General features: G+C 36.9%; 1 protein-coding gene, 1 long non-coding RNA gene and 2 pseudogenes across 9 annotated transcripts; all 4 read left to right on the top strand.

Moving 5' to 3' along the window:
• The first annotated feature begins 15,950 nt into the window (after positions 1-15,950).
• LOC147516678 (uncharacterized) lies at positions 15,951-18,905 on the top strand. 6 transcript variants are annotated; one of them, XR_015211117.1, is made up of 6 exons: positions 15,951-16,086; positions 16,442-16,607; positions 16,764-16,957; positions 17,619-17,684; positions 18,389-18,455; positions 18,555-18,905. It is a non-coding gene; the product is annotated as an uncharacterized LOC147516678 (long non-coding RNA). The 6 variants fall into 6 exon arrangements; XR_015211119.1 differs by having other exon boundaries at positions 15,961-16,250; positions 16,498-16,607; XR_015211118.1 differs by having other exon boundaries at positions 15,961-16,250.
• A 9,766-nt stretch (positions 18,906-28,671) lies between these two features.
• On the top strand, positions 28,672-34,918 carry LOC147516677 (protein FAR1-RELATED SEQUENCE 11-like). Of its 3 annotated transcripts, XM_086589175.1 has the most exons (6): positions 28,673-28,826; positions 28,899-28,955; positions 29,487-29,615; positions 31,819-32,827; positions 33,054-33,497; positions 33,577-34,918. In XM_086589175.1, the coding sequence occupies exons 4-6, from the start codon at positions 31,859-31,861 to the stop codon at positions 34,432-34,434; spliced, it is 2,271 nt and encodes a 756-aa protein (XP_086445301.1). In that variant the 5' UTR covers positions 28,673-28,826; positions 28,899-28,955; positions 29,487-29,615; positions 31,819-31,858; the 3' UTR covers positions 34,435-34,918. The 3 variants fall into 3 exon arrangements, with proteins under 3 accessions (XP_086445302.1, XP_086445301.1, XP_086445303.1); XM_086589176.1 differs by lacking the exon at positions 28,899-28,955 and having other exon boundaries at positions 28,672-28,826; XM_086589177.1 differs by lacking the exons at positions 28,673-28,826; positions 28,899-28,955; positions 29,487-29,615 and having other exon boundaries at positions 31,828-31,967; positions 32,047-32,827.
• Positions 34,919-53,533: 18,615 nt separating this feature from the next.
• On the top strand, positions 53,534-56,028 carry LOC147516676 (pentatricopeptide repeat-containing protein At5g15010, mitochondrial pseudogene; annotated as a pseudogene).
• Positions 56,029-56,397: 369 nt separating this feature from the next.
• On the top strand, positions 56,398-58,933 carry LOC147516675 (large ribosomal subunit protein eL6-like; annotated as a pseudogene).
• The last annotated feature ends 13,156 nt before the right edge of the window (positions 58,934-72,089 follow it).

The raw sequence follows: 72,089 nt of genomic DNA, 5'->3' as shown, positions 1-72,089 counted from the left end.
TATGATAAGTGGTATGAATTTATCTGTAACCTGAAAAAGACAATAAAAACTATGAGTTGTCTTTTCATTATGCATAAGAAGGGTTGTAATGTAGTAATGTTAGAGTAATAAAACACACATTTGGGAGCTTATCATAAGGCAGTATTACTACCAATATAAACTTTACCCTTGTATCGGAGTATGCCTGCATCATAAGAGTAAAGTAAGAAACTTGTTGGTGCTATCATGATTTAAGAGATGAGTTGTTAGAGGGTCATGTCTTGAGCATAACTGAGGGACACTCTATCATCCATTGTGGCTGTGCCACAGCCATAAGATGACATTCTCCTTGTTCTTCCACTACTCTTGAAAGTGTGTCAGCTGTAGTGTTTTCCCTCCACTTTTTGTACCTTATATTATAATCAAAGCCTAATAGTTTGGTAAAGCCACCTCTGCTGTAAGAGAGTTGTAATGCTTTGCTCCATAAAGAATTTGATACTTTGCTGGTCTGTGTGTACTATAAAGTGGTGCCCTTGTAGATAGGATTTCCATCTTGTTACTGCCATGACAATTGCAAGGAGTTCTTTCTCATAGCTAAAAAAACCTAGTGCTTTAAGACCTAATGCCTTACTAAAGAAAGCAATAGGACGGCCTCCTTGCATTAAAACAACCCCAATTCCTCGTGCACATGCATCAGTCTCCACTATGAAGGGTTGCTTGAAATCCGGGAGTGCTAGAACAGGTGTTGAAGTCAGTGCTCTTTTCAGTTCATCAAATGTCTTTTCAGCTGCAGAGGACCTTTATTAAAACTATTCTTCTTTAGCATATCAGTAAGAGGTCGACTGATGTTGCCATATCCTTGAACATACCTTATGTAGTAGCCTGTTAAACCTAGTAAGCCACTCAACCCTTTGGTTGTTTTAGGTTTTGGCCAATTGATCATTGCATCGATCTTGGCTAGATCAGCTGCTACTCCTTCAGGTGTAATTAAGTGACCCAAATACTCTTATTGAAATTGTGCAAAAGTGCATTTAGAAGCCTTTGCATAGAGAGTGTGTGGCCTCAGTGTGTCTAAAACTTGTCTCAAATGGAGTAAATGCTCGTCCAAACTAGTACTATATACTAGTATGTCATCAAAGAACACTAATACCTGCTTCCTTAGAAAAGGACTAAAAATCTCATTCATTAGGGCTTGGAATGTAACTGGAGCATTAGTTAGTCCAAATTCGTAGTAGCCTTGATGAGTTTTGAATGTTGTCTTGTAGATGTCTTCTAGATGTACCAAAATCTGGTGATAACCTGATCGAAGGTCTATTTTGGACAAAATGCATGCCCCATGTAACTCATCTAGTAATTCATCTATAACTGGTATGGGAAACTTATCCTTAACTGTCATATCATTAAGCTTCCTATAATCCACACAGAAAAGCCATGTCCCATCCTTTTTCTTAACTAATAACACAGGTGAAGCAAATGGGCTATGACTGGGTTGAATCAATCCAAATTGTAGCATTTCTTTCATTAATGATTCAAGAACCACCTTTTAAATGTATGGATGCTTGTACGGTTTTTGGTTGGCGGGTTCAACGTCATTTTTTAATGGGATATGGTGGTCTAATGTTCTGGATGGAGGAAGACCTTGAGGTTCTTGAAATACATCAGCAAATTCTTGGAGTAAAGGAACTACGTAAGCTGGAATTTCAGGCTTGATGGCAATACCTATGATGGAAAATATTTGACCCACAAGAGCATGAGTGTTCTTTTTCAGAAATTTTGATAAGGCCTTTGCTGTAATCAACTTTAGAGAAGCAACCTCTGAGCCTCCTCATAGTTCTATCTTCTAGCTTCCCCTCTTAAAAGTTAGTTGGAGTTTCTGAAGGTTAAGTATCACATCTCCACACTGCTTCAGCCAGTCGCCACACCTAAGACCATGTCACACCCTCCCAATGGTAGTATTCTAATGTCATCTTCGAAAGAATGTCCTTGCATCTCCCATTTCAATTTACTGCATATAGTTTTACTAATAGTCTTCTCACCAATAACATGCAAATGTAACTAACATGTGAGATGTTGGTTCAATCTTGCATCCAGCTTGTCTAGCTACTTCCGAGTCCAAGAAACTGTGGGTGCTGCCGATGTCTATTAACACAGTAATGGGTCTCTTTTTTATTAAACATTGAATTCGTATGGTATTCTGCCCCACATTCCCTGTTAATGCATGGAGTGAAATCTCCATATCAGTTTCTACTTGTTGTAATATTTGTTCTTCCTCGCAGTCATCTTCCATAAGTTCATGTTCCTCTTCTGTCCCTACCAACATATACAAGTGTTGAGTTGTACACTTGTGTCCAGGTTTGTAAGTTTCCTCACAGTTATAACAAAGTCCCTTTTCTCTTTTGATTATCATTTGTGCTGGCATGAGTCGTTTAATGGGTGGTAAGGTGGTTTTTGCACTATTGGAGTTACTTGGGGTGGTATTCAAGGGTTTGATGGTGTTTGTGAATTTTGGAATGGGATTGGAGGTTGTGGGTTGTTTAGTCTGGTAGGATGGAGTAGAAAAATATGAAGTGGTGTTGGTGTAGTTTTTTTGTATAAGTTTTGTTGCTTTCTTAACCTGGGCATCCAATGCCCACTTCCTGCATCCTTGCGAGGTACAATGCATTACTCAGATTGGTAGGTTTAAACATTTGAACGGAAACTTTCAATTCATCTTTCAACCCACTAAGAAAACTAAAAACAAAATATTCCTCAATGAGTTGCTTGTTCTTATTTACCATGAGGGCTTGAAGTTCTTCATACTATTCAAAGTACTCATCGACACTACCCACTTGAACCAGTTTGTTAAAATTCCCTACATAGTTCTCTTAGCCTACTAATTCGAATCTATCACATATTACTTCGACTAACCCATTCCAATCTAATAACTCCTTCCCTTCTTGATAAATGAGAAACCAAGAATCTGTTCTGCCTTCAAAATACAGTGAAACTACACTAATTTTCTTAACATCATCCATTGGGTGGAGTTGAAAAAATTAACTATATTTTCTTGCCCAGACCCTAGGGTTAGTCCCATCAAAACAAGGGAAATATAACCTTGGGTTCTTAAGAAGCTTACCATGGTCATTAATGTCAACCGAAAATCGTTGATGGGAGTGGTTTGTGGAGTGTTCCACTTCTGTGAATGTTTCCAATGGAATTTGTGAGCTTGAATGCAAACCCACTGTTGGCGTATTCTTCCTTTTAATTTGTCATTAAATACCTTAAAGAGTTATTCAAATTTGTTGTCCATTTTCTTTTCTGAAAGTTCAAATCATGCGTCCCACTTCTTCTTTGAGACCTCTCTTGCTTGTATTTCTTTTATTAACCTGGCATTCAATTGGTTCATCAACCCTTGCATATCATTCACTTGTTGTTTGGTCTCTCTAGCCATTTTTTATACTTCAGCCACCATCATGCTTACCAAAAACGTAGGCTCTGAATACCAATTGTTCTATTCTGAACAGTAAACAGAAACAAAACACTTAAAATTATCTCTGTTTTCCTTGAAAACTAGAGCCGTTTCTATTCTCTCCTAATAACTACTATTTAATAGATGTAAAAACAGTGTTTAAACAATACTAAAACATGCATATCAATCAATAATAATACTCCCTAAAATAGTTGTTATAAAGAGGAGTAATCGTGTTCTCCACTCTTGCTTGTACGTACTTCTAACGAATTTAGACTAATTAAACTATTAACTAATGAGAGAGTAATAATGATATGAAAACATTAAATATAAGTGCTAAAACAGTAGATTAAAAGATGAGAAAAAGATATAGAGATGTTTTAATCTGCCACGTGATTTGATTGACTATTAGTTAGTATCGAATAGCTTGTTTGATCCCTAGTGAACACCAAGTCCTCTCGAATCAAGGCTTCACTAGCATGAGAGTTTAGCTCCACCATAAATCTCTTTGGTGGTGGCTCTATACTCTAGTTCTCCATTATGAGCTCTATCTCTAGTTACTCATAATGAAGAACTTGAAGTTCTTTATGCAACACAATAAATACTAATGATTACTCATCCTCACGTGGCTTCATAAACGTCCTCTAATGGAGGTTTTAGCCTTGTTTCATTAAATTTATTCTACTAAAACAATCAAGAGAAAGCATAATAAAAAAACCAGAAGGTATTTTTATTGAAGGTTTAATGGAGGCTACAAACTAAACTATTCTAACCTAAACTAAATTATACTTAAACTAAACTAACCTAATTAGAGACTAAGAGGTGGAAGGAGAAATAAATTTAGCCTTAACCCGTTTTATATAGGAGTGGGTTAGGGTTACTGTAGACACACCATTTTTGCACCCCAAGCATAATTCATTCACGATTTTACCTTGAATTAAATTTGATCATATAAGGTGATTTGTTTTCTAGAGTCTTCATTTCTACATCAAACTTCTTTCTTTTCATCTTCTTCTAGCATCTTTAGACTCTCTTCATCATGCTCTAACTATGGCTGAAGTTTTGTTGCTTTCTGGATTTTGAGTTGAAAATTACCAAAATGACCCTATAACCCATTGGAGCCCAAATCTCATTTTTTCCACTCTTTCTTTGGATGAGATTATTTCATATTTGAATTCCCCTTAAAAAATCCTTTGAAATGAGTACAAGCTTGCCTAGGTTCCTTTTGGATTTCAAAAAACCTAATCTTGTCATATCCCGTTTCAGCCCATTGTGTGCGCTATTCAGTGCAATACAATTTTTTAGAGTAACATTTCGACCCAAGGGTATTTTTAAGAGTTCATGGGACTTCCTAATGGATTCATGAACAACTTTTGTGAAGAAGCTTTTGCCTAATTTTGATCCGGTCAAAGGGAATTTGCAGCATTGAAAATATGGTCAAAATGGGGCCTTTTGTGGATTTTGGACCCGTTCTCGTGGGCTGTGGATCCAGCCCGTGTCAAACCTTTTCATTAGGGTTTCTAGACCATTCTCAAGCCTCCAAAAACCTAGAGAACCTTCCTTATTTGTTTGATTTGATTTGATCCCAAAAATCAAGAATATTCTTAAGGATATGCCATTTTGGAGCCAAGTTTGGAAACTTTGGATTATGGGCTCATTGAGGACGTGTAGGGCTTGATTTTTTTCCCTCATCCATCTAAAAGATCCAAAAACCAAGGGCCAAGATCACACCCCTTATCCCACCTCTTGAATCAAGGGCCAGATTTAGGAGGTGCAACCAAAAATATATCAAACCATTGGATTTTTCTTAATCGATACTCAGCCATTGGATCAAAATCATTACCATTTTTAAATCCATCCAAAAAATCTATAAATATGGGTCTCATTCACCCATAAAAAACATCTAGAGCTAGGAATTCGGAGTTAATAATCTGGACCTAGTTATTCAGAGCTAATAGCCTTTTTTTCTTTAGTGTTCTTCATTTTTTCTTTCTAGTTCTTCATTTTAGCCTTCTTTTCTTCTCGTCGATCTTGAGTAGAAACTTCTTTTTACCATAAGTTGTTTTTTCCTCAAATCACCTATTTCAATCTAAAAATCACAGTTGTCAATTCAAGATCAAGTTTATCATCAATCAATCGATCAATCTACAATCAAGTATGAGGCTACATTCCAAACAAGGTGACATATTTCTTTTCTCTTTTATTTTAATTAGTATTGCATATTAGGATTATTTGTTTTTTAGTTTTACTATATCATATAGTCATTTGCTTTTAAATAATTTAGTGAAGATCATCCAATTTGGTAATAAAATTTAATCATTCACCTATCTTAATACATTACACCTCAATAGAAGTAAAAGCGGTTTTACTTTACAGCGAAAGATGTAGTGCCTAACACCTTCCCACATCATACCTTGACTCCCGAACCCAATAATCATCTAGTTTCGAGGGCTAGTCCTTCACATAGGTTTTACTCAACTTTTCCTTAATAAAGTTAGTGGTGACTCTAAAATCAATTGCATAGACCTAGGTACACATTTTTGTGCGTACAGTTACATTTTCGTGCATTGGCCAAAAAGGGGGACTTTGGGCCTCTAAAGTTAGCCCAAAGTCCATTAAGTTAAGTTTAAAAGGGTCAATTCTGCTGGAAATTACTGTAGAAACCGTTATGGTCGCAGTTTACAAACCGTGGGAACCATGCACAGCAGAATAAAGGTTCTCATGATTTTGTTTAGAAATATACATTTGATCAGTTGTGATAACTCTGAGAATCCAAGCTCTACGAATCAGCAACCTTTTGATCTTCTGTTGTATTCCTATCTTAGAATAGACATTGTGTGGGCAACGATCTACTAGCCCCTTCTTTCTCTCTTTGCCTCTTTCACTCACAAGGTCAGAACCGATTTTGGAACTAACCTTTCTTGAGAAAACCTTGAGTATTTCGGCCAGGAGAGAAAGACTTCTATTTATAGGCTACAATAGGGACCATGAGGAGAAATCAGGGTTAGGTCTCCTGACGGGCTTGGGCTTCCCATGTTCGCACAGAACACACGACCAAAGTCCGTCAACAAATGGCTTATTCCACTAAAGGCCATTGTTGCACTACCACCCTAATCCCAAATTACGTGTTATGTTTATAGGCTCCATATTATATTTTTGTTGATCTCCCCGTGTTTAAGATATCGAATGCCCGTTGATTAAGTCAAGTTACTAACAACTACATTAATCAACTTCTTATGTCCTTAAGTAGTACCACTCAACCTCATTGTCATGTTGGATTAAATCCACCTGCAGGGTTTACATGACAATCCTTATGAGCTCCTTAAGGGGACATCATCAGCTCGACTTCCTGCGGGTCATGGATTCCTTCTATAATCAACAGCACACCTTACATACAATGTCATTACCCAATCCATCGAGTTTGTTGATTCACAAATGAACCTCACTCATTGATGATTTAAAGCAATATATATACAATGGACGTAAGTGCCCGTTATTATATCCGGATTAAGAGGACAAGCATCCATAATAACAGAGGTGTTTGTTCTCTTATATAGTCAGTATAAAGATAAACAACCTCACTTGGTCATGTTCAATACACACAAAGTGTATTAGTATAATCCTATAGTCAAGATAGACTAATACCAGATTATACTACAACCGTACTAATAGTTTGTCCAAATCCATCTAGGTTGTGAACGTTTATTTATACTTTATAAGGTACTGATGATATGATCTTCTGTGTGTCACCACACACCATATCATCTACAATATAAAGTATTAGACACATGCATATAACTAATAACATATATAATATGCATAACATTTGCTCATATGATTCTCATTCAAAATATAAAGAATTAGAGTTATTACAAAAGTAATGCTTTTAGTATATAACCCTATAAATTACATCAGTGTCCTTTTCGCCCACTTTTACAGCTCTGATTGGGGAAAACCTGGTCCATTGGAAAGCTTATTCCGAGCTGGTCGTTTTGACATAAAGTATGCCCAATGCTGAGGCTCAAGTCTAAAGATACGCCCATTTAAAGTTCTATTGACTTTTCTATTCTTTTTCTACCCGTATTGACTTTGACTTCCCAACTTTGACTGTGCTTGAAAAAAGGCTTTTCTTTATTATTCTTGGGTTTTAAACGTAGAACTTCCTCAACAATCATCTTGACTCGTTTTCCATTCAAAATGACGTCTTTAAGCACATAAACAGCTTCAAAACCTGGAATACACACAAACACGTAAACATTACTAACTCTTATTTATTATAAACATAATTGCCCTAAATAGAATACTATTAAGGGGTTTAAACTACACTTTTGGGTGCTTATCACACCACCCCCCCCCAAATAGCATTTTGCTTGTCCTTAAGCAAAGATGAGAAATAAAAACAGATAAGTGGCCAAAAATGTGGCCCTAACTAATCTCGTTTCGCAAAGTGCGATTGCATTGACCATATGCAATAATGTTTTAAACCACTAGGAATTCCCTAGTGATGAGTTATAGCCTTGTAAGAGTTTTCTAGAGAAGATACTCACAAACTTCATTTATGCTACAATAACTAAATAATAAAAGTAATGTCCCCTAATTTTATCTTAGAATCTATACATCTCACTAGCATTTAAACAAGGATCATCAATCTAATTCCTAAATTAATATATGCATAATAATCAAATCATCTTGAGATAAACAACTATATAATGAACTATGCTATGAAATGCACTGGCAGGTTCGTTTCTGAAACTTTTGGGTAGCGTGCCTTAAGTAAGTTCTCACAAGGAATGTGTCAAGACACATAACACTCTGATTTTTCCACTCAAGTTTGCTAACTCTAGTGTGCAGTGGGCACACATTTCCTCACAATCTCAATGACAATCCAAGGAAGCCGAGGTCGATCAAACACATCTACCACTTACTATCACACCAAATTAATCCTAATTGAGGTAGAGGTTTTTATTAGGTGATACGGGGCTGAGGTGATGGTTTAAGAAGAAATAGAATGGATATTAAAATAAACAAGTCTAAGATAATAGGGTCTTTAATTACATATAACTAGAAAAAACCTTGTTCTTACTTTGCTTCTACACTTACTTAATTTCTATCCTTAGCCTTTTTATTTTGGCTTTTTAACTCCTTTTATTCTATTTTTGGAGTTTTTGTTTTCTTTCTATTTCTGTTTTTCTTTTGTTTTCTTTTCTTTTCTTTGGATGGAAACTTCTTTTATTTTTTTTCTTTTCTGAAGCAACTAACTAATTTTTGGTTTTCCATTAGTTTTTCTCTTTATTTTCCTTACTCATCCAATTTCTCAGACTCATTCAAGATGGGTAGGCTTATTTTTATTTTTATTGGTTTTAAAGATGGGTAAAGGATTTGTAGTTGTGAAAAAGCTAATGAAAAGGCTCAATGGGATGACTAGCGAATAATTACTTATATGCATGAATTTTTAGCTATATCGATCTAAAGTGGGTCTAAATTCTCGCTTAGGATATGGTATGGTGATCAAGCAAGTGGATGTGTGATTTCTCTACTCGGATTTTACTTCTCCCTTGTGTCATTACTCAGATATTTTATTCATATGAGGCTTTTAGGCTAGATGCTCACAGGATATGTATTAAGTACTCTAACCTAGGTCTCAGAAAAATACTGCCAAGTACAATCAAAGATGCTCAAGAAAAGATGCAATGACTATTATCTACATATTAATCTAAGTTTCAAAAATTAAATCCTAATTCAAGTACTACGTGAGATTTCTAGACTAATATCATCATGGAGAAGGGAACAATATATACCATTATCACTAAGTGCATAGTATAAACTATATTTATGATTTTTATACGGAAAAGTGCGTAATACAACCTAATATGTGCTTAAATATTTACAACATGTTCCTATACCACCCCCAAACAGAATCATATTTTGTCCCTAAAGTATGGAATGAAAATAAAGGATAGAGAGTACCATAGAAACGTGGTTGTAAATAGGAGCACCTGAAAAAAAAAGTTTAATCTATACTAATATAAAGAAATAAAAGTATACACAACTCCTATATGAGTGTCGTCCATTATAGAGATAACATGAAATAATAAATATCACTTGGGACATAAGCGAACTTTAACAGAAATAAAATAATATCATACGTTCACAAATCAAGCATGCGCATATCATGGCTCCTATAGGATTAGCTTCCAAAATTCTGCAAAATAGTGAAATGTCACGAAATTAAGGTACCTAATTACATTATGCATCCCAATTAAATCAAATTTCAATATTTATACATGCAATTTTAATACGTGAACGTACAATGTGCTAAAATTAAATATACCACCCCCAAACAATTTGGGAGAAGGGGGTTCATGAAATAATTAAATAACACATTTAAATTACGTAACTAACTAACCTAGAATTCAATAGCATAATTTAATAGACTCAACTAGAGTAAACATGAAAGGCAAAGGGTGGCAAAAAGTTTTGAAATGAAAGACCAAAATACGCCACCCCCAAACAAAATTTGAAAACACTTTTTAAGTTTGAAAATTTTTGTTTGGCATATACTCTAGAAAGGTGGTATTGTACAAAACTTGGGTCTTTTAAAGTTAGATTCCCTAGACTTACTAATACATGTTTATGTTTTAATTTTTTAATTTTTTTTTTATATGTTTGATTTAAAAAAAAAACAAAATTACGATGAAGAAATAAAAAAAGGAACTCATGGTGTACTCCTATAATATAAGATTGGAATGGAGTACACTGAAGAATACTATGAGTCTTTTATAGTCAGATACTTGAGACTTTATCTAAAACATATATTAACATGCTGTTTACCATATATCAACAATCTAAATAGTTGCAGATCTTTCCATAAATAGTTAACACGGAATGCACCATCAAACAGAATTAAGCACTAAGATTTGCTACGACGTGGCTTAGCAGAATGGGAGTGAAATCTGATTGATCTAGAACCTAATCGAGCGTGTACTCTTTTCTTTTTTCTCCAACGAAAGGGTGGCCAAGTGAATGATCGTGAGAAATTGGATGGTTGTGTAAGATATGTGGGATATGGATAAGTTTTGAAAGGGTATGGTTATACTGTCTCACATCGAAAAATGAAGGGATCTGGTGGCTTGTCCTTGGGTATTATGTCCGTTTTAGGAGGGTTTAGAAAATCATGGAGCATAGGAGAAGCAAGAAGGTCAAGTGCAAACTCAAGGTTCCTTTGGAAAGGTGGAGGGCGGGGAACACTCGTGATGGAGGGTGAATGACTGACAGGATGATGTGAGGAGGGTGAATGGTGCTCAGCTAGTGTTCTCAATTCTAGATCATCAAAGGCCTGGAGATATACAAGACATTCCTCAATAGGTGGGTCAGAATAATCACTGGGATAGATGGTGAAAATTCTTCTTCCGTCATGGCGTCAAGGGTTGAATGGATGTTAATAGGAGGGGACTCGCGAGGTGGCAAAGAAGTGTTGCAAAAGAGTTGAAGGAAATCTTCCTCGATTTCATCTATGTTCAGGGAGTCGAAATTATGATCTTTGTCTTCTTCCCTAAGAAGGGTATCTACTAGTGTGGGGATGAAGTTGGCCATACTAATGTGAGATACAAAACTCTCAATGGACTTCACTTCTCCTTCTACAGGCAAACCTAGTTGTCCCTGCTTGAGTCTAAATATGTTAACCTCCATAGACATATTTTCAAAGGAAAGTCCCAGCAATTAATTTGGGAATTGGCAGTTGCCAAGAAAGGGCGCCCTAAGATGACGGGAATAAAATCATGAGCAACTGCTGTGTCAAGAATAACGAAATCAACTGGGTAGTAAAAATCCTGAACTTTAACGAGAATGTTTTCAACTACGCCTTTGGGATACTTAATCAAACGATTGGCTAACTGCAAAGTCATTTTGGTTGGTTTAAGTTGATGGAGACCTAATTGTTTATATAAATAAAAAAGGAGTAAGTTAACACTCGCCCCTAGGTCTAATAGTGCAATTGTTATGAAGTTATCACCTAAGGTGCATTGTACAGTTGGACGACTAGGGTCCTTGTACTTAACAATTCCATTATGTTCAGATAAAGAGGGATATTGTTCATGTAAAAAGGCTTCATGATGTATGTTGGTTTTCCTTTTTGTGGTGCACAACTCTTTTAGAAACTTAGCGTGTCCAAGTAGATTTTTTATAGCGTCTAGAAAAGGTAGGTTTATAGTTAGATTTTTAAACACTTCCCTAATCTCATCAAAATTCTCGTCCTTTTTAGACACAACTAATCTCTAGGGAAACATGGTTTTTCTCTATACTTAGCATATGGGTCAATATAAGTATTAACCTTGTTTTTATCTTTTGCCGTTTTCCAACTAAGTTTCCATATTATAATCTATATAGGTGTAGGATCATCAATTTCTATTAAGGAGTCTTGTAAGGTTTTAATTTTTGGTTGTGGCTGGACTTGAACTTCTACAGTTATAGGGTCTTCAGTTTCTATGACAGTATTTGGCATGGTTGTATTCTTAGTTTGCAGGCAATCTTTAGGCATAGTCACTTTGTTATCAACTATCTTACCCAAACTAAGGGTAGTGACTGCCTGTAGGTCCCATTGGCTTATATTACCATTACATTAAATATTGTTTACTTCGAAGGCAATGTTTGTTGACTTAGGATTAGGCACATCTTGACCTGGAAACACGCCTATTTGGTTATTATTTTGGTTAGGAGACAGCTCAAGTACCTTTTGGCACAAAGACTGCATCATATTAGACTATTGTTTGATTACTAGACTTTGTTGTTGGTGGTGTTGTATCATGGTTATTAGTAAGTCTTCTGTGGATGGTTTGGCTGGTTGCGGGGTAATAGGAAGAGTAACTAGAAATAAAGCTTGTTGAGTGTTTATGTTTAGATGTTGATAGTTCTGGGTCATGGGCACTAAACTACTGTTCTGGTTACCTAATTCTACTTGATCTAGATGTTGGTTAAATTGGTGGAAGTCTATAGTGGGCCTAACGTTTTGATTATTAAAACATGGAGGTGTAGGTTGTTGTTGATTATAATTAGTGTTTTGCATCTATTGGGTGTTAGGGTTGGTTAAAGCGTTATTATCTACGAATTGTGGTGGCGGTGAACCGTAGAGTAAGGGACTAAAGGAATTGGTATGGTTGGGATTAAAACATACATTACATGGAAGGGAGTTAATGTTCATGACTGGAGTGAGTATTGCTTCTTGTTTATGAACAGAGAAGGCATCTACCTTTTTAGTGAGGGATTCAATAAGAGTTTTAAGTTCATGGTCAGGTTTTACCTCAAACATATTGTTGCCTTAACTGTTGAAGAAGAAGTATTAGAGCGGGAGTAATTGTTACCTCCCCAGTTGTTACTTTTCTTGGATTGATTATCTAAGAAGTTATAAGCTTTTGTGGCTCCTTTACTTAAGAAATTACCTCCGTTCATGATGTTTAACGCCTCCTTATGATGTTGGGATAGACCTTTGAAGAATGCACGAACTAGTGTGTCTTTACCAAGATTATGATAGGGACATTCTACTAGAATATCAGTGAAATGATTTCAAGCCTCATAAAAGGATTCTTGAGGCTTTTGGCGAAAGAAATGAATATATGATAGCATCTCATCAGTCTTCTGTGGTGGGTAAAATTGTTCCATAAATAATTTAACTAGTTTTTCCCATGCGTCGACAGAGTTTGGCTTTTGTGCTGTTAGCCAAGCTACTGCTTTGTCAACTAGGGTGAAAGGAAACCACCCTTAGCTTTATTTGTTCAGGTATTATGTTATGACAATGAAATGTAATAATTACTTGTTGTATCATACGTAAGTGTTGATAAGCCTTCTCATGGTCTAAGCCATGGAAAACAGGTAGCAGATTAAATATATTAGGGGGGATTCTAAAATCTCTCGTAGTATCTACAAGAATTATGCAAGACTCAAGTCTATCGTTTAAAACCTTATAAAAATCAGAGAGTGGTCTCTCTGCTATTTCTTCACCCATTGCTACAGATGTAGTTGGGGTGGGTGTACGTGGTGTGTGTGTGGTGATGTGTGAATTTCTAGATGAGCTTTGATTTTTGCATCTACGATAAACTAATAAAGCAGGTTTATGCGTACTAGATCTTAATCTCATGTAAGTTTTAAGTCTAATAGGCAATTTCTAATGAGCATGCAAAAATTAGCCTGATTATTACTAGAAATAGAATCATCTGACAGTAAATTCGAGGATGTATAGAGGTGTTACCTGGAGCGTCCTTGCTACACGTATAAATAGCGTCTTTAACAGCCTTAAAGCACGTCTACATTACTTGAACAATTATACGAGTACTGGTTCTGGTACACAATGTGGATTGTGAAGTCCTGTAAAAAGATTTACCTTATTAGTTTTTAAATTTTTAAGAATTAGGAAAAGGTTTTTACTATGGGCTTCGTGTTGGGCCTGGATGTCAGGCCTGTGAAACGGGTTTGGTGGGCTTACTAATTTAATAATAATTAATTTTTTTGTATTTTTCTATCAAACCAACAGCCAGGTCACTTAGGAATTTGAGAGAGGTTATCCGTGCGTGCACGTTCCTTAATTAGAGAATTCCAAATTCTTTCAGTTTGCTAAACACCGTTTAAAATGAAGTAAAATAACTATTTAAATTTTGTAATTTTTAGCATATGAGTACTGTACTGTACTCTTGAGATAATAATGCAAATAATAATAAAAATATAATCTAAGCTAATTACGCTAGGGCGCGCGCGCTAAAAAATAGGCTAAAATGGGCGCGGGTTGCGATTTGTACTCTTTTTTTTCGTAAATTTAAAAGAAAGCGGGGCGTGCTTCATAATAGGTCAAATTGGGCGCGGGGTGCACTTAGGGTGTAATATGCAGACTAATTAAACTATTAACTAATGAGAGAGTAATAATGATATGAAAAAAGTAAATATAAGTGCTAAAACAGTAGATTAAATGATGAGAAAAAGATATAGAGATGGTTTAATCTGCCACGCGATTCGATTGACTATTAATTAGTATCGAATCGCTTGTTCGATCCCTAGTAAACACCAAGTCTTCTCGGATCAAGACTTCACTAGCATGAGAGTTTAGCTCCACCACAAATCTCTTTGGTGGTGGCTTTATACTCTAGTTCTCCATTATGAGCTCTATCTCTAATTACTCATAACGAAGAACTTGAAGTAATTTATGCAACACAATAAATACTAATGGCTACTCATCCTCATATGGTTTCATAAACCTCCTCTAATGGAGGTTTTAGCCTTGTTTCATCGGATTTATTCTACTAAAACAATAATGAGAAAGCATAATAAAAGAACATAAAGGTATTTTTATTGAAGGTTTAATGGAGGTTACAAACTAAACTATTCTAGCCTAAACTAAACTATACTAAAACTAAACTAACCTATTTAGAGACTAAGGGGAGGAAAGAGAAATAAGTTTAGCCTTAACCCTCTTTATATAGGAGAGGGTTAGGGTTACATTTTCGTGCATGGGCCAAAAAGGGGGACTTTGGGCCTCTGCCCAAAGTCCATTAGGTTAAGTCTAAAAGGGCAAATTCTGTTGGAAATGACTGAAGTGCCCTTTTCGTCTATTTTACAACTCTGATTGAGGCAAAACTGGGTCCATTGGAAATCTTGTTACGAGCCGGTCGTTTTGACATAAAGTAGGCTCAATTTCGAGGCTCGAGTCTAATGATACGCCCATTTATAGTTTTGTTGACTTTTCTGTTCTTTTTCTATCCAAATTTACTTTGACTGGGCTTGAAAAAGGTTTTTCTTTATGATTATTAGGATTTAAACGTAGAACTTCCTCAGCAATCATCTTGACTCGTTTTCCATTCAAAATAGCGTCTTTAAGCACATAAACAGCTTCAAGACCTGGAATACAGAAAAACACGTAAACATTACTAACTCTTATTTATTATAAACATAATTGGCCTAAATAGAATACTATTAAGGGGTTTAAACTACACTTTTCGGTGCTTATCATCTCTCCCCCCCCCCCCCCTTTTTTTTTTTAAGTGGAAATTTAATTGATAATGATAACGAGTTTTACAAATAATTAGGACAAACGTGCAACAAACTATGCCGCAAGTCCTTTATGAATGGCAAATCCTATCATCCTAAATACAAACTTGTTAAAACCAGCTGTCATTAAGTTGTAGTCCATAACTTTCTGCAATCTCTTAAAGAACTCAACAAATTATTGTGCCAAGAAACCAAAAGTGTCGAAACTAAATAGAATGAAACACACTAGTAGAAAAAAAGATTTTTGTGACTATTTTAAAAATATTTTTTGTGACTATTGTTTTCGAAATAGTCACAAATGACAGAAAAGGGTTTTTGTGACTGTTTTCAAAATGTTTTTGTGACCGTCGTTTCCAGAAGCGTGATAACAGTAGTCTTCATGTTGAAAACAATATCTCCGCCCATCTTAAAACTGACGGTTTTAGAGGACCAGTCTCAAACCGAATTACATTTTTGTCACTGTTTAAATATCACAAGGTCAGTTTGGTCATTGTGTTAGTTATAAAAAACCAAAATTAGGAGACAACACACACGAATCTAAAAAGAACACCCACTACTCTCGTCTTTCGTAGTCAACACCAGTTCTTAACTAATGCCGCCAAAGTACCAAACATCTTGACACATCAATGAAGGTAAGGTTTCTCGAATTGTAATCGAGTGTGGGAAGCATCAAATTCACGTTTTTCTTTCTCTCTCTCTTGCGATCTGGAACCTCCACTAACGGTTCAAGATTCCTAATCCTTGAAATGGGAGCACTTTCTCGGTTAACATTTATAAGATGTAAATGGGGTTTTCGGTAATGTAACTTGTTGCTTTAGTTTTATAATGTAATTCAGTCTTTTAAAGTTTTATCCTGTTTCTGAAAATGATGAATGATTAGGGATGTGATTACTGTGATTGCTTACTTTGTTAAGGTTTTACCTGTGTTTGCTTGAATATATATAACCTGACTCAAAGTTTTTCTCTTGCTCATCGGAGTTACCGTAGATTTTGTGAACAAAAGATGTGGTGGTGTTGGTCGTTTAACTCTTTTTTTGGCTCAGTTGAGCAAAACATTGCTGATTGATTGCGAGAGGCACCATGGGATTGCTATGGGTGATTATAAGGACAATAATATGTACACAGTCGAGCATGAGCACATTTTTCCACAAAGGTAACAAGTTATAAACCTTATTAACTGTGTTGCATCTTCAATAATATATAACCAATAGTGAATATCTCTGTCTTCAATTTTTATGCAATTGATATAGTCGTTAGATAGTCACTCTCAATTCTCAAGCTGTCTTTCATTGAGATCTCGACAATCCAGAAAACCTACTTGTTAAAGGGAGAAACAACGCAATGGATGGGACAAAGTGGGTGACATTTTTAGGTTTATTTGTTCGGTGATTCTCAAGACTGCATACAATGTTGCAACCCGATAGACGAACAAATTCTAAGATACCACTTAAATAGTTGAATTTGAAGAAATTAACTTGGGCTACCTATGTCCAAGTTTTCAAGGTTAGTGGTGCTCCTCTTGGTTTGATGTTCTTTGAATATTTATCGATCATATCTGTATACTTTGTTAAATATGGCTATAGTGCTAGTATATTACAAGGTCCACTAGGAAGCCGCAAAAACATCTTCTTTGCAAAGTCTTAATGCCTTATTAGTTTATTTGCTTTGATTACTTAATTTATTTATTTTGGGTTTCTTGTGTATTTGGTTGGGTACTTGTGATTATGAAACATGGTCCTGGTTTTTGTTTTCTTTTTTCAAGTGCAAAATTATTATGCATTAAAATACATGGACTTTCTTTAAAAGTATGCTACAATGAACTGAATGTTTAGTGATGCATTGATTTGTACTGTTGTACATGACTTTGTGTTTTTTCTATGTTTGTAGTAATCGTTGTTGAAAGACGCTATAGGAATGGCAAAAAGTTATGGGCTAAAAGTTACTCTTATAAAAAAGCCCCCTTCTTGGTTGGGCTTTTTGTTTTTTCTTGCGTGATTTGTTCCATGACAAAAACAGTCCACTAACCCATGAAAATTAGAAGAATAAGTCCTTGTAATTATGATTATATTGGCTTTTGATTTTGCAAAATACGAGTTAGTTCGCCCATCTCTGTAGTATAGTGTTGGGCCACTATAGATGCCTTTGAATTGATTCTATCTTTCAGGTTAGGTAACAAGGTATTTGGTAGGAATAAGAAGCTAGGGCATGTGCTTGTGCTGACTTGCTGAAGGTACATTTTCTTTAACCTTTTTTTAGTCCATGTAAATTATTCGTTGTTTTTCGTTTATGATTTCCTTGGTATGTAAAATAAATTGCTTCGAGTGTTAAAGCTATCGTCTTGCATCGTCGGAGGTTTGTTCAAATTTTTGCTATTCTTTTTCGTCTTTTGGTGTCTATTCGTTTGTGTTTCTCCATGCATGTTAGCTTGTGAACAATTTAACTATTTGATAAATTCATGTTCATTCAATATTAAGTTTATATTCGTGAATGGAAGATCTGACATTTTTAAATATTTTTATTGTTTGTTATTTTGGTTCTACACTTGTAGGTCTTTTTAGATTGTGAGTTGAAAACAGCTATATTTCTATGAAAGGGTTACCTTTTTATCATAATGTCTTCTTTTACTAATGACATGGAGTTATGGATCAAGTTTTACTAAGAACGCTAATATTATCTATCATTTTTTCAATTTTTTGGGATGCCCAGTACCACTTTTAATAGTTTCTCACTAAAATTTGGCAGTCAAACAGGGTGCCAACTTTCTATAGCTTGTGCAATTTCAGTATGAGCTACCCATGTATTAGCAGACTCCAAGATATATAATTGATATTGTCACTAACTTATGCTTGAAGAGTGAGGTTATTCAATGAATGTTGTTCTTGATTTAATACTTTGCTCCTTCAATTTGATGAAGTTCTGCAAATTATTTTTCAGGTGTGAATGAGATGGGCTGAGTGGCTAATAAAATTGAAATATAATGTCTCGTCTAAATATGAACCAGGTATCATATCATATATAAGTCTTAGACTCAACAAGTTATGGCGGACTATTATTTACTTTCTTCTTTCATCAATTTAACTTATATTGTAACCCATTCCAGTGAAGAACGACATTTACGAAGCGACTAGATCGACTTGGGCATCTCAAATCAACATTTACATCGTCTCTGCTTGGGGTTTCGTTTATTTTTTTGTCATCATCATTGCTAGCTTATAACATATGAGAGAGAAGGAACCTTGAGAATCTATACTATGTTCAGATTTTGCTAATGTCTTCAAATTTGGTAAGAAAGATCTCCAAAGAATATATTAGTGTCTAAATTTCCTTCATTAGTATATTCATTTATAGTCATAAGTTTGGCTTGTATCAAAATACCAGGGTTTTTAAGTTTTAACCAAGTACTCAACTGGTCACCTCGCATTACATTTAATATAACTCGAGTATTTGATTATCTTTATAGAATTATAGTTCCATTCTGTGATCGATGGAAACCAGGGTAAATTGTGTCATGCAAACCTTCCAGATTTGTATGTATTCATTTGGTAAAGTAGTGCCGAAGCTTTGTTTTATATCATTATATATTATTTTGATTTTAAACATTAACATTCTTGTTTTATCTCTCTTTCATATTGTTTTGATGGGGAGAGTACTTGAAGCGAAGATGACCAATTTGTGAAAACCTTTCTTACTTGTAAAAAAGTGGTTTGACTTCAGATCAACGAGTGTCGAATTTGACAGATCAACTAGGCACCATAAAGCAAAAGAAGTCACACATATCTTCTAGTGTAGATTAAGTTTGAATTGAGTTCAGTTTATGAGAGAATGTCTTTGAGGCTACGTTCAAGACTATTCACAAGTGTGTCTATGTGCATGTAGCTCTGTAGAGATTTGATATTTTACCCACATATTTATCAGCTTAAACCTTCTATATGTTTTCGCTAGTGGATTTCGATATGTGTATGGAATTACTTATTGGTATAAATTTGTTTGGAATGGACTGTGTTTTCTTACTTGGAGTATGTGAAGTTACATTAGGTGAAGTTTCTTGGATATTTGTTTGGAATGGAATTCGTTTGGAATATATTCACTATTAGTTTTTTTCTTTTAGAAAAAAAAATATATTTATCACAGTTTTTACCAAACCGTCATGACTAGTTGTCTTTTTTGTGACTGTTACAAGATGATTACATTACTGTTTAGTCAAAAATGGTCATGAAAGATTTGATTTTTTTTTATGGTTTTTAAGTATATGTTACTGTTTTATGTGGTGGATATAGGCCTATCTAGAGGAAATATTTGTCACGGTTTTGGGGGAAAAAAATGACTCTCACTTGGTCACGGTTTTGGAAAAAAAAAAGTGATAAAAGACTTTTTGTCACTGTTTTTAACAGTGATATAAAGCATTTTTTCTTGTAGTGACAATACTGATTACCTTTCCTGTCGCTCATGTTTCTCAATCTTTCCTGCTGCTGCTCTATTAGCTGCATCTCTCACCTCAAAGACTCCATTCCCAAGCCCTACCAACGGAGAGGCTCCAGTTACATCAACACAAGCATGCTTCCCCTTAAACCAACTGTAGATCAATACATCTGCCGGTCGAAGTGTTGATCTTCCCTCATTCGGATCAGTGAGAAAATTCACAGGAGCCTCCTTCTTCACTTGTACTCCAGCCCTCCAAAATGCATCACATAAAATATCCCTGACATGATCATATCGGTATTTGAAACCTGGAAAATGTCTACAATGTGTTGCATGGTCCCCGAAGGCATCTAGTTTACTCTTTTTACAAACAGGGCATAGACCACCATCAAAGTACAAAGGAATTATAAGACGGTACCGGAGAATAGAACGATACTCCACCGGCGACATATGCTGTCCAAGTCCCTCTATTGGAATAGCAAGTTGAAAATCTTTTTCATGTGATAAGCACCCAAAAGTGTAGTTTAAACCCCTTAATAGTATTACATTTAGGTTAATTATGTTTATAATAAATAATAGTTAGTATTGTTTACATGTTTTTGTGTATTTCAGGTCTTGAAGCTGTTTATGTGCTTAAAGATGTCATTTTGCATGGAAAATGAGTCAAGATGATTACTGAGGAATTTCTACATTTAAAGCCCAAGAATCATAAAGAAAAACCTTTTTCAAGCCCAGTAAAAGTCAATTCGGGTAGAAAAAGAATAAAAAAGTCAATAGAACTTCAAATGGGCGTATCTTTGGACTCGGGCCTCGAAATTGGGCCTACTTTATGTCAAAACGACCGGCTCGAAATAAGCTTTCCAATGGACCTAGACTTGTCCCAATAAAAGCTGTTAAATTAGACAAAAGGGCAATGAAGTAATTTCCAACAGTTGTGACCTCTTTAGACTTAACCTAATGGACTTTGGGCTCATATTAGAGGCCCAAACTCTCTTTTTTTAGCCCATGCATGAAAATGTAACCTTAATCCTCTCCTATATAAAGTGGGTTAAGGCTAAACTTAATACTCCTCTTCCAGCATCCATTTCTTTAGTGTAGAGTAGTTTAGTTTAGTTTAGGGTTAAGTAATTAGGGCTTATTCTTGTAGCCTCCACCTCCATTAATAAAGCTTAGTTTTATTCAATTTATTGTGTCAATGTATTTTATTTACTGTTTTCATATTGTTCATTCAATGAAACAAGGCTAAACCTCTATTAGAGGGGGTTTATGAAGTCATGTGAGTATGATTGATTAATTAGAATGGTTGTTGTTTAGAATAGAGTTTCAAGTTTGATTCTCATGGTTGTTTAGAGATAAAAACCATAAGAGTTGAACTAGAGTTTAGAGCCACCATCAAAGAGATTTGTGGTGGAGCTAAACTTTCATGCTAGTGGAACCTTGATCCGAGAGAACTTGGTGTTCACTAGGGACCAATAGGCAATTCGATAATTAACCTAATGATTAATCGAATTGCATGGTAGATTAACCTTCTCTAATTATCTTTCTCTCATTTAATTCTACTGTTTCGTATCTATTATTTACTATTTTCATATCATTATTACTCTCTTATTAGTTAATAGTTTGATTAGTCTAGATTCATTATAAGTACGTGCAAGCAAGAGTGGAGAACATGATTACTCCCATATAACAACCGTTTTAGTGAGTATTATTATTATTGATTAAGAATGATTTTAGCATGTTAGAACTACTATTTTCACATCTAATTTATTTATCTTGTCAGTGTGTTCTGACTATAAGCATCCAATAACTGCTTTCTGACTAGCAGATAACACAAACTCTCTCTTAAGATCAGCAAAACAATCTTACCATAGAATGCTTCCGCCAAAACTTTTTGTGGTTTTTAGGGGACAGTAGCATTTACAACCATAAAACTGTGGTCAAAATCGGGTAGACAGAGACTCAATGCATTGCAAGCAACATCAAGAATCTCATCCAAAAGCACTGGGCCATAACTCTTAAGAATGTGGTTATGAAGCTCAGAAGTCTGACAACAGGAGGCCAGGTAAGCAAAAGTAGAGACATCAGTGGCACAATAAATACCTAACCCACCAAGACGTAATGGGAGTGTCGATAAACACCACTGCAAATAAACAAAGGAAAGACCATCAAAAACCACAATACCATGGAGAACACTACGGAGATGCCGATCAAAAGTTTTAACTGCCTCTCTAAAAAGGGATGGTGGACAAGTACGAATCACAAAGACCAACTTAGAGGGCCCAGCACTAACTTACAATGTGGATCTTCTAATGCAGCTAAATGGTCTATCAAAGTCATAACCTTTTTAGCACGCTTGCGAGCAAGACCTATGACAAAGGATGAATCAGTGCTGACTGTACCTCCAAGCAACCTGGCCCCTTGCTAAGGACGGGACAAATCTGAAGGGAAGAGACCTGGAGTGGAGCGACGTGGATCTAGTGATGGCCAAAATATATCAGTTTTAGCCACATTAATAAGAACCAGCCCGTAAGAAGGACCTTCTTCCTGAATCATACACAAAGCTGTCGCCACCTGTTCTGTATCTCCGATCAGAGTCCCATCATCTAGGTACCAAGCTTGTAGCAATAACTGACAACTGGACTGGATTTGTAGAATCAGGGGATGCAACACCAATTGATAAGAGCCCAAAATTGTAGTTTTAACCCCTTAACAATAATACTTTTAGACCAATTATGTGAGTAATAAATAAGAGTTAATGCTGATTACGTGTTTTTATGTATTCCAGGCATTGAAGTCAATTATGTGCAGAAATGTGCCACTTTGGCGAGATAAAGGAGCAAGGGTTGGTTACTAAGGAGTTCTGTGATTAAAGGCCAATATTCAAGGAGAAAAAGCTGTTGTAAAGCCCGGTCAAAAGCTGAAAAGTCAAAGTCAACGCGGACAAAAACATCACACAAAAGTCAGTAGAATTTTTGAAAACCGTATCTTTGGACTCAGGCCTTGGAATTGAGCCAATCTTATGTCAAAACGACCGTCTCGAAAAGAGCTTTCCAATGGTCTAAACCTTGACCCAATCAAAGGAGCAGAAGTTGACAAAAAACCTACTGAAGTCAGATCCAGCTGAAAAGGGCCCTGTGGACTGAAGAGATTGGGTTTTGGGCTCGATTTTCCGTCCCAAAACATGGCTTCTCAGCCCATGCACGAAAATATGGATCTGGTCTCCTCTATTTCCACACACAAGACTTAGCTCTTAAGAATAATGAGTTTAGGGAGGAAGTAGCCATTAGAGATAATTCTAGATCTAGTTTTGAAGTTTTATTCCATTAATTAGTTTTCAATTATTGTTTTAGATCTAGTTTTACCTTTCAATTAATTAGTATTAGAACAAATAAATTATTATTTTAGAATCAAATATTAGTTTATAATAAAGTATTCAATTTCATTCCAATTTAGTTATTGATTTAAGTCTTGTTAAGTTTTAGTATTGTTAAATTCATAAATTAGTTGTCTTTATTTCCTAATTAGTTAATCATACTCTAGTTTAATTATTAGATACATTAGAATCAAATTCGATCTTAGTTGTAAATCATTTCTTAGTTGTTAATTTGGATTTGAATTATTAATTAGTTAAATTAGTAAAGTTAGAATCTTTATATGATGTCTAGTTTAAATTCATATGAAAATGATAGCATAATGATTCTAGGCTAAGCCTCCATTAGAAGGGGTTGAAGAAGCCTTGATGAAGCTGGATCTTTGTTAACTTAGAAATCGTCGTGATAATCTATTCAATTCTAGAAAGTAATTAGTTCACCATGAGAATGGGTTTGGTTGCTTCACATGCTAGTTATTAATTGGTAGAGATTGCCATGTATAATTAGGGATTAGAATTACCAATTTTGATATGTGAAAGCATTGAAATTTGGATCACAACGAATCTTTGTTAGTTGATTAAGTCGAGTTAAAGTGGAATCAATTCTCCCCTAATTCCTCATCATATAGAATCAATTTAGTATTGCCCTAGTTGAATTATCTTGTTTAGTATTTGAATTCACATCGTAGTATAAATTCCCATCATTACTCTCATTAACTTTGGCTAGGACTGATAATATATAGAAAACTTTGAATGCTAAAGAACTAGGAGTGGAACGAATCTTTTATTCCACTCTATTTCGATAGATTCGATAGTATAATAATCTTTGATAAATTAGTATTCGTAAAGTTTTAGTTTTACTTACGTTTGAATTTCATCATTTATTCGTAGGTAGAAATATCATTTTTACATTTATCACCAATGCAAAGAGAAGGGGACCCAAAGGGTTGCCTTGCTAGACCCCAGTAGCAGACCATATGTAGACATCCCCCAAATATAACCTCGCAGGTTGAAAATACAAGTACTCGACCCAAGTCGCAATAGCTGGCCTGGGCAACGCATACAAACCTCTCTCAACATGGTAGTCCGATCAACCATGTTAAAAGCATTATGAAAATCTACAATCAGCGATTACTAGCCTTACTAGTCCTTTAAGACTACGCATCTCAATCTATTAAAAATATAAGAGATTTCCTTAGAGCAAGTCCAATGGGGAGCAGCTATAATAGGCTGCTAAAAGGTGCCACATAGGCCCGTTAGCAACCCTAGCCAAATTTAGCAACCCAAATTCGAAAAACAAGTCCAATGGGGACTTTTAGCAGCTGGTAAGTTCGAGATACGAACGGCAGATTTTCTGCCATATGTACATTAAATTACAACAGACGGCATAAACTCTGTCGTCTGTACATTACAAACGCTATAATGCACGAATATCTTCTTCTCAATTCACTTCTTCAATTCCTCACTCCTCTTCACTCCCAAAAACTAAAAACTAAAACAATTCGATTTTAGAAATTGAAATTCAATTTTAGAAACAATTCCTCACTCCTCTTCCTCTTCAATCGGAAGTTTCACTCTCTCTTATTGAAATTCAATTTTAGAAATGTTAATTGAATTGATTTTAGAATTGAATTAGAATTGCAAATTCGATTTTAGAATTGAATTGAATGAATGTTAGTTTGAATTGCATTGAATGTTAGTTTGAATTAGAATTGAATTGAATGAATGTTAGTTCAATTTTAGAATTGGATTGAATGAATGTCAGTTAGAATGTTGGAATTGAATGAATGTCAGTTTGAATTGCATTGAATGTTAGTTTGAATTAGAATTGAATTGAATGAATGTTAGTTCGATTTTTAGAATTGAATTGAATGAATGTTTAAATTAAATTGAATGAATGTTAGTTAGAATGTTGGAATTGATGAATGTTAGTTTGAAATTGTACGCTTTGTTTAAATTGAAGTTATAAAGAGGATATTGTTGATTGAATTCCAGGTGTCACGCAAAATGAGTAACAAGGGTAAACGATTTTTCGGTCGAAAATCAGTTAGTAAATTGACACAAGAGTCGACGTCAACGCTAAACGTCGATAAGGATGAAAACATCGATGAAGTCTATAATTTGCAAAACCCTCTAGTAATTCAATTTTCGGACCCAATCGATCCACTAACATATGCTACATTGGCTAGAAACCCAGAAACTTACATCTCTCATTGTGTAAATATGGTAAGCATTTGATCGTTAAATTTGATTTCTTTAATATCATAATTTGTATTTTCTTTAATTTTAATGAATAAATGTTTAGAGAGGGAGAGAGATGAAATTGCGGTGTTGTTGGGCATCCGTGAACAATTAGTGGAAGATAATGGTTGCCAAATGAGATTGTTTTAAAGGCATAAAAAATGAAATTTTACAATCTCCATTTGGGTCATTATTTCGATATGGTTATTAAAACGCCGACCGTGGTTTGATATACGCTTTGATCGAGCGGTGGTAGGACACAACTCACACTTTTCACTTTCGACAAGGCGAGATAGGCATTACTCCAATGGATGTTACTATGCTCACGAGAATGAGCATAGGAAGGGGAAAGGCCATTACGTTTGGAGAAGGTCGATTCGCGACTTTTGATTATGCACAGTAATGTTGGCCAAATATAAGGCCGGAGCATTGGGCTAAAGGGAGTATCAAACCCTCCTTTTTTGTGAATGAGTTCATGGAAAAGACGAAAGAAAGTGACGAAAGTTAGTGCTCGACGAGTATAGATCGGGAGAGATATTTGAGAGCATTCTATTTTTACTTAATCACGCAGTGTTTCTTCCCCCATGGGTGATAGTTCACTGAGATTAGGTTGGATAGAGTGCTTGGATTGGTTAGAATACATGCATCAGTATGATTGGGGTGGTGCTATGTTTGGAGCCTTGATTTATGCGTTGGATCAAGCGTGCTGAGTCACAGCTAATGTTGCGGATGGTCAATGTGGTGGCTTCACCCCTCTTTTACAAGTAAGTTTTAAATTTTTAGTATTATAACTTTATGATATTATTATAATTTTTAAATTATGTACAAGTTTGATTTTGATATTTGTTTTTATGATAGTATTGGTGGCATGAGTACGTACCTACCATGACTCCTCTTCTGAGATCGAACATGGACCGAGATATCGTCCTACGAATTAGAGCATGGATATGATGAATGACTTTAAAGATCGCCGAAGTGGTCAAGGACGCCACAACATTCACTTAGATCGTAACCAACTCGAGACTAGGTCGGCATTGGCAATACAGTGGACACTATTGTTTCATACTCGATATATGCAAGTAAATGTTGATGATGTAGAGGGAGATACCATGGATGATGTCTGGTTACGTGAGGCGATTCACCGTGTATGTCGTTCGTATAATCTTACAATGCGCCGAATCGTTTTTAAGTTTGGAGGTATCATCGTGTGGTACCTGGGCGATAAGTGTTTGCACCAAATCGTTGGGACACCTTTCATCCCACACCCTCCTCCAGAGAATATGTGCCCATTGGGAAGAGCCAGTTAGTAGAGGTCCTATCTTAGAATGTATGAAGACTTGTGGCTGCAAGCTTCTCTATATTTAGATGTGAATGGTGACTACGATAGTTACTGGGATCACGTCTCAAGGGACCATATATTGCCTGCTAACATGTACAGAGCTGCTAACATGGACTTTGTGGGACGTAAGGCTATTAGAAGTAATTTGCGTATCCCACACCCTACTGAGCCCTACTCTTCATCTCAAGGTCCTTATGAGACTTTTGTTCCAGCTCCTTCCGATCTAGATAACCAATGGAGCTATGGAATAGTTACATCCCAGGGAATGCATGTCGCCATACATATACCTCATGTTGATCAAAGTTATCGTCCGAATCTTGTCCCGGATTTTGACACTCTAGATGAGGTTAGTATTTGGTTTATATTTTGAAACTTGAATTATATTTGGTTTATAGTGATGATTTTTCTTAAAATTATTGATTTTTTTTGTAGGATACACTTAGAGCACGATATGCTAAGTCGCAGCTAATGATGCATGGGATGCGCGATTCATTTAATACTACAACCGACGAATAATATCATTATTTGGTGACCGAGCGCGATAGAGTCGCAGAGTTAGAAGTATAGGTGCTAGAACTGACATTGCAAGATCACGGCGAGGGAGTAAATCAAAGAAGAGGCAAGCTGGCGAGGGTTCGAGCGGAAATTAGTTTAGAATTTGTTTTTAGGTGTGTTTTGATTTACTTCTATGGATTTTGTTTAGTTGAATGAATTGAATCATATTTGTTTAATGAATGAATTTTGGTTAGTTGAATGGATGTGTGAATTGTTGAGTTAGGGAATGAATGGTAATGGATTGTGGAGTGAGTGGAATAGAATGAATGGAGTGAAATGGATATAAATTTGTATATGAAAAGAAGAACAAGATTTCTCAGTTTTTGCGTCTGCCAGTTACAGACGGCAGAGTTTCTACCGTCTGTCCATTTATTTAAAATGAGAGACAGATGGCATAGTTTCTGTCGTCTGTACATAAATAACTAACAGATGATAGAAACTATGTCGTCCGTATCCCGAAACTTATTATGGCAATTGCTAGCGAAAGTCTTAACTTTGGTTGGGGTTTTGGCTCCTTCCAAATTTAAGACCCTTTTAGCAACCCTATTGGAATGATGTTTTTGTGGTTGGGGTGCTATATTTGCCTTTAGCAACCCATATAGCCCCACATTGGACTTGTTCTTACTTACTAGCCTTACACTTGTCCAACTACGCATCTCAATCTATTAAAAATACTATCCTACCCTTATATAACTAATTAAAATAATTACTGGCCTATGGCCTGTCCTTATAATAGGACATGACAATGTCGTCTCCTTTAAGAATCCTTGTCCTCAAGGATTAAAGTGAGGATAATGTGTGGTGATGTTCGACCAATCTTCCCAGGTAGCATCATTTGGAGAGATATAGGACCATTGGATGAGAACTTGAGCTACACCTTGGTTGTTCCTTGGGATGAGTCTGCGAGATAGGATGGATATGAGCTCCATTTTGAATTGTCTTGTCTGGTCGATGAGAGAGAGCTGAGGAGATGGCACTACAATGGAACCTAGCTTCTTCTTGAGTTGAGATACATGGAAAACTGGATGGATTATATTCTTGAGTCCTGTGGTAAGCTTCAAATTCCTGCGAATTGAGATGGATTGAGATGGAAGTTTGCATGAAGGGTTGGAGCTTCAAATAGACCCATAATGGGCTAAACTAGACTTTTCATAAGCTCAAGGCCATGACCGGTCAATCAATGTGTTGACCAGTCAACCCTAGTCAAATAGGCACTTTGGTCATTCATGGCCGCAATCTAGTCAATCATGTGTATGATTGGTCAACTGCCCTCATGAGCTTGGGGAGATCCACTTGAATGGGAGGACTTTTGGCTATATTTCGTTCGATTAGGAGTTTAGGACTAAAAAGTAAGCGCTTGATATCCCCGTGTACTGTACTGGCGCATGTTAGCTCAAAAAATACGATGCGCGTTGCTCCTCCATCCCAAAAACATCTCCCTCCACCCGGTACGTAAATATATATCGATTCTTATTTATTTATTTATTAAATGACGAGTTTCTAAAAATGCTTTATTGCAGATTATATTATTCATATACTAGCTAGTAGCTACTGCCTGTGGGAATATAGCTCTCAAAGTAAGTTTATTCAATATCCAAATCAGCTCAATAACATTATATGTGAAAACTGTGGTATGAAATAAAACTAGAAACATCCTTCAAATCAGACAAGTATGTTGACACTTGACTGTAAACAATCCTGTTACTTACAAAATGTAGAGATTTATTCCCACAAATCAAACACACATAAAACTACATGATGGAGTTTTTGGCTATTGTCTTACTCCAAACACACCATAACTGACTCTTTCTCAACAAACAAGATTTTGCTATCTATTTAATCAAACGGTTAGTGTCCAAGTAAGCGCTTGATAACAATCTGTATTTTCCCGGCTTATGATAGCTCAACATACGTTTAACTAACTATCCTTTTCCATTAGATGTGCGTTGCTCCTCCTTCCTAGAACTTTCTCCCGTTTCTTCCCGCCATCTCATCTTATTTTCTACAGATATGTACCCAGATATCTTCAATTATAACAAATCTGATTCAATCAAGGTTTTAAGACCTTTTATTCATATAATGACAAGTTTCTAAATGCTTTATTGCAGGTTTATTTCATATACTGGAGTTATGAGATTTGGGGCCTTTGGAGATTCTTATAGGAAAATGAGAATTGTAATGTTTTCAGAGTTTTGGAGATTAATGCTGCTACTGCTTGTAGGAATTTAGCTCTCAGAGTAAGTCAATTCTTTTCAAATCAGCTCTTAAAACTTTATTAGTTTATTGAATTACTTGTGTTTCAAGGTTATAATGTGTTTGTTTACTTGATGTGAATGTGGTATGAAAAAACTATTACAATTACATTGTGTTGTGTCTTAACTTTGTTCAATTGAAACATCTCTGAAAAGGTGGAGAATGAGCTTTGGGGGAGAATTATGTCAATCTCGAAACGTACATATGGAAATAGCTGAATTATCTACTATATAGTACAAACTACAAAGTTACTTTTCCTAGATTTATGCCACAGAATACATAATTCATATTCCTCCTACGTGCAATTAACAAATTATTGGTTATCAGATTAGATTAGTATTAGTTTCTTTACAAGAGTGCAGCATTGTCACTAATGCCGTGGGGTGCTACCTTGTCGCTACTCTGTCCCTTCCAATAGAAATATACTTCAAATCGGATAATTAGGTTGACATTTAACTGTGAACAATCCTGTTACTTACAATAGGTAGGGATTTATTGAGAAACAGATGAATGAGATTGCTTTTCATTCAAGAGTTCCAAGGCAATGAGCACTTTCTTAAGTCTTTAACTGTAAGACTGGAATATAAAGTATGGTATTGTTTCACCATCTAACCTCTGTGTGTGTGTGCACACACTCTTAAATCTTTTGTTTATGTACTACTGCACAAGAGATTTCTTTTTAACTCTTGTTTTTAACACAAATTGTGCTTTTTTCTACTCAATTTTCTCGCTATTGTATTTCTTTAGGCTTTACTATTACTACGAACACTTGTGATGTTATTTTGTTTTGTGACTTTGCTCTACTAGCTCCTTTGTTAGAGTTCTAGGAGGACATCTCTTGAGGGCGGACTAAACCCTAAACCCGAATATTTCAGGAAGTTTCTATTATTGTAAACCCTTGTTTTTTTTATATATATATTGAAGTGATACAAGGCCAAAACTAATATGGCCGTATCCTCTTTTTCTCCAACTTCTTCTCGGTTAACAACAATACAATTTTACTACCTTGTGATGTACTAATGCTTTAACGAGGCATTATCATATATCTATTATGAAACTTAATGGAACTTAAAGCATATTTCCTTTCCTAATCTCCTTCAAATTAAATGAAAAAAAGCATATATGTTGATTCCTTGAAATTCGGTTGGATAATTTGGGGCCAATTTCCAGAAGTTGTATTCATTTTGGGAGTTCTGATCGTGACGGTGTAACGGTTTTGATGTATACAGTTTTAAAAATCAAAGCATATCGATAAAATCGAAATTTGTAACATTTCTGAAGAGTACTTCTAGTATCTTACTATTATACATCTTACTGATCAAATCAGTCATTTATTTACTCTCTCTCTCTCTCTCTCTCCCCATTTTGATGGATTCATACTCTTTGAGACGGTTAGTAACTCAGTATAAAGCTTTGCGGTACTTTATTCAACTTTGTGGGACCTTCAATTGTTTTTGAGTTGGATGCTCCTAAAACTTAAGATGGTATAAGAGCAGGCTATTTTGTTTGCCACTAAAGTGTGCCGTCCACGTGTAAGGCCCAAGTAACACTTACTCCATGTCACCCAAGTATGTCAACAATGTGTTAGGCTCAAGTAACGCCACACGTGAGGGGGCATGTTTACAGTTTAGTATAGTCCCACATGAGATGCTTAAAGCCTCGCAATATATTACTAAAGTTCCTGGGCCTCTCCACTCATCACCAATTGGTTTTGAGTTGGATGTTCCTAAAGTTTAAGATTTAAAATTTTGAATAATTATTGTTTATGTGCTGTATTGAGTGCTATATGGTGGTTGTGATAATTAACTGTGGAAGTACCACTTTATAGGGGAGTAAGGAGGAAACCCTGCTGTTGTCGAGTTTTAAAAAGCATAGTCCAAAACTGTTGTTCTATGATCTTTCAGTGTGCATTATTGATTTTTAGAAAGAAAGAAATACCATCTTTTAAAGAAGGTGCCTAACTGCCTATTAAACTAAATCGGGGTATGTAGGAACCGAAAGTTTAGATGTTGAGAATATCATGTGAAGTACACATATTTTTATTTCTACTGAAGTGGTGGATGTAACTTGTGTTTACATTGTATTTAAATAAGATAATTGACACTCCCAGCTCCATCCATCTATATTTGATTTTCTTTTAGGAGTTGAAAGTTCTGACTTTGTTGGTCATATGTTTACATGGTGCAGGTATTGTATCTGCAGTACTTCTTATCTATCTACAGAAAGAATGTCTGAAGGGACAAGTTTAGTGGCAGAGACTTCTGAGAACGGGACAGAATTTTCTGCTGACGATTCGGGTACCGTAGAGGAAATGCCTGAAGACACGATATTATCATGTCAGACATCTGTAAATCTTGTTCCATTTATAGGCCAAAGATTTGTTTCTCAAGATGCTGCCTATGAATTTTATTGCAGTTTTGCGAGGCAGTGTGGCTTTTCAATCAGACGTCATCGTACTAGAGGGAAAGATGGGGTTGGAAGAGGGATTACACGAAGGGATTTCACTTGCCATCGTGGTGGCTATCCCCAGATAAAGCCATCAGAAGATGGAAAATTACAAAGAAATAGGAGATCATCGCGTTGTGGTTGTCCGGCATACATGCGGATAGTTAAAAAGGTAGATTTTGATGTCCCTGAATGGTGTATAACAGGCTTTCGTAATGTGCACAATCACGAGCTTCTGAAACTAAATGAGGTCTGCCTCCTTCCTGTGTATTGCACCATATCTGGAGATGATAAGAGTCGCATATGCATGTTTGCAAAAGCCGGGATGTCAGTACGTCAAATGTTAAGACTGATGGAGCTAGAGAAAGGCGTGAAGCTAGGTTGTTTACCATTTACAGAAATAGATGTAAGGAATCTTCTTCAGTCTTTCAGAAATGTTGATCGAGATAATGATGCTATAGACCTGCTTGGAATGTGCAAAAATGTGAAAGATGTTGATCCCAACTTCAGATATGAATTCAAGATTGATGCACATAACAGATTGGAGCATATTGCATGGTCTTATGCTTCATCGGTTCAATCATACGAGGATTATGGAGATGCTGTTGTTTTTGACACCACCCACCGCTTGGATGCTTATGATATGCTTTTCGGGATCTGGGTTGGAGTTGACAATCATGGCATGAATTGTTTTTTCGGCTGTGTGCTTTTGAGGGATGAAAACGTGGAATCCTTTTCCTGGGCATTGAAGGTAAAAAATCTTAGTAGGCATCATATGCAAATGACCTAATTGTTATCATCCATAAGGGCTTAAATTCCATTTTCCATGTGACTCAATCCTTTGATAAGCAATGTTAATTGAGAAGCATGTTGGATCACATAGTCTATAAAGGATGAAGGTTCACTTGCATCATTTTTTTTTTCTCTTGAAAGATTTTGACATTTCCTGTTCTAATTATATTTCATCTTGTCCACAGGTGTTTTTAGGATTTATGAACAGGAAGGCTCCAAAAACAATCTTGACTGACCAAAACATGTGGCTAAAAGATGCAGTTGAAGTTGAAATGCCGATTACTAAACATGCATTCTACATTTGGTACATTGCTGCAAAGTTCTCAGATTGGTTTTGTGGGCAGCTCGGATCAAAATACGACAGTTGGAAAGCTGAGTTCCATAGGCTCTATAGCTTGAACAGTGTGCACGACTTTGAAGTAGGATGGAAGGACATGATCAATGCATATGGACTACATGGAAATAAACATGTTCTCGGCTTATATGCATTACGTACATATTGGGCACTACCATTCCTGAGATCATACTTCTTTGCAGGAATGACAAATGCATTTCAAGCAGAACAAATAAACACTTTCACCCAACGGATTTTGAGTGCACAATCACAACTTGGTCATTTTGTGGAGCAAGTATGCCTAATTCCTTAAAATTAATTCTTAAGTAAATTCTTACTTTATGATCTTACATTGGTTCAAGCTCTCTATGCAGGCTTCTGTCATCGTTGATTTTAAAGACCAACCAGGAGCGAAACAAAAGATGCAGAGAAAGCTTCAAAAAGTCCATCTCAAAACGGGGTCGCCTATCGAATCACATGCAGCTACAGTTCTTACACCTTATGCCTTCTGTAAGCTCCAAGATGAGCTAGTTTTAGCTCCACAGTATGCATCATTTCAGATAGATGAAGGAAGTTTCCATGTGAGGCACCATACTCAAGTCGATGGAGGGTGCAAAGTGATTTGGGCTCCTCGTGAAGAGCTGATTAGCTGTAGCTGCTGGCAGTTTGAGTTTTCTGGGATTGTCTGTAGACATGTTCTTCGTGTACTTTCAACCAATAACTGCTTCCATATTCCAGAACTGTACCTTCCTAGCAGGTGGCGTGGTGTCAGCTCCTTCTCCACGCAGCCTATGGCTTTAAGGGAACGTGGAGAGAGAGTTCAAGTATTGCATTCCATGGTTTCAACTCTTATAACTGAATCAATCGAAAGTGAGGACCGTCTAGAGTTTGCTTGTGAGCATGTCTCCATAGCATTATCTCACCTTAAGGATTTCCCTCCTGCAGACTCCCATTGTAAAACTGATATTGCTTATGATAGTACATCTGACTCGTTTATTCTACCAGAAGTAGAAGATTCAGATGGTATTGGCCAGAGCTTCACTGCTGAAAATTATCATGATTCCATTGGTTTCGGAATGCTAAAAGGGAGAAAAGGAAAACACAATGGGGTTGAGTTCTCTCATAAAAGAAGGCGGTTCTCTTTACCTTGTGGGCAGTTTGGACATGATGCAAACGACTGTACAATGATTGTAAGTGAAGGTTTGAGTGGAGGTGGGTTTGGGTTCTTGTAAGGTAAGACAGTGGATGGATGTATAAACACAAAAGTTGTATGGTGTTGATGTTCCTGCAGTGCCAATGCATTTTTTGTACCGGAGTCATACAAAAATTGTCATTCTCACTTTTTTCATTGCAGTTCATCGCCTTTGGAAAATATACCTGTCGTGGGCAAATATCGACAGTCCGATATTCCAGCCCAAATATTGTGATTAACCAGAAATATCGACATGACTGTCGATATTTCGCACGCACATAAGTTTATATGTTGCAGGTTCAAAGCGGGAAAAAGAGGAAGAAGAAGAGAATGGACACGTGGCAGAAAATGATTGGGCAAGACTATAGCTGAAGCACTATATAAATACCAGAAGGAGGAAGATCAAGATTCATTGGATTCATTCTAGAAAAATTGTAAACACGAAAAACTGTAAACACGGAGCGAGATAGAGAGAATATTGTAACCGACATTGTTGATCAATAACAATTTCTTTACCATTTCAATTCTAATTCTTCATCAGTTCATTAATAATTAGTTAGTTCTCTTGATCATTACATTGGTGCCGTCTGTGACTCAAAGACAAGAAAAAATTATTGTTCTTTTCTTCTTTCTTTGATGATCAAGTCCTTTTGTTAGAAGTTTTGAGATAAAGAGTAACTGTTGGTGTTTAAGAAGCTTCGATAAGATCAGTGAAGTGTTGAAGAAGATAATCAAGGTGCCTCCAAAGCGTACTACAGCAAGCAAAGTAATGATGGTGAATGAAGGAAATACTTTTCAAGCTGCTTCTAAGAATGAGGAGCGAAGAACAAGACGATTAGCAAATAGAGTGATGGAAGAAGTAGAGGAGATACATGAAGAAAAGGTGTCTTTGAAAGTTTTGTTTAGAAGGTTGGAGGATTTGGAAAAGCAAAACAAAATTTTAATGGCTGAAAATAAAGCTGCGAGAGAAGAGAATGAGAGAAGCGTGCTGAAGACGCTTTGTATAAAAAAGATGGAGAGGCGTCGAGTTTAGGCACTCCAGTGGTGAAGAAGAGTCATGTCGAGGAAATGAGGAAAAGCCACCATGAAGAGCTGCAATCGGTAGCGAAATTGACGCCAAAGACAGTACAAGAGGAAGAGGTAAAAGCACCAATCACGAAGGAAATGGTGCAGGAGATGATGCAGAGGCAATTTGGGGACCAGTTGCTGGAAAAGGTATTAGCCTCGATACGTAAGCTGGCGGACGATGTGAGTAGAAATCCGTTGAAGAAGGAAATAGAAAGGGTGCCACTACCTCCAAAGTTTAAGAATCCAAAGTTCAATCAAAATGATGGGACTACTGATCCCATGGACCATCTTTTTAGCTATCGACACCAATTCTCGATATATCAGGGTACCGAGTATTGGGATTATGTACTATGTCAATTGTTTTCTTTGAGCCTTAAAGGCAAAACACTGAAATGGTTCTGTATGATTCCTGAGGGAACCATTTCGTGTTTTTGTGAAATTGAAGAAAGATTCCTCACCAATTACAGTCACCAAAGGGTGAAGCCAAAGCAGGTGTCGGTCTTATTTCAGTTGAAGCAAGGAAAGAAGGAATCATTAAAGGATTTCTTGGCTAGGTTCAAGGCTGAAACTCAATCAGTGGAAAGGCTAGACGAGTCTGAGATGACAGCTTTCATGGCTTTCCAAACAGGTGTGATATCGGGGTCATTTATGCACAAATATCTTTTGAAAAAAAAAAAGTTAAAATTCTACAAGAGTTGTATGACAAAGATGATAGAGATATTCGAGTAGAAGAGGGGTTGACGGCAATCACTATGCAAGGAATATTGCAAGTATCAGATATAAGGAAGAGAGATAAAGAAAGTGTTAATCGACATGAGAATCGAGACTCCTCGAGGTCAGATAACAAAAGACCTCATGAGCATTATACAAACCGAGATAATCAGCCACAACAAAGAAGGAAGTATGAGAGAACACTGAAAGAGGAACTGGATCCCAGTAACTTCATCGCCATCAATACTACAGCAGAAAATATACTGAGGAGAATATCGAAAGAAGATTTCGTGATCTGGCCAAAATACACTCTCAGGGAGGTCAAGGGCAGGCCTTACTGTCAATTCCACAAGATTGAGAACCATAAGACTAATAGGTGCTTGCAGTTATTGAAGGAGATTGATAGGCTGATGAATGGTGGGAAATTGCGAGAATTCAGGGCAGACGTCAGACTGCAGAAACGACAACCATCCATGAGAAGCCACTTGGAGTCATAAATATGATTTACAAGGGGGAGATTCCACAGAAAAAGATCCTTCGAGATAAAATAAGGAAGATTTCAATAGTAAAAGAGGTGCTCGAGGTCAATGTCGAGCCCATTCCAAGTAGTCAGAGCCTGGTATCGGCGAGCATCCCAGGAGCAATTATGTTCATACCAAATGGCCTCTCCAAGGTGATGTTACCACATGATAATGCATTATTAATCACTCTGCGTATTTTTGGATATGATGTGCAAAAGATACTTGTGGATTGTGGTAGTTCCGTTAATATTCTATTTTTGGAAAGCATTCATAGGCATTATTAAGTCTCATCTAAAGTCACCACAATTCAGCTTGTTCGGTTTTATTGGAAGCTCTACCAAGCTAGTGGGGAAGATAAAATTGCCAGATCGAGCAGGACCCCAGACAGTCATTATGAAGTTCGTGGTCATAAAACATCACTCTGACCACAATGCAATACTTGGCATAAAATGGATACACGATATGCGTGCTGTTCTAAGTACATTTTATCAGGTACTTAGATTTCCCACAGTATATGGCTTGCATGAAATCAAGGGGGATCAGTTAGAGTCAGAAAAGTGTAATTTTGTCATTGTGAAGGAAATGATGAAGGGAAAAAGGCAAGACACTGGGGGCGTCTTGGACAGCTCTAACTAGCAGTTACAGCAAGCTTTACTTGTCGACACCGATATGCAGATACATGAGCAGGTAAAGTTCACACAAGAGTTAAAGCAAAATGAAGAAACCCCTTGGGAAAGAAAAACAATAGAGGCGGTGGAGAAAGTTAATATTCGTACAGGAGAAAGTGAACGTCATACGTTCATTGGTACAGAAATGCATGCCACAATAAGAAATGAGTTTATGGTCTTTTTGAAAGAGAATCAGGATATTTTTGCATGGTCAATGTCGGATCTAACTGGTACCGATCCAGCTATCTGTTCACACAAACTTAATATGGAAGAAAATGCAGTTCCAGTCCATCAAAAGCATCGAAAGGTTAGACCAATGTACGAGGAAACGGTGCAAGCCAAGATACAGAAGATGTTAAATAATGGCATAATCAGAGAAGTAGAGCATTCTGAATGGGTGGCAAACATAGAAGTAGTACCTAAGAAAGATGGTAAAGTTCAGATTTGTGTCGACTTTACAGATGTGAATAAGAAGTGTCCTAAAGATCATTATCACATGCCAAGAATCGATGAGTTGGTGGATCGAACAGCTGGTTTTGAGTTGATCAGTTTTTGCAAGGGATATTCAGGGTATTTTCATATGCTAATGGCTATTATAGACCAACTAAAAACGGCGTTCGTCGTTAATGGAGGTATATACTGTTTCATCAGAATGCCGTTTGGATTGAAAAATGCTGGAGCCACTTATCAAAGGTTAGTAGAAAAGATGTTTAAAAATCTCATCAAGCGAATTGTCGAGGTATATATCGATGATATGGTCATAAAGTCTATGAAAGCTGAAGATCAAATGAAGGACCTCGACATTGTATTCTGAATATTGTGAGAGTTTAATATGAAGCTTAACTTAGAAAAATGTACCTTCGGGGTCAGCTCTGGCAAATTTTTAGGGTACATTGTTACAAAGTGAGGCATCAATGCTAATCCTGATCAGATACGAGCGCTTCAGCAAATGTTATCACCAATGACTAGAAAGCAGATACAAAGGCTGATGGGAAGAATGGCGGTGCTCAACAGATTCATATCCAGAACTTTATATCAATGTAAGCCACTTTTTACGTTTTTAAAAAAAATACTAAATTTTGTTGGAATGAAGAATGTGAAGAAGCATTTTCTGAATTAAAGAAGTATCTACAAGAAATACCGACGCTTACCAAGCCAGATGAGGGGGAAAGTTTAATTTGTTTCTCTATTTGGCTTTGTCATAATTTGCTGTAAGTTCAGTTTTGGTGAAAGTAGATTGTTGGACCCATTATTTGACCCAACTAGTTTTTGGTCCAGCACGCCCACAACTCCACTAAAAAACAACTAATTCGAAATATAACACGCCCACTTTATGTCACCGTCTTATATGACCCATTCAGTTTTCGGTCAGTGTTGCCACAACTCCACTAAAAAATAACTACTGAGACCACACAAATTAGACACACCAACATAGCCCAGTGAGCCGTACGTGCTCTCCTCTACAAAAAAAGGAAAAAGGTTCGAAACGCCCACGACTCTCTCTTCACTCGGGCTGTTAGGTTTTCCAGTTTCAAAAAGAAAATTTTGGTTAGTTGGGAACTCCGATAACCAGTTTCAATGTCACAACGATACCTGATCTCACATTGAATGGATGATGCAGGCTCTTCTGATAGATGATAGCCTACATGTTAGGTATATCATTAGCAGATGCAGTTCTCGTAGTTAAGGTGTTTAAAGCTTTTCACCAGTGAGCATCTTATTACTCTTTGGCACTGTCATGTCACTTTGTCTTTGTGTACATGTGCAGGCATTTGATTATGGACTAATACCAGGTCTGGCTTTGTCTGCAATAGAACAGTAAGTTTCCTCATTCTGTAGTTACTAATAGAATTTTTCTTCCTTGCTTCTCTTCAAAGGAATCACTCTTATTTGTATGCTTGGCAATTATGTTCTTAGGGGTAGGTCCCCTTTGACCCTGAAGCATGGGAAACCTGATCACGAAGCAACAGAAGTAAGGCCTATTATCTGAAATTCATAGGACTTATGGGTTAGCACATGCTATACATTACTGACTTTCTTTTCAAGATGGATCACTTACTAAACGACTGTATTTTGGGTGGAACCTAACGTCATATTCTCTAGATGTTTCTCCTGAATCTATCATATTGTTATCAAGCATTAGATTGTTGAAGGTGGTTAAGAATGTTTAATAGCATGATTTTGCTGTGGTGGCTCACTAATTGAATGATTTAGAAACATACTAGTAAATGAAGGTAGTATCGGTGAACTTTAACTTGAAGGTACTCGCATATCTTGTCACCCATCGATCCCACCAGAGAAAAAGGTCTCATATAGTGATTATATTTGCTGAATACTACTCTCAACTCTTATTATATTTAGTAATTGTAATTTTTACGCAAATACTCTAATGTTTGTCTTTTGAGCTGGTGATTAAACTTGTTAGCTTTCCTATTTAATAAGCAGTTCAGTTTCCAAAACACTAGTTTAGGTTTGGGATACTGGGACTCTTGCCGTGGAAATATCATTTTCCTTTCACCGGGGCTTACTGTAGCTTTGCAACTTAGTAGAAAAGACTGTTAACCTATGATTTTAGATGGTTTCATGGTCTTTGCGATCATCTTATGCATGCTCTCGCATTTGCAGCCTGTGAGTTTGCACTCCCTAATCCAATACTTAAAGCCCGATGGGATGATATCGTATGATGTGCCAAATTCTTTGTACAGGTTTGTTTGACCAGGAAATTCTTCTTTCATCTGTATATCTATGTACATTAAGGGCTGTTTGTTCAATCCTACATTTCTTGTCCGGTCTTAAATTTAAATGTTACCCCGATATTATTCCTATCTTAGCTTGGAGTCCTGTTTCTCCTTTGAAGAATCATGTTAGGCAAGATTATTGTAGTCATGCGAGTAACAAACTATTCAATGTTTTTGAGCAGGGTACTTTTAATTTTAGCATTTTGTTGTTCTAATTGTTTCTTTATGAATATATTGGTGCTTGTAGCATTTGAGTGGGAACCTGCAAGAATGTAATTGGAGGGGAAAGAATGTAATGTTGGGATTGCTACTCCTTTGATGGCTAAGAAGACAGATAGACGAGCTGGAGTAATTGTGAATGCTAGCGAAACCAAAGCAAAGAAGAAGCCTAAGAGTGTTAACATCAATGGTATACCTACTCGGGTTCTCCTGCTACGGAATATGGTATGCACTTTTTTCCTTTATTTATTTTTACAAGCAGTTGTATTTAAGATTTTTGTTTTCTACGTCTCTTTTTATATTTTGCACTTCAAGTTTGCCATCTGGGTACTTTTTGTTTAAACACAACGTGGAAAAGCTTATGGTTCTGTCGGATTTATATTTTGGTAATTGGAGATAAGCATGGAACCAAGTCACAATCATATCAAATTGATGTTTACATGAAATTAGTTTTGCATGCCAATTGTTTATTACTTGTATTAAATCATCAATGGTGTTTATGAGTTGGGAATGCCACTGATATAGGCCACAGATCAAACCTTTTTTCTTTTCTTTTTTTTGTTTTTTTTTTCTGTATAAATATCTAGATATATTCATTGATTCAATGTTATGATATATAATAACTTTTAATGATCAGATACTGCATTGCATTAATGTTTGTGAAATGCTAGAAGCTTGAGACTTAGTTGAGCCTCATCTGGAGGCTCTTGGAAAGTAGATTGCAATATGAAAACTAATGTCACATATAAATAGAGCCTCAAAAGAGTTGTGTCACTGGTGTGATGCACATCTCTTTGGCGCATCTTAGTGGGGTGAGTTAAACCAAGAAGTAGGCGTAGATTCTTTGAAGGAAAAGATATATCATTATGTGTGTCTGTGTGTTTCTAGTTTTATGGGCAATCCTAGGTACTGAGCTCCTGTTTGTGGTTTTCATCACCTGGTTGGGCTTGGGTTGGCCTTAAACATCTTTCTAGATGTTCCTCCTTTTTTATGCTCCCTTTTGCCAACGTACTTTTGACATTGAAACAACAATTTTAGACTTGTCTAGTGTAGCCATTTAAGTGATTTTTAAAAAGTGGGCAATGGTTGAAAGTGTCATATTTGCAAATTAGTTTTGCTAGAGCTATACCCATTTTTTGCTAATTCATGTATAGATATTTTTGTCAAGTATATTTTGTATTGTTTTGGGAAAGGGCTATTTATGCGCCTATTCTGTACCACTTACTTGTAGCTGTAGGAACCATTATTTCATAATGCAAATTTCTACAAATCGCAAAAACCCACACGCAGCGGAATTAATGGGGTTCACGGTTTTAGATTAGAAAACATACCTGTAAATCCTACTTGAGATGACTCTGAGAATCCAAGTTTTATGAAATCAGAATCAACAATCAACCCCTTGATCTTCTGTTGTATTCCTTTCAATAGATTGGACGTTGTGTAGGCAACGATCTACCAACCCCCTTCTTTCTCACAAAGCTAGATCCAATTTTGGATCTATCTTTCCTTGCCTCTCTTTTCAATCTAGAGTGAATAGTAATTTCGGCCAGGAGAGAAGGGATTCTATTTATAGGCTACAACAGGGACCATGAGGAGAAATTAGGGTGGGGCCTCCTGACGGGCTTGGGCTTTCCATGTTTGCCCAGAACACACGGCCCAAGTCTGTCAACAAATAGCTTATTCCACTAAAGGCCATTGTTGCACTACCACCCTAATCCCAAATTACATGTCAGCGTTTATGGGCTCCATATTATATGCTCGTTGATCTCCCCGTGTTTGAGATATCGAATGTCCGTTGATTAAGTCAAGTTACTGACAACTATATTAATCAACTTCTTATGTCCTTGAGTAGTACCACTCAACCTCATTGTCATGTCAGAATAAATCCACCTGCAGGGTTTACATGACAATCTTTTTGAGCTCCTCAAGGGGACATCATCAACCCGACTTCCTGCAGGTCACGGATTCCTTCTTTAATTAACAGCACACCTTACATACAATATCATTACCCAATCCATCGAGTTTGTTGATTCACAAATGAATCTCACTCATTGATGATTTAAAACAATGTACAATGCACATAAGTGCCCGTTATTATATCTGGATTAAGAGGACAAGCATCCATAATAACAGAGGCGTTTGTTCTCTTATATAGTCAGTATAAAGAGAAACAACCTCACTTGGTCCTGTTCAATACACACAAAATGTACTAGTGTAATCCTATAGTCAAGATACACTAATACCATATTATACTACAACCGTACCAATGGTTTGTCCAAATCCATCTAGGTTGTGAACGATTACTTATACTTTATAAGGTACTGATGATATGATCTTCTGTGTGTCCACACCATATCATCTACAACATAAAGTATTAGACATATGCATATAACTAATATGTATAACATTTACCCATATGATTCTCATTCAAAATATAAAGAATTAGAGTTAATACAAAAGTAATGTTTTTAGTATATAACCCTATCAGTAGCCACCTTTTGAGTTGCTTATCCTGACTATACTTTTTTTCTAAAGGTGGGTCCTGGTGAGGTGGATGATAAGCTAGAAGATGAGGTGGCATCTGAGTGTGCAAAGTATGGTACTGTAACTCGTGTCCTTATTTTTGAGATCATAGAAACCAACTTTCCAGTGGACAAGGTAGTTTGGATATTTGTACAGTTTGAAAGGTCAGAGGAGACTACAAAGGCTCTCATTGATCTTGATGGTTGCTTCTTCGGAGGAAGGACTGTCCATGCGAATTTTTTTGATAAAGAGAGGTTTGGAAAGAATGAGTTGGCTCCTGTACTCGGTGAAGTTCCTGGGTACCCTTGAAATACAATCTAGAAAGAGCAGAATTCTTTGAATTCATGCGAAGAAGTGGGAGGTACCATCGCACTGCGGAAGGCTTCGGATATCAATGGTGCGTATTATCTACTATAGTATACCCTTGTGGTCACTAAATTGTGAAGATATGTTTTTTTCCTTTTTTGTTCCGCTTAATGAAGAGATTTAGTTTTGGTAAAGCTTGAAAAAATATCAATGTCTCATCTTCTCTAGTGTATTGGCATATGGCGTCAATCGTTGTTAGTTGGTTTCTATTGTCTTTCAGAGAAACAAAAAGAAAATGATTATGAAATGGCTAAACTAGCGAAATGAGATTTTCGAGGTTTTTTTTTCAAGTGCATTATTCATTATTGCCCAGCATTACAAATAAATGACTTTCGTTATATGAGAAAATTGCTAGTAAAGCTTTTAGATGGGATATTGGGATACCTGTAAGAATTATTATAACCAATATTTTTTTTTAAACAAAAAAATTAATACCCGACGGATACCAACTGTCTAGTAGTAAACTACCTCGACGGACAATAGCAGGCGCCAACTATTGGAATACCCAATGGCCTATAACACTTATCCTATCCGACGGCTAGTGACAATATCCGACGATTTGTAACAACAGTCAATATCTGACGGTTTTTAACAGCAGGAATACCCAACAGTCCAAAGCAGTGGGAATAACCATCGGCATAGATCATCAACCCCGACGGCCTATTCTAACCGTTAATAACTGTCGGAATCCTATGCCAACTGAGCATTTTTTGACGGTCGTTCAGCGGTTCTTGGCTGTCGGGTAATACCTTTGGCGACAGTTATTGTCTGTCAGATAAAGTTGTTCCTTTTGTAGTGATTGGATCCGAAGGTTTATTATCTGAGTCATTGATTACGCTTCCTATTCGTGGTGGGATGATCTTCTATACTTGAACGATGTGCTTCGTTCTTTAGCAGACTATTTTCATGGTGGATCTAATAGCTGTGTATCATGTGAGTATTCTGTAAGTTGCAAGTATGAGCACGGAAGAGTTTCTTTTCTTTCATACTTAAAGGCTTTGGCATTCTTCTGTCATCCATTTGGGGAATTAGTCACTAGCGCAAGCAATATTCTTCTCCCTGAGAAGAAATTTCCTACATTTTCTCCCAACCTGACTATTATTTTAGATGCATTCCAACAGTATTATGATGCTTGTCATACTCATTTCAGGTATTTCTTTGGTCACTTTTCGGTACATTTATTCTTGTTCACAACACTCGTGATATTTTTCATAATAGCTTTATGTTATAACCTTGTTGTTTCTTATATTCCAGCTAAAAAATCTTAGCCATAAAAAGGCTTTTATTGACAAGGAGATAAATGAAGTTTGAATGGATTTTGTTAAGTTCATCCAAGAATGTATTATGAACTATTCTCAAGACGAAGATGAACCATAGCGCTGAAGACATACGTGGTCGGGTGATCAACTTTAACGAGATTATGTTATTTTTTCATTTGGATTTGGATTAGGCTGATTAAATTTATATGAATTAGATTGGAAATGTGTTATTTACTTCATTACGTTTTATGATTAAGTACAAATATATATTGGTTATTGAAGGGGATTGGAATGTTTCAATAAAATTAGCACTATATATGAGTGTATTTGAAATTTAATAGATCATATTCAGGTATGTAGTTTATTCAGGTGTGTAGTTTATTGCAGGTCCCAATTTTGTGAGTTTTCATATATATTTACGTTTCTTTTTTCTTTTTTTAATAATAAAAAAAAACAATATATACATATCACTGTTTTACCCAAAACGTCATGACTGATGGTACTTTTTATGACCGTTAAAAAGGATGAATGCATAACAATTTATTTAAAACCGTCACAAATTATATGATTTGTTGTAACGGTTTTTGAGCAGTTGTTACCGTTTTTTATGGTTTTATGACCGTTAAAAAAGATGAATGCATAACCGTTTATTTAAAACCGTCACAGATGATATGATTTGTTGTGACGGTTTTTGAGTAGTTGTTACCATTTTTTATGGTAGGGAGAGGCTAGTTTGGAACAAATATTTGTGATGGTTTTGGGAAAAAAATAAATGACTCTCACTCCGTCATGGTTTTGGAAAAAAAAAATAGTGACAAAAGACTTTTTGTGACGATTTTTAACAGTGATATAAAGCCTTTTTTTCTTGTAGTGTTGCAGAATTACACGAAGGAGAGTGTGGGAATCATTCAGCTGGAAAGTCATTGGCAAATAAAATCACGAGGTAAGGATATTTTTGGCCTAAAATGTGAAGGGATTGTCTTCGTTATGCTAAAAAATGTATGCAATGACAAATACATGGAAAGTCTATACACGTTCCAGCTAAAGAGTTGCACTGCGTATCAAACCCATGGCCTTTTGCGCTATGGGGAATGGACATTGTCGGACCTCTAACACTTGGAAGAGGAAAAAGGCGATTCATGCTCGCAGTCACAGACTATTTCACCAAGTGGGTAGAGGTCATAGCCTTACAGCACATAAAGGAGCAGGACGTGATAAATTTTATTTTTGAAAGAGTAATATGTTGATATGGGTTGTCATATGCCATTATATCGGATAACGGGCCACAGTTCGAGGGAGGAAAGGTAAAATCTTTATTGGAATCATACAAGGTGAAACACTTCACATCTGCGCCATATTATGCTCAGGGTAACGGGCAAACAAAAGCAACAAATAAAACCATTATGGATAATATCAAAAAAAAGCTGGAAGACAAGAAAGGTCTATGGGTGGATGAATTAAATAGCGTTCTATGGGCTTATAGAACGACACCTCGAACTTCCACGGGTGAATCTCCTTTTACTTTAGCTTATGGCATGAAATCAGTAACCCCATCAAAAATGGTGGTATCGACATCCAGAACAAAAGTCTTAATGACTGTTCAGAATAATGAAGTAATGGCAACATAAGTCCTTAATCTCGAGGAAACAAGAGATCAAGCAAGATTAAGGCTCGACACATACCATCGGCAGCTCAGAAAAGCTTTCAACAAGAAAGTGAGAGAGAGACATTTTCAAGAAGGTAATTTGGTCTTGAAAGTGGTTACTCAAGCAACTAAAGAGAAAGGAGTTGGCAAACTAGCAGCAAGCTGGGATGGGCCTTACATCATTCACAAAGTGGGAATCAATGAAGCTTATTACTTAAAAATGGTTGAAGGTGTAATATTACCAAAGCCTCAAAATGTAAGCAATTTGAAAGCATTTTATCAATAAAGAATATTCTAAGTATCTTCATATATTTTTTCTCAAATTTATACATTTAATAAAGAGATTGTTATTTCCAAAAGCAATATCTATGCAAATATCATAGATCTTGGTATATCTAGAATTATATATTGATAACAGGTCAATCAAAAACCCTAGTGATCTGTAGATCCTCATCTCGATACCAGGTCAAACCTAAACCCTGGTGATCTATAGATCCTCATCTCGATACCAGATCAAAAAATCTAGTTCTTGGCAGCAATGTCGAGTTCGGGTAAAAAAATCCAGTTCTTGGTAGAAATGTTAAGTTCGGGTAAAAAAATCCAGTTCTTGGCAGCATGTCAAGTTCGGATAAAAAAATCTAGTTCTTGGACAACAATGTCGAGTTCGGGTAAAAAATTCCAGTTCTTGACAGTAATGTCAAGTTTGGGTAAAAAAATCTAGTTCTTGGACAGCAATGTCGAGTTCGGGTAAAAAAATCCAGTTCTCGGCAGCAATGTCAAGTTCGGGTAAAAAAAATCCTGGTATTGGCAGAGATGTCAATATCATGTCAAGATCATGAGAAAAATCCTGGTATTGGCAAAGATGTCAATATCAGGTCAAGATCGTGATGAAAATCTTTGCATATGTGGTATCGTATGCTCAATGCTCGATACCAGGTCAAAGTAAAAGGAGGCAGACGCCTAAGGTATGTAGTAATAAGGAATACTTTTCTTCCTTATTTTTTTAGTTCCAAATATATCAGGAGAATAGTATTGAAATTCAATATTGTTTTTTTTTAAATAATTGAGAACGCCATTTCATAGAATTGTACGAAAAATTTGGTATTAAAGCAAGAATAGGACAATAATAACTTATTAAAAAGAGACAACATAAGCAGCACAGGGTGTTGTAATACATCAGATATAAAACTAAAAAACATAGAGAAAGCATTAGTCTTCATCTTCATCATCTTCATCATCCTCATCTTCATCTTCATTTTCATCATCACCATCATCACCATCATCCTCATCGTCACCATCAGTAGAATACCCATATTTATTTATTTTCATAACAGTAGGGGTCTCGAAGCCATTCATCCTCATATTCATCTTCTTCTTCTTCTTGATCTTCTTCATCGTCTGAATGTTCGGTTGTAGGACAGTCTGACCAGTGAGGTCAGTCAGGGAGAACCATAAAGAAAGCAAGAATAGTTAGCAAGTTTGAAATGGGAGACATTTTTTGTGTTTTAATTTAAGTTTTTTACAGTAAAAAATTGGTAGAAAATGGTTTAGAATTATGCAAATGGTGGTCTTTTTATAGTACTAAAAATTATAAAAACGAGGGAATTTAATGTTAATTAGTAAGAAAATGAGGTAATTTAATGTTAATTAGTAAGAAAACGAGGTAATTTAATGATGAGTATTCAGAAAACGAGGAAAGTTAATGAAAAAGTAATTTTTGGGCGCGGGGAAGTTTTAGACCTAAATGATAATAAAGCTTAAATGCATGTTGGGTTATGATCTAGTTGGTTGCATTTATTTATTATTAATATGAATGTTTACATTGAGTAAATGTTACAAGGTTCATTACCAAAGTTGAATTCAAGCAAGATGACGAGTTCGAATACTGGTATCTGTACCAGGTCAAACAAAAAATCCTGATGATCTGTAGATTTAAGGTTTGAAGACAAGGGTATCGAAAGTCGAATTTTCTTTTCAAAATATTACTAAGTATCAATTGATACTGCTTTTGAGTAGAGTGGTATCGAAAGTTGAATTTTCTTTTCAAAATCTTATTAAGTATCAATTGATACTGCTTTTAAGTAGAGTGGTATCGAAAGTCGAATTTTCTTTTCAAAATCTTATTAAGTATCAATTGATACTGCTTTTAAGTAGAATGGTATCGAAAGTCGAATTTTCTTTTCAAAATATTACTAAGTATCAATTGATACTACTTTTAAGTAGAGTGGCATCGAAAGACGAATTTTCTTTTCAAAATATTACTAAGTATCAATTGATACTGTTTTTGAGTAAAGAGGAATTGAAAGTCGAATTTTCTTTTCAAAATCTTATTAAGTATCAATTGATACTGCTTTTAAGTAGAGTGGTATCAAAAGTCGAATTTTCTTTTCAAAATCTTATTAAGTATCAATTGATACTGCTTTTAAGTAGAGTGGTATCGAAAGTCAAATTTTCTTTTCAAAATATTACTAAGTATCAATTGATGCTGCTTTTGAGTAGAGTGGTATCGAAAGATGAATTTTCTTTTCAAAATATTACTAAGTATCAATTGATACTACTTTTAGGTTGAGTGGTATCGAAAGTCAAAATTTCTTTTTAAGTAGAGTGCTATCTCGTTGGGATTAGTTTTACCCACGTCATCTGCATCATTGGTTTTCTCAGTCTCGATAGCCTCAGTGACAGGGATAGCAGATTCGACAACATCTTTCTCAAGATCAAGGGTAGCAGTTTTGGACGGCATATCGCTCTCATCATCAGAATCAAGGTTGTGTTAGCAATAACATCAGCAGAAAGATATGATCTAAAACTCTTCATAGTGGAAACACAATATTTCATATTCTCTTCAGCAATAACCAGCTCGAGATTAACTTTTTTAAGTTCTGCCTCAAGACCAGTTTTCTTTGTTCTTTCTTGTTCGAGTTTCTTCTCCATGTCAGCATAAGAGTTATTCATTTTCTTGATCAACTCCGTATTCTAGTCAACAAATCTCTTCATATTGGCATGCGCAGCATCACGAGCGGTTTCAGCAAAATTAAGTAGGAAACGGGTGAGAGCATGTTGTTTATTTTCTTCTTCAAAAGAATGTTGGAGCTTTTCTCTCTCTTTTCTCAATTTGTCATTATCATCCCGGAGAAGGCGAAAGTTACTCATATCATGCTCAAACTGACCAACAACAGCAACTTTAGCATGGAATCAAGATATAGTAGATGAGTACATTATAGATAATGGGCAAACTGAGATAAGAGTAAGGCCAAGGTATATACTTACTTTTTTGAGAGAAGAACACAAAATTTGAAATCGTTCAGCTGTGGCAATTTCAGCTATCGCTGATCTATCTCGAAGAAGAATTGTATTCATAACAAGAGCTTCTCCGAGTCCAGGTGTCGAAGGATCAGAAAATAGAGAAGCACATTTCAGAACTTTTTTCTTGTTTCGAAGGACAAAATCATCCACAAAAACTTCAGATGGAGAAGAAGAGCCAGAAGCAGTGGACGAAATAGTGGGTTTATTAGCGGCTGGAATAGCTGATGATTTGGAGGGCACAAGGATAGGTGCAATAGTGGTGGTAGTTTTTGCAGCTTTAGTCACCTTCGAGGTTGGTGGCACTTCAGTGGAACAAAGTTCTTTTCTCTTCTTTTGATGAAGACCAATATCGACATTTTTTTCTTTGGAAGAGGTAGGAGCCTGGGAGGAACTGCCACCTGTTGATTTTTTCGCTTTCAGAAACTTGTTCAGGGATTTGGTTAATTTGTCTTGAACATGAGGAATGCGAGATTCCATATCTGTGTACAATAAGCAGTGGTGATCAAACACATCTTGCAAAAGTGGATAATTATAGATGTCCTGAATTTCTTGTTTGATTTTGGGAAAGAGATCTTCAGTCATTTTAAAACCATTTATCATATAATCAAAATAACATCGAGGAGTGTTAACAGGCAATTCAGAAGAATCAAAAGTTTTTCTAAATCCTTTTTCAAACGAACAAGGTTGTAATGAAAATGAAGCAGTTTTGGAAGGTATAACAGGTTGGGAAGGTGAAGGATCTTGACCTCGAAGCACATTATTACTCTTTAAGGTATACAAAGGAGCAACATAATTGTCGACATCTTATAAAGTGACATTCGAAGCTGGATTTCTATATTTATCAGCACCAGTTCGAGCAGTTATTTCGTCATCAGTGCCTCTCAGAAGATCCATAACTCTAGAAGATTCTCCATGACTTCTCGAAGTCGCAGGTTTTAGTGCTGAAACAAGGGCAAGGGCATAAGGATAGGCCAGTCAGATGAAAGATCCGAGATCGAGTGTCAAAATTTTGTGGCAAGAGTTGGGATCATAGATTATATACCTCTAAGATTAAAAACGCAGTGTACCAAGGAGGGAACAACAATAGAAGCAGATGACTCCCATTGACCATATACAATTATAGGATATAATGGCCATCTAAAGTCACTATCTCAATTTACTCTTATGATACCTGGTCGGTTGCTTCGCTTCTTGGGATAAAAATATTCATTGGGCTCAGATATACCGTTTTTGTTTTTCTCGATGCGTTCGAAAAAGGTATAGTGGTTTTGAATGTCGATAAGCAGGATTCTTTGGGATTTCCACACATTGGGTTCAAGATGAGAATTATAATAGTTGCAAATATACAGTAGTCTCCAAAAATTGCCAGTGCCTTGGCCAGGAGAGATGGTCAGGTAGTTCAGTACCTCTCGATCGAGGTCAGTTAAGGGGAGTTGCAAACCAACAGCTAGTTGCCCAACAGTGATGATGATTGTCTGGGCTTCACCACTTTGGCATTTGGTTCCTCTCCTACATTCAGCGTAGTGTCGAAGAGTGATATTATATGGTATCTGATATGCAGACCTAATTATGTCTAAGTTGGGTCTTTTTGGAATGTATGGATTCAAACCACTGCTCCATAAGCTGTGATCTTCCATGTTTTCGTGCTTTGACTCCGTGGCCACAGTCTCGAAAGGATGGCATGATAAGCCATCAACAAGATACGATGGGCGCCAAGTTGGTTCATCAGTCTCGGTCCTTTGCAATGTTGAGGTTGAAGAAGAAGAGCTGTTTTGAGTTGCACACTGGATATCATCATTCGACATATTGGTATCACTAGAAACAATAAATTTTTTATTATAATTATATCCTTCATCGATACTACTATCGTTATACTCAGTATAATTGTATAAAATTTTATTTGTTATACTCATATTGAGGTTTCGTGGTGACAATGCCGGGTTTCGAGGTGAGGATGTGTGTCTCAAAAGCATACGTTCTTGACGTCGAAGCCAGGATTATTTCGAGAGTGTTCGCCTAAAATTAACATAAGTTTTTCTCTTAACCATACTGAAACAGATCAAAATATATTTCAAAAGTCTAGTTAGTATAAATGGTTAAACAAATAAAATAATCAAGTTTAAACCCTAACCCTAACCTTCTTAAAATCAAGAAAAGAAACAGACACGATATTAAGAAATAATAGAGTGAAGGGAAAAAGATTATGATAGCAAATAAGTATATTAAAGTTTATTCTAACTAACCTGTTAAGTTTGCAGAAAGATCTAATGAAGAGGACAGTGAGTAAATCCAAAGTGAAGTTTTTCAGGATGTTAATGGTGGTGGGGTTTGAATATCTCAAGCTTTTTGCGAATAAAAGAAGAGAGAGAAAGCGAAAGAAATTTTTTATAGTTGATATTTTGATCTGACTTTTCAGTTTTAACAATAACCGCTTGGAATTTTGAATTTTGAATTATTTCAGTTTGAATTTTGGGTTTTTCCCAGGTTTTTCTCGAAACATTCAAATTTTCGAGATATAAATTTGAAAGTCTCGAGAGGGGGCAATGTCTTGGGCAAATATCGTCAGTCTGATATTCCAGCGCAAATATTGTGATTAACCAGAAATATCGACATGACTATCGATATTTCGCACGCACATAAGTTTATATATTGCAAGTTCAAAGTGGGAAAAAGAGGAAGAAGAAGAGAATGGACACGTGGTAGGAAATGATTGGGCAAGACTATAGCTGAAACACTATATACAGACAAGAAGGAGAAAGATCAAGATTCATTGGATTTATTCTAGAAAAGCTGTAAACACGGAGCAAGATAGAGAGAGATAGAGAGAATATTGTAACCGACATTGTTGATCAATAACCATTTAAATTCTAAATCTTCATCAGTTCATTGATACACTACAAGAAAAACCACTTTCAATAGCATTTATATAATAGCATTAGGAAAATAATGCTATAAACGTTTTTCCAATAGCAATATACCATCCAACGTTATCAATTAATTGCGTTTAGGGATATTTTGCTATCGTGTACCCCTTACTATTTTTTTCAGTTGACCCACCTCTGAAATTAAAATCCCCCAATAACCAAATTACAATGGGTGCTTCTTTTTTTGTTTCCCTCTTTATTTCCCCCAAAATCTCTTATAAGAAATAGACGAACATTTCTTCTCTCCTCCATCAGCCACCTTTCTCCACATTTCTTATCTCCTCCATCAGCCACCTTTCACCATCAACAACCATTTGTTCTCCCCATCAAGGTATACAAAATTCATTTTTCCCATTGATTGTTTGTGTTCTTTAAGTCGATTTAATTTTTTGAAGGCAAATTTTAATTGGGTTTAAATTTTTCGATGGATAAAGATTTCAAAATTGGAACTTTTTACAGCAATTATAAAACTGCCGATTAAATTTTGAAACTTTTTGGTTAAAATTTATTTTGATAAATTTGTCCCTATATAGAACAAGTGTTATGGTTCAACTCATGTGTATTCATTTCGGGATGTATTGACCAAGGTTTAGTAATGGAATTGTTGAATCAAGGTTTAGTAATGGAATTTTGCTATGAATTATCCTTGCAAGTTGCTTAGGGATTTTGCTAAAGATTAGTCATATCCTCAAAAGGAGTAAGCTTTACACATGAACTTTCATTCCACTTATTTGAGCGTTACATATAGATTTATCAAATGTTATGTGTCATGCTATTGTATGCTTTTGCTATATTTTCTTGTTTACTTAGGAACATGTGATGGAAATAATAGTACGGTAATGTCTGCTTCATCATATCATGTATGATTATATGTACTTCCTATGCATTGTTTGGGGTTTTGAAGTAAGAGATTTTAAGTGTGAACTTGTTACAAAAGGTGTGCTGATGTCATGTTAATGACCTTTACTTGTTTTGGTTGCAACCTTATTACTTCCTTTTGTTACTACTGTTAGCTAGTATTCTTTAATTCTGGTTGTAACCTTGTTACTTCCTTATTACTTCCTTTTGTTACTACTGTTAGCTAGTATTCTTTAATCCTGTTGAATTTGAAAAAGAAATATAGTATTAATTTATAATACATTAGCAATATAGCAATATAATGGAATTCAAAAGATTATATTCATGCAACTAAAAATGGTCTTGAATATGGCTAAGAAGGTCTTGAATATATATGTGTTTGGGCCTTTGGGGTAAGTAAATACAAGTACACTATGAGCAGGTCCACGAACTAGTGAAATAATAACTAGAAATAATTACACTAGACATTCTCATATTTCCTATCAGAGAAAGTGAAAAGGGGTTCTTTTGAAAATGAAGTGAAAATATGTATAAATCACTTCTGTGTTGGTCATAGCAATTGAATTGTGCATTTAGTTCGTTTAGTGTGGGCTATGTGGTTTGAAAGACCAATATACAGAGTTACCCTTTATCTTAATCAAAGTATGTTCACATCACGTACAAAGTAAGATAATACTCAAGTAGAACTGTAGCAGCATAGTGATACATTTTGTTTTAGTTGAGCTCTTTAGTAGCTATGTCTTGTGTGTTTCCATCTACTTGTAAGGCTTGAGCCTGCTGGTTATCTGAACAGAGAACATATAGCAATGGTCGAAAACACAGCTGCTCTAAAAGAACTTCTTCAAAACAATATCGGTTCTACAGCAAGTCTAATCAGTGACAACTCTCATTACATCTAAATCTTAACTTTCCAGCTAACAGAATAATTACACCCTAAGCCCTCCCTTATTAACTACACTTTCTTTTTTGCATAAATTGATTGGCATGAGACTGTGTGTCATAACAATAACCAAAATCATACCACTTAAGTAATTCACATTGCTCTACGTAGTATTTCTTTAATTCTGGGTCGAAAACTTCAGCCCAAGGTTTGTGGCCATAGAAACTACCACCAAAGACATAAATTTTGCACCATGTGCCTCGGTATTTGATTTAGCATAGCTAACCAAATACTTGAGAATTATCTAAACACAAGCAACCAAACCATAATGTGTGGTTGTCCATGAATCCTGTAGTCTAAACCATGTCCTCCATCTGCACAGCTACATTTACCTGATTCACTCCTAAAAGACTTATTTAGCACCAGACTACTAGTAACAATACTAATTCCATTCTTGTGTATATTGGAAAACCAGTAACAAAGGCTTGAGACCTATGTAATATATAGAGTGAGCCTCATCAAATTCAGTTATGAAATCAAGTATAAGATTACAAAACTATAAAATTCTAAATCTTTATGGGGGTTTTTAGGTTTTGGTCCTCCTAATAATAGAGTAATTAGGCTTTGGTCCAACAATGATCGTTTATTAGGTTTTGGTCCTCCTAACCGTGAGTTGACTTGGTTGACCAACCATGGACGTCCACCTATCTCACATATTTTGCTATTACCCACAATATCCTTCTGAATAACTAAAAAAAAAAAAAATCGAAGGAACACATTTTCTTACACCAAAACTTTCAAATTCATTCAATCAACGTTATTAACCAATCCACCTTTATCTTTCTCTCAGTCATTTCCACAAACATATTGTGATTATTATTTATTTAATGTATCAAACTTCAGTTCAAAGTCTATGGAGAAGATGTAACCATGGATTTTTCTCCATTTGTATTCAAACTCACATCATTTCATCGAGTTTCAAACTCACATCATTTCATCGAGTTAGAAGGGTTGGGTATTAAAGATGAGAAACTTATTCAGAATGTTGAGATAATTGTGGGTATTTTAAGTAAGTTTGAGAGTAGTGCTACAGAAGCAAAGGTAAGCTTGAGAAATGTGGCATACCCTCATCAAGGGAATTGGTTTTAGAGGTTCTTTCTCGAGTTAGGAATGATTGGACGGCGGCATTTACGTCTTTCTAATGGGCTGGAAAACAAGAAGGGTATAGTCATTCTGTTCATGAATACCATTCGATGATGTCTATACTTGGGAAAATGAGGAAGTTTGGTATAACTTGGAATTTGATTGATGAGATGAGAGGAGGGAAAGTAGGACCATCTTTGGTGAATCCTCGGACACTTTTGATTATGATAAGGAAATATTGTGCAGTTCATGATGTTGGGAAGGCGATAAATACTTTTTATGTGCACAAACGGTTTAACTTTGAGATTGGTATTGAGGAATTTTCAAGACCTCCTTAGTGCTCTCTGTTGGTATAAGAATGTTCAAGATGCTGAACATTTGCTTTTCTGTAATGAGAAGGCTTACCCACTCAACACCAAGACTTTCAACATCATTCTCAATGGATGGTGTAACATGCTCATTAACTTGGGTCAAGCGAAGAGGTTTTGGAGGTTAATGGGTAAGAAAGGAATTGTATGTGATACTGTCTCGTACTCGAGTATCCATGATTTCTTGCTACTCAAAAGCTAGTAACCTTCATGAAGTTCTCAAGCTATTCAATCGAATGAAGCATTTGGGTGTTTCTCTTGATAGAAAGGTTTACAATGCTGTCATTTATGCATTAGCAAAAGGTAAGCATGTGAAAGAAGCCTTTGATTTAATGAAGACCATGGAAGAGAAGGGTATTATGGGTAATAGCAAAATATGTGAGATGGGTGGACGCCCAGGGTTGGTCAACCAAGTCAACTCACGGTCAACTCATGGTTAGGAGGACCAAAACCTAATAAACGATCATTGTTGGACCAAAGCCTAATTACTCTATTATTAGGAGGACCAAAACCTAAAACCCCCAATCTTTATGTATGAATCTAGATATGTGTGCTCCCATACTCATTCTAAACATCACAAAAAATACCCCCCAAAAAAATCACTGTCATTATCATTCCCTTATCATTTCTCTACTTATTTCAACAAACTAACAACATGGGCACACTTAAAACATACAAAAAACCAAAACAAAAGAACACCATATAACAGTAACTTGGTTTAAGCATGAAACATACATACCAGAGAAGCAGCAGAGCTGAAAGCCTGAAACACCAAGAGGTAGTTTAGAATGTTGAGAAGAAAAGTAGAAATGACTAGTAGTAGTAGTAGTGAAACTGAAGAAAAGGTATAAAGATAATTATTTAGCATAGTCAAATCCTGACACAAAGCACTCATAGTTACTGTAAAAATGAAGGACATTCGATAGATATGGATTCAAAATGAGAGAGACAAACAGTGAACCTGCACTTCATATGCGACTCAAAGTCATATCCCAAAGGTGCATACCACTAGTTTCAAGTAAGCATTTACAATTGTGGAATCTAGCAATGAAAAAATAAATAAAAAAGAAGGTACCTTTCGATAAATGGATTGTCACAAACAATATTGCCTCCTTTACTTCAACAGCATCGATCGAGACGAGATTATGAGAAAACGGAAAAGGGGTAGAATATGAAGAGATTGCGATAGAATGAAAACCTAGGGTTTTCAATTGCGATTGAAATCAATAATCACATTAACTAGGGTTTTTAGGATTTTGCTATTACCGTGATTTAGGAATGATATATAATTATTATAAAAATGTTTATGCTCTTGTATTGTAGATGAGGAGTTGAAAGTTTCAGGAAATGAGAGCAAAGCAAGATCTTCCACACACATGCAGCCGACAAGGTTATACACGCTTGGAGGACAAAATGGTGATTCAATTCACTGTCAATCAAATTTGTTAAATCTTTTTTACATAAAGTATCTTACTAAATTAAATTATTTTTTCTTGTGAAATTAAACTTTTTGTAGAGAAAGGAGAGTTCTAATCCCTCGTTTGTAACTAGAGTTGATGTTTGGTTCAAAGGACACACTAAGAAACGTGGTGAACCATCAAATGCTCATGTCGCCAAAAAAATGGTAAGTATAAATCGTTATTGTAAGTTTCAGTCTTAGATATTCGGACAACAATCGAGCTAGGCTAAATCTTGGTAGTATAACAAATGAAATTATAGAAAAAGATGCAAGAACTTAGAGATTCAGCGGTAGCAGATTCATTTACCAACTCTATGCGAGATGATGTGCTTTCACAAGTACTTGGTCTTGATCGTCATGGCCGTTTAAGAGGAGTGGGATCTGGAGTAACTCCTTCCAGACTAGGAGTTGTATCACAAGACAAGGCATTTGTGACCCAACTACAAGAGGAGCTTGCTTTGGTCAAGAAGGATGTGACTCAGATGAGCAATTTGGTGAATAGTCAAAATGAAATTATAAGAACATTAATGTCTACTTTAAAGGCAAGTGACTGATCAACACTATACAATAGTTAATTTTGATTGTTTTTCAGTCTATATTTAAAGTTGCATTGTTATTTTTTTCTAGGGTCAATCCGAGCAAGTACAGCAGCCAACTAGTACTCCAACTACTTCGCTTCCACAGGTAAAATGAACGTATATATACTAAATAATTTTTCTTTTCTTTTTCTTATGTCAGCATTTATGAATTCTAAAATTCTTGTTTTTTTTTTGGGGATGTAGGGTATTTAGGATCAAGGCATGACGAGTGAGCAAGTGATACATACTACCACTCCAACTACTTCACTTCCACGGGTGAGAATTGCATATGAAGAACAATGATTATGCTCTTATTAACTTCTGCACACTTAACTGACACTTGTTATGTACATTGTCACATGTTCTCTTTGGTAATAATTTGATATTTGAAGAGTTGTAATTGGTTACAAAATGGTATCAATTAAGGGTGTTTGCTGCTGAATTCGATTTGGTTTGTCATAAAACTTTAACGCTAGCGGTTAATTTGGTTTTCTTAAACCTTGTGGTTTTGGTTGAACACGTACAATATACCGCTAGAAATTTAGACAAAGTGAAACTTGGAAGACACTCAAGTCGCCACTCTAACACAAATTAGGGTTTCAAGCCTTTCCTCAACATCTTCTCTCATCATGATGCCAAACTTGCTAAATAGAAACCTACTGAAAAACCTCCCAAGTTCTACCTTGCCGATGACGTCAAGAAACCTTTCGTTAATAAACGCAAACACAAACCCACCAAGCTCAGGGCAAGTATTACCCCTGGAACTGTTTTGATTATTCTAGCTGGAAGGTTTAAGGGGAAGAGAGTTGTTTTTCTCAACCAACTTGCATCTGGCTTGCTTCTTGTTACTGGTGGCCCATTTAAGTTCAATGGTGTTCCCTTACGTTGTGTGAACCAATCCTACGTGATTGCGACTTCCACCAAGGTCGACATCACCGGCTTAGATGTTGCTAAATTTGATGACAAGTATTTTGCCAAGGAAGTTGCAAGGAAGTAGAAGAAAGGAGAGGGCGAGTTTTATGAAGCAGAGAAAGAGGAGAAGAATGTGCTCCCTCAAGGGAAGAAAGATGATAAAAAAAAGTTGTAGATTCATCTTTGATAAAATCTATCGAGTGTACCTGAACTGAAGGCATACCTTGCTGCTAGCTAGATTCTCTCTCAAGTCGGGCATGAAATCACTTGAGCTGGTCTTTTAGAATAGATATCGTCGAGGTGTTAGACCTGAGTTTTGTGCCTAGAGTTTGTCTAATATTTTGCATTGGTATATGTACTGTAGCCATTTCACTGTTGTTAAAGACCTTGATACTTGTTATTTTTATTACATTATGTAATAATTTCTTTTTAAATTAAAAACAAAAAATGAATATGGGTTTTGGTTTCATGATTTCTTTTTCATGGTAAATAGTGGACAGAAGTTAACACATTTTTGTGAGATGCCATCCAGGAATTTACTTTGTTTGTCATATTTAGGTGCCATGTAAAGGGAGTATGGAAGTGATAGAATCAACTAAGGCTGCAAATACAATTAATCCAATTACTTTTGTACAGGTAAAGTCCATACAAACTATTATTCGTTTATATAAAGTGTTTCTTGAATACAAGTTCTTTTGTTTCAATTTTTGCGTTGCAAATGTAGCCACTTGGAAGTAAAGGTACCATAGATAGGAGTTGCAAGTTAATGAATTGGTTGGTGCCACATGAGTTAGTTGCTGAAGGGCATTGGGAGACAAATGATCCTAACGTGAAGGTGCATTGTTTGCCACTTGGAGACAATGCCTCCAAAGTTTGGGTAGATGTGGTTAAGAACTCGGAAGCGCGACTTTGGAGACAGAGTTCTGAATTGGAAACTATCGGAGATGCTAGAGGGTCTATAGTTGCATGGCCAACAAAGCATGTCATATTTACAGATGAAAGCAATTAAGGTAAACCATTGTTTGATTAATTTTCTATAAAACTTTTTTTGTAGTCGTATTAATTCTTATCTTCTTTCAGGATCGTCAAAACAATTTGTATAAAATAGAATGACCTACTAAGTATGTTATTGATTCCATTGTTGAATGCACAATTGTCTGCATCCAAATAGTTCAGGAACTCCATCTTTATATTAGTTAGTTGATAATAATGATATTGTTATGGCATTATGTCTAAATCATATATATTTACTATGGTCAATCTTTTTGCAGGTGGTAGCAAGCTAGTTAGCTTGTGTGCGTGGGTCTCGTGGATGCATATGTAGCCTATTTTGGATTGATGTCGATAAGGAGCTAGAAGGAAACCGAGACATTAGCTATAGGCAGCTAACTTTTAATTGTCTTGTTCAAAGAAATTATTGAGCAAACTTAACTGCTGCAAAGTATATTTTGTTTGGGAGATACAGTTGTCTTGGAAGACATGCTTCTCTTTTTTTGGCACACATGTACATTTATATATATGAATGAAGTAAGGTGTTAACTTGTTTTTGGTAATTAAACAAGTAATATCTAATATATCTGTTGTCAATATTTTGTGTTACTTAGATGTTTGATTAGTACAATATCAACAACTTTGTAAGTTTTCATGGTGTTTTTACATATTCAAAGTATGGAAACAAAATGATTAATATCTATTAATGTGCATTATAAATAAATTTTAATAAAACCAAATAAAAAAAATTAAATGATGGCATTTATAACAATATTGCAATTGAAAGTATAGCATTGGTGGATGTTAACACAATGAAATAAGAATAGCAGGAACTAAAACGCAATTAAAATTGATAGCATTTCACTAAACAACGCTATTAAATACAATAGCGCTAAAGAACAGCCGCTATTAAATATCCTTAGCGTTCACTTCCAACGCTATTAATAAAGATAGCAAAAATGCACAAACGCTATAGAACAATTGCGTTTTTTGGAAAAACGCTATCATCTAAAGGATAGCATGCTAATAGATAGCGTTTGACAAAACGTTATGCCTCTTATTTCATAGCATTTTTTGGAAGCTATCTATGACCTTTTGTGTTGTAGTGATAATTAGTTAGTTCTCTTGATCACTACAATACCATTGTAAGTACCATCCGTTCTACACTACAGAACACGTGTCCACAAGGCAGGACATCTTACTCCAGCTCGTCCCATAACATCAGATCGTACCAACGACCCAACAGCCAGGTCGTTACCAGCAACAGTTACAGCCATGCATGGAAAGATATCAACTAGCGCAATCCTGAAGCTCAGTCAACGCAACAATCAAGGAGTCATTTACTTTGTAACATCAGAGTAATGACAAATCATCAAGATAGCATACAAGGTGGATCTACAATCCATAACAGTTCAGACACACATCTACAAATAGAGAGAGATGAACTATGTAAGGCTTGATTCAAGTTTACCCCGAGAAACTTGATACGTAGGCAACTTTTGTCCCAAGAAGAGTGCAACCATTTCCTATCCAACAGATCATCAGGTCGTAGTCCCAAAATAACCAACATCTATATTGGCGCCGTCTGCCGGTTCGTTTCCTTAAGAAAAGAACAACCACTCTTTTCTCAAGCCCACGAAGCTGGTCAGCAAAACCACAATGGAGCCCAACCTACAAGCATTGGCAGACCAGATGAAGACACTCCAAGAAGCCTTCATCACTTTGCAACAGGAAAACCAGACAGTGTGAGAGAATGCCAACTCCAACACAAACAATGGCACCATAGAAGCAGGGGAGCACAACACTGTTGCAGCCCTAGCCAACACCACCAATCAGCATTTAGAAGACTTCGCGCAAAAACTAGAGAAGTCAAGCGAAAGAGCCATTGCGATCTAGATCGCTCAGAAGATGCTGGAGACATACAAAGCATCACCATTCATCCAAGATATCAGAGACAAACAACCTCCTTCAGAGTTCATTCAACCAAAGTTCCCGTTATATGACGGTACCTCCTACCCAGGCGAGCACGTAGCCCGCTTCAGCCAAATCCTAGCACTATACAGCCATCCTGACTACGACTACTTGATGTGCAAACTTTTTCCAGCCAGTTTAAAGGACGGAGCAATAGACTGGTTTTACACACTCCCTCCAGATTCGATTAACAACTTCGACAGCCTTGCTGAGACGTTCGTAGCAGAATTCATCCACAACAGAAAAAAGCGCGACAACCTGGACTCCTTATTCCAACTCAAGCAAGCTCATGGCGAAACGATCCGAGCCTTCCTAAGGCATTTTAAGAAAGACCTCCTCTCGCTGGAATCAGGACTCAGTGACGGTTTTGCAATTTCGGCATTCACAAACGCCCTCTTGGACAACTCCGACCTAGCAGGGTCCCTCATGCGCAACAAGCCAGACACCTCAGCCGACCTGTATCACAGAGTCGACAAATACATCAAGTACGAAGAGTGGATGGCCAAACGCAAAGTCAAAGAGGTCCTCGCAGTTAGCAATGAGCCAGACCCCAAGGAAAGCAAGCAATATTCAAATAGCAATAACAACAACAACAACAGCAACAACAACAACAAGATATCGAACGCCAACAAACCCTCATACACAAAGAGGGAATTCTCCAATTTCTCTAGGACGCTAAGTCAAATCCTGAAGAAGATATATACAGCGCCGTACTTCAAACCAAACATCAACAAGGTGATAGCCATACCAGAGCTTCCATATTGCCATTTCCACAAACTCCACCACCACAACACCAATGATTGTTGGAGCCTCAAGCACTACCTCCAAGACCTAGTGGAGGAAGGCAAATTAAAAGAGTTCTTGCCAGAAAGTGATCTGAGGCACAAGCTGGATGCCAAACGCCACAGAAGCAGGAGCCACAGTAATGAACGACCTACCAACAATAGAAACAGAGGTAGGAGCAGATCAACTCAACGATCTAAGTCTCCAGGTCGGTCAAGGCACAACAGAAGATAGCACTCCTCCGACCAAGATGAGGACAAAGTAATCAACATGATTACAGACACCTCAAACAACGAAACCTCAGGTCGGGAGAAACGCAGAAGAGTGGGAGCAATCCAAGAAATCTACCACCTCTCACACAAAGCCAATATGATCAACCCCACCGATCTTAAAAAGACAATGGCACAGAAAAGGATTTAGACAAGATATGCCTACCTCACAATGATGCCTTGGTATTGCATGTCAAAATCAATGGTTGGACAGTCCAAAGAGTCCTCATCGATCTAAGGAGCTCATGCGACATACTATTCTATCAAACATACAAGGACATGCACCTACCGGACTCGGTAATGATAGAGTCCAATGCACTGCTTTATGGGTTCAACGGAGATAGTACAGATGCCATCGGAGACGTAATCCTACCAGTCTCCATTGGCGACAAAGAGGACATGGTCAAAACTTTAATACGCTTCAGTCTGATCGATGTCAAGTCGTCCTACACAGCCATTCTAGGACGTCGTTGGATTCATAAAATCTAAGCAATTCCATCAACCCTACACCAGGTCCTACGATACCCTGGTCCCAGAGGCATCATGGAGCTTAGAAGCAACCAACTAGAGGCTCACCGATGTATTCAGGTCAGCACTACGACCTCACCCAAGCCTCAGGTCGTCGAAACCAAGGACGTCGCAAAGAGGCAGGATCCCCAAACATCCAGCCCTCCAGCAGAGGCATCAGAAAAGCTCAAAGGAAAACAAGCTCAAATAGAACCAGGAGAAAAGGTCAATTTGGGCACAATTGATGACCCAAAATTTGTATATGTAGGGGCAGACTTAGACCCCAAGCTCAAGGAGTAGCTTGTCAAATTTCTATCTCTCAATAAAGATATTTTTGCTTAGTCGTATATCGATATGCCAGGAATTGACCCTCAAGTCGCTTGCCACAAGTTAAATGTAGATCCAACCATCAAGCCTATCAAACAACGACCTAGGAAGCTAGCACTCAAGTTTCAAAAAGCCATCAACGAAGAGATAGAAAAGCTCAAAAATGTGGGATTCATCAGAGAAGTCGAGTACCCGACCTGGCTTGCTAACATGGTAGTCGTTCCAAAGAAGAATGGGCAGGTACGACTCTGCATAAATTTCACCAACGTCAACAAGCACTGCCCAAAGGACAGCTTCCCCCTACCAAGAATCGACATATTGGTACAACCAAATACCATGAGCTTTTGTCATTTATGGACGCATATAGTGGGTACAACCAAATACCATTTGCAGAAAAAGATCAGGAAAAGACGTCCTTCATAACTGAGCAAGGTACATTTTGCTATAACGTCCTACCTTTTGGCTTGAAGAACGCAAGAGCAGCCTACCAAAGGCTTGTCAGAAAAATGTTCAAAGACTTGCTATGAGACACTATGGAAGTCTACATATACGACATGGTGGTCAAAAGCAAAAGGCAGGTGATCACATCTCCCACCTACAAGGAGCCTTCGAACGACTCCGTCAAAACAAGATGAAGCTCAACCCAGCCAAATGCGTATTTGGAGTAACCTTAGCGAAATTTTTAGGTTACCTCGTCTCACAAAGACACATTGAAGCAAACCCAAAATAGATACGAGCTCTCCTTGAAATGCCAAAACCAATCACAAAGCAACAAATCTACAAGTTATCTGGCATGGTTTCAGCCCTCAACAAGTTCATCTCAAGAGCATCAGACAAATGCAGACCATTCCTGCAAATACTCAAAAAGGGAGCAACTTTTACTTTGACAAACGAGTGCCACAAAGCCTTCACTGACCTAAAAGCCTATTTATCAACTCCACCCGTCCTGTCCAAACCAGAAAAAGGAGAAACACTAGGGCTGTACCTTGCAACTACCGACTTCGGAATCAGCTCAGTTCTCTTTCGCGAGCATGATGGAATCGAAAAGCCGGTCTACTTCACTAGCAAAATATTGGCAGAAGCAGAAAAGCACTACTCTCCAATGGAGAAAGCAATGCTTTCTTTACTCTACTCAGCTCGAAAGTTTCGACCTTACTTCCAATCTCACAAAGATAAAGGTCATCCGCGGATGTACCCATCAAACAGGTATTGAGTTCTAATAACAAGACAGCCCGTATGGCCAAATGGGCTGAAGAACTCGGAGAACATCACGACGAGTTCGTTCCCAGAACGTCTTGCAAAGGCTAGGTCATTACTGATTTTTTGGCAAATTTCCCCGTCGAAGACATCAACTGGGAACCCGAGTCAATCACTTCACTCCATCAACAAGCCACCCTAGACACATGGCACATCCACGTAGATGGCGCATGCAATAATAGTGGTAGTGGACTGGGGGCAGTATTAACTTCACCAGAGGGAGCCCAGCTATAGAAATCAATCAAAATCGATTTCGCAACGTCCAACAACGAAGCAGAATACGAAGCATTGATCACAGGCCTCTGAATGGCACAGCAACTACAAGTCTCAACACTTAAAGCTTACAGCGATTCCCAACTAATTGTCAAGCAGATCACCAAAGAATATGTCACGAACGGAGCAAACATGGCAAAGTATGCTCAAGTCGTTTATGACATAATTAGCTCGTTCAAGACATTCTCCTTAGACCATATTCCTCGAGAAGACAACAGACATGCAGACAGCTTGCCCTTCCTAGCCTCCAAAACACAAGAGGCATGTCCGACCACAGTCTACATCGACATTCTGGAACGACCTGCTTACCAGAAAGAAAATATCAACAGCCTCACAGATTTCTATCCCTCATCTGAAGAAGAAATCAATCAATCTTGGATGGGGCCATTTCTTAAGTTCATCTTACATGGTGAGGTCCCATCAGAAACAAAGTATGCCCGTGCAATACAACTCCGAGCCCCAAGATACACAGTTATCAAAGGAAAACTGTTCCGCAAATCTGCTGGAGGACCCTTCCTAAGGTGCACAACTCCAAGGGAGGGACAACTTATTTTAGACGAAATCCACAAAGGTGAATGTGGCAACCACGCAAGAGCAAGATCACTAGCACACAAAGCAATCGCCCAAGGATATTATTGGCCAGGCATGCATATCGAGGCAAAAAGGTACGTTCTTAAATGCCTCCAATGTCAAACTTTTGGCCACAATCACTTAAGTCCAGCAAGGAAATTGTTCAACATAGCCAGCCCATGGCCGTTCCACATGTGGGGACTAGACATCATGGGACCATTCATCCCACAAAAGAATCAGGGCTCAAATACGTCCTAGCAGCCACAGATTACTTTACCAAGTGGGTTGAAGCAATCCCACTAGTCCAAGTCAAGGAAGTCAACGTAATCAACTTCATCTGGACTAATATCATCACTAGATTTGGTATACCCCACACCCTAGTCATGGACAACAGAACGCAATTTGCTGGCACTCAAGTCAAGGATTTCCTACAAAAATGGCGCATCACTTAAGAATTTTCTACACCTAGATATGTACAAAGCAATGGCCAAGCAGAGGCCACCAACAAGGCTATCAAAGAAAACCTCAAAAAGAAGCTGGAGAACAAGAAAAACCAATGGCCAGAGCAACTAGAAAGCATTCTATGGGCATACAGAACAACAGCTAGATCCAGTACAAATGAATCTCCTTTCACACTTTGCTTCAGAACAGAAGCAGTGATACCATCAGAACTCATAATCATAACTACACGTTCTGACATTGTTAAATCAGGAGTCAATGATAACATCTTGGCAAAAGAAGTTGATCACCTAGAAGAACGTAGAAAAACTGCCGCAATATCCCTAGCTCGGTATCACCAAACAATCCAACATTCTTACAACAAGAAGGTCATCCCAAGATCTTTCCAAGCTAGCGACCTAGTCCTCAAAAGACTTTAGCACCAGCCAAGCTCGAGCCAACATGGGAGGGCCCCTACATTGTAGACAAAGTCGTTGGAAATGGCGCATATTGGATCAAAATCCAGCTCGGTGATAGGCTTCCCCGACCTTGGAATACAGCTCTCCTCAAGCGCTTTTATCAATAAGTTTTTATTTTCTTTCTTTCCTCCAAGTACATCAGTCAATATGAATGAAATCTCATCAACATTTTGAGTGCATCTATCATTTTAGCATTACATAAGCACCTTGCATTTCACACTACGCAACCCGACCTAGGACATCACAATGTCAGGTCGGATACCAAAGACAGAGTTCAGAATGACTCAACAACAACAGCCACGCAGTGGTTAATTCCAATCAATTCAAATCAAGGTCTCCCAAAAGGACCCTAAACCAACCTAACACCAATGCCAGGGTTAGGTATGGTTCAACTGTAATTGCCACTCAAAGGCTAATTATCAGACAAATTTAATTTAGGGGACCCCCAAAAGGACCTTACGACCTCACAAAGGGTTTAAGGCAGACTCAAATATAATGGCCACTCAAAGGCTAATTATATCAATCAGGAGTTCCCCTAAAAGGAACGAATCAGGGCGTATACCTGACACAAGACGAAGCCTAGGTGTCGACTACGCAAAGACATCAAGTCGTACTCAAACGCTCTACGACATGTGATAAGTGCTCAAAAAGTGATGTTTAACCCTCGATTATGCCTCTTGTTTAGCCATCTTAGTAGACTAATAGTGTTTGTAAGTTATGTTTTATGATTCTACAGGTCAAAGAGAGAGTTTTGTGGAATATTAGAGAAAAGGGGTAAAAACGGAGCAATTCAGAGCATTAAGGATCACATGGGAAGCCCGTGGATAATCATGGAGAAGGCTAAGGAATTGGAGCAATTAAAGATGCGACTTGGACCTATTTTAAAGCCTATTTGGAAGCCCAAGGCCAAAGAATTCATTGTTTGGACCAAAGCCCGCAAAAGAGGATAGAAGGATAGAGCAGAAGAGACAAAATAGACTTTCGCGTCTAAGACTCATGGATCGTGAGTCCAGACTCAATGTTCGCATCTGGGATGCATGGATCACAATTCCAGACGCATTGCTCGAGTCTGAGATGAATGCATCATGAATCCAGACGCATGAATTGACACTGTAGCTAATTCCTTCTCAGTTTTAGAGACGAAGTTGGACTTTGAAAGAAGTCTATTTGTATTAGAAAACAAATGACGGTTTGGAATCCTTCTAGAGCTCATTGTAACCTCTATAAATAGAGGACCTAAGTGCCTCATGTAATTTGCCAATTCACTTATACTATTGTCTCCAAAACTTGAGGCAGAGAGAGATTAATAATAAAATATCGGTTTTAACTAGTTGAATCTTAATAAATTAGTCTTTCTAGTCTTATGTTCTTCGACTTTTCTTCTTCTCGTTCTTCGTGTTCTTCCTTCTTTATGGAAGGCTAATCTTCTCCTTCAAGGGAGAAGATGAAGCCGGTGCTTAGGGTTTGTTGATTTTTATAGTTCATGGTATTCTCCAATCAGGTTAGTTCTTTATGTTTTTAGTTATTAGTTCCATTTCCCAGACCAGGGGATGGAAGTATAGATTAAGGTTTTTATTTATTGCAATCGAATATCATGCTAGTTTAGGGTTTTATTTATTGCAATGAATATTTGTTAATGACATGCTTTTATTTATTGCAATTGAATATAATGCTAGAATAGGGTTTTATTTATTGTAATTAAATATTATACTATTTTTCTCTACTTTTCTTCTAGTTGTGTAGTGTTTTAGAGTAAGGGAAATATTCATTGTGTTTGCCTTAGATGGTGATTCATTGAATAGCTGCCCAAACTCACATAAAAGGAAAGAAGATACTAGTAACATAAACATATGAACAACCTTAAGTAGAGTTATTCGTTAACGATGTTTCATCCAAGAGGGCATCGACACTCACAAAAAGAAGCTTGTCAAATGGTGCCACTGCCATTTTAAGTTGTTTATGTTTAACATTTTCTTTCAAGATTATAAGTTTAGATCTTGAGGTAATTTTAGCCGCATCATCCATCCTTTTGAGAAAGAGAAAAGCTTGAAGGACATCTCGAAGACAAGATCTACCATCCAGGTTACTCGAATCTTCATTTTTTTTATTTCATTCTTAGTATAGTTGCATTGCAGTTTAGTTTTATTGCTTTCTAGTATAATTGCATTTAGGACCTTTTCAACAATTGAAGTTGTAAGCCAACGCAGCGAAACATCAAACTCTAGTGTTTCTTATCTGAATCTTGACAAACGGACTATCATCTGTGGGCAGTGGAACTTAAGCAATCTAAGTGATTCACCATAACCCTAGAAGAGACAGCTTTAGACAACGGGCGAGATACTAGCTACAAAGCCCAACCCAGTTGAAGGAAAGTAGTTTTACATTTTAGTATAATTTAGAATAATTGCATACTATTCAAGCATAATAGGATAGTTTTTCGTTATTTTTGCATAGCATTTTCTAGTGTATACCCCATCGTCCATATCATCGTCCGGTAAGAATACAACAGTAGACAAGGTTTAACAACCGAATCACAAGAATACTAGACGAGATTGATACAATGGCCGCAAGAAATGATGGAGGTGTTTTGGACACCAATAATCCTGAAGCTATCCCACCCATGCAAGCACAACAGAGGAAGAAGCTGAGTGATTTCTATTCACCAATTATTAGAGACCCACCAAGCAGTATTGTTTTTCCAGAGACAGAAGCTAACCAGTTTGAACTTAGAGCATCAGTAATCTCAATGCTTCCAAAGTTCAATGGTTCAGACAATGTTTAGCCTTATGTTCACATGAACAAATTTCTATCAGTTCTCAGAACTTTCAAGAACCAGAATATCAGGGATGAGAGTATCAAGTTAATTCTTTTTCCACTCTCACTCGAAGGTAAAACATCCGAATGGTTAAGCGCATGGTAGATCAATTCAATCAACAACCGGAAGAAGTTGAGAACAAAGTTTATGAACAAGTTCTACCCACCCCGTACAGGCGATGCCATGCAGCAAGCCATCAACAATTTCAAAGGGAAGGTGGATCAATAATATCATCAAAAGCCGGAGAGAAATTCAATAATCTACTAGTCTCATGTCCACATCATGGTTATGATAAGAGCACACTAGCTCATTTTTTCTTTCGAGGACTTTCTACTATGAACAAGCGGATGATGATCACCAATGCATCAAGGTAAGTTTACATCATTGGATGGAGAGGAAGCCTACAACTTTCTCGAGAATTTAGCTGAAGACACTCAACAATGGAGTACTAGCAACGAGGACGTAGCTAGAATGGAGTGGGTGCCGAAGCAATTTGGCAACCAAATTCAAGAAGACCCAAATCAAGTGATGATATCAATTATGACAAGCCTATCAACAGTACTTGAAACTCTGAACAAGAAGTTTGATCAGTTCTCTATGAATTCTCCAAAAGCAAACAATTTTCAAGCTAAACCTCAGCCAACCAAGCCTTGTTATGCCATTTGTGAGCTATATTCTGATGAAGGCCACACCACTGAAGAATGTTCGTACTATCTGGATACTAATGTAGAGGCATGTAGTATCAACTCTTTAGGAAGAAATAACCAATTCAATCAGGGACAGAATTATTAGAAGCCACAAAATACAAATCAAAGGAATTTTCCTCCAGGATTCCAAAATCAGTTAAATCAATTCCAGAATAACCAAAGATGCTCGGTTCCAAACCGCAAGCAACCATACGTAAATCAACAACCATACCGTAAACCGAAGAATACCAAGCTAACACAAACAGAGAGTTAGTACCAGATCTTATGAGTGGATATATTGGCCCCTACGCCTCAGTAGAGCAAAGCAGTTATCCCACATCTGGAAGAAGTTATCACCACCATTGTCAATGAGCTAAAACAGACAAATCAAAGAACCCAGAAGTTGGAGAGTAATTTTAGTGTCATTCAAGGCCAGATAGGGCAAATCGCTGCCGCCTTGACGGAGAGATCGAAAGGAGCATTACCAAGCCATCCGGAGCCAAATCCGCAAGGAAGAGGTGTCCTGCAGGTGGATAACCTGGAGATTACTCATGAACAAGTTAATGCTATCACCACTCTGAGGTCAGGCAAGAAAGTTGATAACAAGATTGTCTATTAACTAGGAAAAGATTTTGCGGAGCCTGAGGTAACTTATGTCCCCACCATCCCACCTAGTTCTAACACGCCAGATATATCTAGTGTTGTGCCACCCACTGAAGTAACTGTTGAGAGAGAAGTTGAAGGAACTATTGTGGAAGTAAGTAAGAAGAAGCCATCACGAGTGACTCCTCCTGTCACTCCACTATTTGTTACCAAGCCAACCGAAGCCAAAAGAAGAGAACCGATATTAAAGAATCCGCCAGCACCGTTTCCTTCGAAACTAGTGAATACCAGGAAGGATGACAAGTACAAGGAGATTTGCGATGTATTTCAGAATTTGCATATTAATATCCCATTTCTGACCGCCATCAAGCAAGTCCCCTCGTATGCCAAGTTCCTAAAATATCTAATAAAGAAGAAGACCAACATTCCAAAAGAAGCTTTTCTCGCTCAAAGATGTTCATCGTACCTACAGAATCTATTGGTTGTGAAACTGAAAGATCCTGGAAGTCTAACTGTTACATGTAGAATCAGAGATTCTTTGGAGGAGCAAGCTTTATTAGATTTGGGTGCTAGTGTGAATCTTCTATCATATTTTGTCTATGAGAAGTTAGGCTTGAAGGATCTTAAATCGACTGATGTTACTTTACAGTTGGTAGATAGATCAGTGAAGATACCTAGAGGACTCATTGAAGACGTCATAGTCAAGATCGGAGATTTCTATTATCTGGTTGATTTCATAGTACTAGACACAGAACCTACATCTGGTAGGCAAATACCAATCATTCTAGGCAGACCATTCTTGGCCACTGCAAATGCACTCATCAACTGTCGAAATGGTAATATGACGTTATCCTTTGGTAATATGAAAGTCAAGACCAATGTTTTTCATATGTTACAGCAACCACAGGAGGTGTGTGCTGTGAATGAGGTATGCATTATTGAAGCGTTAGCACATGATTATCTAACTCATTCATATTCTGCTGACGAGTTGTTGAAAGCTCAGACAGACTCAGACTATGAGGAACTTAGTGTTGAGGAAATCAATGCAATTTTAGATTCATCACCTATCATGGATGACAGCAAGTTCAAAGAAAAGTTTGAATCGCCTATGCCTGATGAACCATCTAAAGAGCTTAAGAAGGAGCCGCCTAAGCTAGAATTAAAGCCTTTGTCGTCTACACTCAAGTATGTTTTCTTGGGAGATTTGGGAACCTACCCAATAGTCATTGCATCAGATTTGACTAAGGAGCAGGAATCCAGGTTAGTAGCACTTTTAAAGGAACACAAGTTAGCTATCGGTTGGACAATTGACGATATCAAAGGGATCAGCCTTATGATAGTTCAACATTGATTCATTTGGAAGAGGATTCCAAGACTTCTAAGCAACCACAGAAGAGGCTTAATCCAAAGATGAAGGAAGTAGTTCGAGAAGAGGTCGTCAAACTCCTTGACGTCGACATTATCTACCCTATTTCTGATAGTCAATGGGTTAGTCCAGTTCAAGTTGTGCCGAAGAAGTCCAGAACCACAGTGATCGAGAATAAGAACAATGAGTTGATTCCAACCAGGATTCAGACTGGAATG

The sequence above is a fragment of the Coptis chinensis genome, chromosome 2 (assembly GCF_015680905.1).
Source record: "Coptis chinensis isolate HL-2020 chromosome 2, ASM1568090v1, whole genome shotgun sequence".
Classification (NCBI taxonomy): domain Eukaryota; kingdom Viridiplantae; phylum Streptophyta; class Magnoliopsida; order Ranunculales; family Ranunculaceae; genus Coptis; species Coptis chinensis.
The sequence above is the reverse complement of the archived record's forward strand: the minus strand, read 5'-3'. Positions and strand labels throughout refer to the sequence as shown.

Coding starts and splice junctions, on each gene's coding strand:
- LOC147516677 (XM_086589176.1), top strand. CDS start 31,859: ATGTCTGAAGGGACAAGTTTAGTGGCAGAGACTTCTGAGAACGGGACA. Junction 32,828..33,053: donor CCTTTTCCTGGGCATTGAAG/GTAAAAAATCTT, acceptor TCTTGTCCACAG/GTGTTTTTAGGATTTATGAA. Junction 33,498..33,576: donor TTGGTCATTTTGTGGAGCAA/GTATGCCTAATT, acceptor CTCTCTATGCAG/GCTTCTGTCATCGTTGATTT.